Source organism: Setaria viridis, chromosome 7, assembly GCF_005286985.2.
Source record: "Setaria viridis chromosome 7, Setaria_viridis_v4.0, whole genome shotgun sequence".
In the NCBI taxonomy this organism is placed as follows: domain Eukaryota; kingdom Viridiplantae; phylum Streptophyta; class Magnoliopsida; order Poales; family Poaceae; genus Setaria; species Setaria viridis.
The window spans coordinates 31724203-31785462 of NC_048269.2; the positions used below are offsets into that span (position 1 = coordinate 31724203).

A 61260-nucleotide genomic window follows, 5' to 3' on the forward strand; every position below is an offset into this window, starting at 1 on the left:
CATGAATTAGCCTCCATCTGTGTAATTAGTTTTTATAATTAGCTCATATTTAGTCCTCCTAATTAGCCTCCGAATATTCGATGTGATATGAACTTTAGTCTGGATTAAAGATCCAACACCCCCTTAAGTCTTTTAGGTGCTCTAGTAATCATCTGTATGATGTGATCCGTGGTCTGGATGATAGGAAGAAGGAACTAGTTAAGTCAATTGGGTTTTCTGGGGTTCTGCAATTCCCTGCACTGAGGCAAATTAACAGGAGATTCGTGCTAAGTAGGGTTGATGCGCTTAGACACTAGTCATCGACAATTCACGGAAGTTGAAGTTTGACGAGGCTGATGTTGTTAAGGTTTTTGGTATCCCCTGTACTGGATAGAGTGTTGCAGAAAATGGCAAACCGAGGAATGATGTTGTTGCACTTATAAAAAAACAAGTAACCTGGTATTGATTCGAAAGACAATCGAAGCATAAAGGCTGCTCAGGAAGTTATTGAGCATGAGTATGGATCCAGAATGTCAGAAGATGAAGATAATGCTTTCAAAGCTGCATTTGTAATTTATGTCATGGCTACACTGCTATCTCCAGAGCCAAGTTTGATTATGCGTGTGTTGATTATCGGAATGCTATAATTGATACGGCTAGTATTAAATCATATGATTGGTCAGAATATGTTATTCAGAAGCTGTTAGATGCAGTTGTTAAAGTGAAGTCTGATCTAGAGCACAGCTCTAAGGTGCCTAACATTACTGGTTGCACCCTGTTTTTGCAGGTATGGGTTATGTATTACCTTTTATTTTCAATAGAATTGTTTGTAGTATGGACCAACATAATTTTATGGCTTTTTTCACTGCTTGACTCATCAGGCTTTTATTCTTATGTTATATAGGTATTCTATACTGATAGTATTGACGTTGGTATATGGAACCTTGACCATAGTACTTTTCCACATATCCGTCCTTTCAATTCTGAGAGAATGAAATCTATGATTCTTGCTGACACTCTACCAGGAACTGATGAGAGCGGTAATGCAATGTTTGGCAAAAGCAAGGTTAGTTTTTTTATTCGATATGGAATACTTTATATGACTAGATTCTTTGTTTTTAAGTTAGTTACTTATGAATTTTCTAGCCGCGTGAACCACGTGGTCTATGCTATTAATGGGCTTTGGTTCATGATGGGGGTGGCCGTAGTTATTCAAGGCCTTGTGTTCTTGCTGGGTGGGAGGCGACTAAATTATTGGCCCGTGTCCTGAGGGTTCCACTGGAGGTTTTTGCTCTATCTAGATAGCATTGTAATTCAGTTATACTGTGACTTCACTAATCTGGGATTGTTGGAACTCATGCCACAATAAACATGTTTGTGTAGGCTGCCGGTCCGCTGTATCTTGCTTTTGCAGAGTACGATATGGAGAATAGGGTGCCACGCCCTCCCGCTATTATGGTTATATCTTCACCGCTATCGATGATTCAACCATATCTTAGAGGTTTTAGGTACAACTTTGGTGCAGACATTAACTCAATTGAGATTGGTAATGTTCTATCTTTGTAGCTTGAGTGGAATGTTAGTTTGTCATATCTCTAATAATATGAATCTTAATGCATTTGAATTTTTTGTAAATGGCAGGTAATGAGGAAGCTTGTGTTGGGAGCTCTTCTTCACCAAGGATGTCTCATGGTGGAGTGTTGGACATTGACCTATTATTTTCATCAAATCGGAAGAGGATGCAAGGTAATGTTAGTGAGAGCGTTGTCTCGGGGTGTGGGCATTGTGGAAGACTTGGGAAGGCACCTGATTTAAGTGGTCTAGGTATCCCTATATGCACGTCTTTGAATGGTAATTGCAAAGGATATGTGAACTATGATCAAGCATCATCTTCGAATTCGGCTGGAAATAATGCTTGTGCTGAAGATGTATCAGATATAGTTGGCTGTCACCAGAGCCATGTCCAAGTATTTTCTTGGCGTATGCCGAGCGAAAAAGCATAGGGTTAGCGGTATAGGGATGACAAATACATGTGCATCCTGTGTTGAGGGGCAAGAAAACTATTTGAAAGTAAAGATGCGGTGAAGTTTTGTGATAATTTACCTCATGTTATCAATGAAGAAGCCAGTCTTTCTAGTCTGTTGTTGAAGCTTCGTATGCTTGAAGACTCTGGGTCGGAGAGGATGGAAGTACCTAATTGCTAAATATACAGAGGATTTTGTCCTTTTTTATGTTGATGATTGATACTTCTTGTATTTGTTCAGCAATTTCTGTATAGGACACGTTATTAAGATTTAAGTTGCAATTTATGCAGGCCTTGTTTTATTCACTATGTGCCAAAGTACATTGAGGTTTTACCTGGTGCTTTGAAGTCACAAATTACTGGATGCTCTAAGATTGAAATGGATTTATTTGATGCTATTCTGAGGCGGTTCAAACAGATTGAGGATAATATGTTTGGGTTATGTCCCGGCTATCGATTGAGGCATTTTGTGGAGTCTGATGTGCTGGTAATTTACATATATTTTTCCAGCGGAACATTTTTTGGTATTTGTTTGTCATTTTTTAGTTTTTTGGTCAGTTGCATCCTCAAATAGCCAGTGTGTTCTATCATATGTGCATGTTGTATTTGATGGTTTCTTGTTTCCTATTATTTGTGATGTGTAGGAATCTGTACTAGCTGGATCGTTTGATATAATGGATCCATCTGTCAGGGACCAATTTATTGGAAGACATATTGGTTCTAACTTTCGTTCTTGTAAGTGTGTATCGAACTAGCACATTTTACTACCTAATTTGTAGGTTTAATTTGTAACTGCCTTGAAGATATGCTGCTATGTTACATTTAATTTGGAGGTGTCCTGGCACGGCCCCTACGACCCAGCCCGCCACCATCTCGTAGAAACCGGGCGCCATATCCAGTGGCTGGAGGTCGGCACAAACTTTATGGCGGCGATGCTGATGCGGCGGTTTGATACCGTCCACGAGTTGCAACTGAGAGTCATACTATGGGAGGTACGCGTGGTGGCTGCGAGTGAGGAGGTGCGGGAAGGGACCGTGTCAGCGAGAAGGAGCGGAGGGCTCATACTCACTGGAAGATTTGGGTCCACATGTGTGGTGCAGCTGTGATCCCGGTGACGGTAAGGCAAAGGTGAAGTTTCTGAAGCGGCTCGGTGGTACCAAGTCACTCTTGATGGAGAAGCAAACCTGGATCCTCGGAGAGTCCAGCGGCGGGAGAGGCAAGGCCCCCGTGCGCTTTAAGGTGGTGTGTCCGAGGAGTGGTGTGTCCGAGGAGAGTCCAAGGAGTGGTGTGTAGCGGTGGATGTGGCAAGGCCCCCATGCTTCTATCGTTTTGACATTTAAGGTGCAACAGCGGTACTTCAGCGAGGGGTCCTGCATGGCGGTGGCCTCTTCGGTGAGGTGTGGTGGGCTCCTCTTCTGACTTTTTCCAACGCAAGACCGTGGGTGGGAGATCGACGATCGTATGTGTGGTCTGAAGATGACGGTGGCATGGTAGAACAGTCATGGTAGCTACATGGCTTGCAGCGGACTGCGACAGCCAGTTCTGCATGGCAGCGGCTGGTTGGCGTGGGACATTATCAGGAATGACGGCGCTTGCGATGAGTGTCACTTGTCGGCTTTTCTCCCAGGTTGTGGTGGTGCGGCGTGGTGAGTTGGGTGGAGTTGAGTTGAGTTGTGCAGCCGTGTTGATGTCTCAATCCAACCGGTTGTTGTTTTGAGTTGGTGTTTCGAGTGGAGTTGTGCGGCTGTGTTGATATCCCAATCTAACCGGTTGGTGTTGTTGTTCTGTTGTTTGTTGTTATGTCCAATCTAAGTGTATTTTTCTTTTTAATATAATCGGTAGCTCTCCTGCCTAGTTCGTTTCATTGTGTCACCACCACTTCCATCGATCCCTACCCAAGCAACTAGTGCGTTCTCTAGCAATCGGGACCTGCTGGAAGGCTTTGTTAATTGTGAGTAGACCTAATATAATTGACTAATATAATTGACTAGCCCAACAGCATGAATTGAAGGGCTTACCCATCATGGGATTATACAAAAGATATAATCATGCATGGAAAATTGGAAGTAATTATTTATTAGTGGGGCAGATTCAAACACATTGTAGCTCTTAACCAGAGGTCCGTTTTTCTCCTTGCGGTGATACCCATAGCTTCAGTTATGTCTACTTCGTTGGGACGAATGCCGTCTGGGAGGCTCCAATCAAAATAGAATAGAAGGTTTGCAAGAGCCAGCTCGACATTAGCGAGCCCAAATGACATCCCAGGGCAAATACGCCGTCCAGCTCCAAACGGTGTGAACTCAAAGTCATTCCCTTTGAGATCTCTCGTGTCACTCTCGAACCTCTCCGGCATGAACTTTTCAGGTTCCTCCCAGCATTGCGGGTCCCTTGAGATTGCCCATGCATTCACGAGCACCATAGCACCCTTGGGCACATCGTAGCCTAGGACCTTGCATGTTTCTTGACACTCTCTTGGAAGCAGCAGAGGACCAGGAGTATGCAACCGTAAGGTCTCTTTGATGACCCAGTGCAGGTAGGTTAATTGGCTTAATCCCTCCTCTATGACCTTCATGTGGGGCATGAAAGCTCCCCTCACCTCAGCTTGTGCCCTGGACATCACATCAGGGTTCCTCATCAACTCTGCCATGGCCCATTGCAGTGTTGTTGCAGCAGTTTCAGTCCCCGCTGAGAGAAGATCCTACATTCAATTTACAAGTCAAATCATCAAAACTCTCAACTTTGTGTGTGTGTGTGTGTGTATATATGCTGTTTTGTTTATCTTCAAATTAAAAGGTATGTGCAGCTGCAAGAACTTACAAAGATGACAGCTTTTATAGTGCCCATAGTGAGGAACTGCGATGAGCCTTGGCTTTGAATCCTCAGGAGGACATCTATCAAATCTTCCTGCCATTTGCCCTCATCATGTGACTTTTTCTCCGTATGCTCAGTTATGATAGCATCCAAAAACTCGAATAATCTCTGTTGGTACACCTCCGCCTTACGCGTCCTCCAGCTTAGAGCTCCGGCGATCCATGACGACGGGAACATATCAGCTAGACTGACGCCACTGGCCAATTGAATGGCTTCGTCGATGTAGCGCAAGAAGGCGTCACGGTCGTTGAGGCGCCTACCCATGATGGCATGCACCGCCGTGTCGGCGACGTACGCCGCCACCATCTCGCTGACGTTCACAAGCTTATTGTTACCTGAGGCCGACGAGACGGCGACGGCGACGACGAGCCGCGCCGCCTCCTCCTCGCGGACGGGCCGGAGCGAGCGGACGCGGGCGGCGCTGAGGAGCTCCAGGGCGCAGATCTTGCGGAGGCGGCGCCAGTGGTCGCCGTAGGGGGTGAGGGCGATGGCCTGGCCCTGCTTGGTGAGGGTCCTGATCGTCGCCGTCTGGGGCCTCGTGGCGAACGCCGCGTCGTGCGTCCTCATGACCTCCCTGGCCGCCTCGGCGGAGGAGACAACGACGACGGGGACCTCACCGAAGTTGAGGAGCATGAGGTGGCCGTAGCGGCGCGAGAGGCGGCGCAGCGAGCGGTGTGGGAGCGTGCCGAGGACGTGGTGGAGGCTGCCGATGACAGGGAGCTGCCAGGGGCTCGGAGGGAGACGTAGGCCACGGTCGCGGGAGCGTGAGGATGAAGTGTGGTGGTAGTAGCATTTTGTTAGGGAGTAGAGGAGAGCAAGGAGAAGGCAGCCGAAGTAGTACAGGGACGGGGTATCCATGCTCGATGTTGTGGCTTCCAAGACCCAAGTGCCTTGGTGTATCTATTTATACAGATCGATTTTAATTTGCTACAAAAATGTCATGACATTGTATTTTCCCTACAAAATAGTTTTTCTCACATTATCAACAAACGTAAGAGATTTGGACCATGTTTAGTTCACTTCAAAATCCTAACTTTGGCACTATGCAAAAAGAAGATTCCCCATCACATCAAACTTGCGATACATGCATGGAGTACTGAATGTAGACGAAATCAAAAACTAATTGCACAATTTTGTTGTACTTTGCGAGACGATTCTTTTGAGCCTAATTAGTCAATATTTGGACAATAATTCACAAATACAAACGAAACATATGGTAATTTTGTCACCCCAAAATTGGCAAGGCCTTGTACTACGCCATTCGATTCGTGAACAGTTTCCACAGCTCATGATTGCACCGCCGATTTTTGGAATGTAGCAGACTGAAACGCGTGCTTCTTTTTAAACACATTGCCGGCTCTCGGTTGGTGGATGGTCATATCACTAGCAGAGAGCATGCCTTTTTTTTCATATCAGTAGCAAATAGCATGCCTTCATTGCCGAGTCCAAGCTATATGTTCCAAAACTGACTGGGAAATCGATGGTAAAACAAGGTCATTTGCTTTTTCTATCTAAGCTATGAACGAAGTCCATCCCTGTCGGTTCTATAAAAAAAAAAAGGAGCATGCCTACAGCATCAACCAGCTCGTCATGTAAACCCTTGTTGCCTGGCCGAGGGGGAGCGACAAACCCGCCCAATCTAGGAGCCACCGGTGCCCTCGCATGAGCGCACTGCAGCAGAAAGGAAAGATCAGCAACACAGTAATAGCATACATTATGCACATATGGCCTAGAATATCCTCCACATCACCAAAACTTTGCAAATCAGTTGCTGTTTCTTCTAAGCACCCAGGCAACATGCTACTGTTTGTAAAGGTATTTTGGATCCAAATCCTAAGGATTCACTGGCATATACTTGAACCAAATCCTAAACATTCCAACAACAATCATTCTCTTCTAAGCAGCCCCTAAGATTGAGCACATTTGTATTGGAACCTCCTCCCCGCTCTTCATTTTGTTTCTTCACTCATCAGCTTCAGCAGCAGCTATCTGCGAGTCCACGAGAGCTATGAACTGCTGGCTCGCATGCCTGGCAACTGATATCATATCGAAGATGACGCTTGGGTCCAGCCCTGCACCGCCCCTCTTGGTTAGCCCGCATATTTGGCCATTCCTATTGACTGATACAGACACTGCAGAACTCATCTGGGATTCTTCCTCTGAGGTAGCGTCAACAATGTAGTGCCGACCCACCTGCAATAAGAAACAAAGGGCATTGATTCATATGTAAACAATAAGTACTGCAGGGTGGGGTGGGGTGGGGGGAGGGGGTGGGGGGGAGGGAAAGCAAAAGCCAATTGTTGCTACTGGTGCTGAAGTGCTTGCAGGGCAGTGATAATTGTTGGTGGGGCTCAATGTGCTGGATAGTGTCATATTTCTCTTGTGGCAATGCAGAGGCATTCAACTGGTACAGGAATTCGTATGACTATCCAAGTTCAAAATGAGAGCAGATCACTGAACTGAGCTACCCGATAGTTCAAATAACAGTCAACAGTTCAAAAGCTGAATGCACATGCAACTTTCAAAGCCATCTTTCCTAAGCAGAAACTTTAATGCAAAGTTAGACCATTTCCAAATAACTTAATACAATCATCTTGCAACAATCAATAAAACATGTCTACTCAACACCAAAGAATAAGAGTGACAGAAAAAACACATTACCTTGGTTAATGTAATGATAACAGGCACACTGGATGTGTCGAATTGAAGAAATTCCTCATCACTTACATCAACCTCTGGTTCCTCGTCCGATGCAGCACTAAGAGAAACATTAACTTTTGGTAAACCTGTATCACTCAAAGCAACCTGCAGGTACATAAAACGTTAGCACCCAAGAAATGTACAAATTGTACCTGTCTTTATTGGGTCAAACTGTCAGCTAATGCACTGGCTATCAGGCAGTATAACAAGGAAATATGACAGCAATGTAAGAATACCAGAAACTGATATGCACAGAAACAACTCAAATTTGGTCAAAAGGTGCCAGAATCAAGTTGATTCGTCCAAGCTTTGCAAATTAACTCAAATTTATGGTTTTTTTTGTTCGAATTGTGCTTCACGTTTTACATTCAGAAAAGCACTTTATTTCAAATAGTGTCATCTGGGAATATGCTAAAGAATTTCATGTCACTTGACTGGACTCCAAAACATAGAAGTGGCTTCATTCCATAACAATTCTATCCGTAATACTTTAGTGCTAATAATTTAAACATTCTACACAAACACAAAAGATCGGGTATCGTTAAGCTAGCATAGATTTACAAATAAGAAGAATCTTCCCACTAAAAAAAGTATAACGAAAAAAGATGGAGGAAAGGAAGTTGAATATAAGGTTTCATAATACACCCATCAGCTCTCCTGGAAAATCTAACTTTCACCCTTAACTAAAACCAGACATTTAGTTCCTAACTTTTAGAGCCAGAAGGATCACGCATTCGAGAAGAGCCAGAAGAGATCATGCGTTCAAGAAGAGCCAGAAGAGATCAGGGAACCTATGTAAGAATCAAGAGGTAACAAAAATGGGAACTAGTGAACTATGACATGTTTTATTACACAATTGCCTAAGCCTAGCCTTGTCAGCAACAAATCTAGTTGGGAGACCATTTGTCATGGTTGAGGCAGAAAGTTGTACTTTTGGACAGCTGAGGGCGTAAGACGGTGGTGCAGGCAGAAATACAAGAAAATGAGATGGTGCATGCAGGATACAGGTTGATTCCATGTGAAGGAAACTATCAGCTTAAGCAGCAGCATGACATTCAGTATGCTCTCTGACTAGCGGTTCAAAGTTTGTCCCTCATATCATGCACATTCCTTATTCGCTGGTCAATAAGCCTGTCAGTAATCTTATTTAACTATTGGGTGGTCATGTTTCCTACTCATATTCAAGAACTAAATCAACAGATGAGAATTTGCTATAGCTTGCTCCCCAACGGCAATTTAACATCGACTCATCTTGCCTTCATTTGCTATGACCTATGAGACACTCTGTTAAGTTTTCTCAGTTGTGGGGTGAAATTTTTCGAAGCTATGCATAAAATTTCTTATCATATTACAGTAACTGATGTGTAATATGGAAGGACCTTTATTTAATGGCACAAAGAGAATCTAAAGAAAATAATGTCATTAGTTCCGTTACTCCATGTCTGATGCAATGATAATTGCCTATGAGGAAACTGATAACACTTTTCCACCAGCACATTTTCTGGTCTCCGCTGAAACAATTGCGAAAAGATGACAATTAAAACTGCAAGCAATGAAGCAACAACCAAAACAAATCAGCATTCACCTTTATTGCAGTAGCTAGCGCATCCAGTAAATTACCATCAGAACTGACCACAAGTCCATCAATGTACAGATCCCAACAGACCTTTCCCTCCACAACAATTAGGGATGATAGATCAATTGCAGCACCTGAATTTGATGCATTGTTGTCAGTTTAATGGCAACAAAATATTGTTGTCATGAGTTTGAATTAAAAGAAAACTGTATATAACCAGGCAGATAACAAAATGAGAATCAACTTCTCATTAAAGGAAATTCAATAGCAGGTCAGCAATTACAGCGGATTTAAATCACCATTATATTATATGAGTTAGGATACCAGAAACAATAGCATGCTTTTATTTTTGTCTACATCCTCCATAACACTTATTACAACATGAAGCACAACACCTGTAATTAAATAGGCATGACAATGGCAATTGATGGTGATGATGTATAATTCTGTTCTAGCCCGTGTATCTAGGTAAACTTTCTTTAAACCAGTACTATACATCCAAATTACTAAGTACAATTCAGAATTCACTGGCTAGCAAAAGCTTAAGCCAATGAATGTAGATATAATTAACTGTAATTCCAATTGTAACGACAAGAATAATGATGTCATTCATGTTCAAATAGTAGTTATGACTGATGATATAGAGTAGAAACAATGATGATATTTGGAGCATCAAACTAAAAGAGATCAGCACAGTGAGACCATGTCAAAAGCTATGTCAAACACAGGGAGCGCAATAAAGTTATATATTACCTGCACCACTTTTACCACCTAGCAAGCATCTTTGCAGGGCAACAGAGAGCTCAGCAGACAATTCTTCGGAACCTCTACCCTAGAAAAATCCAAATATTGCAAATAAGATAAGCATACAAAAGTAAGGCTGTAGAGACTACAAACAGAATGAAGTCTGAAAAAGGAACAGAAGTTATATTGAGTGCAGGGTTTCGATAATGGAAATGGAATATGCATTCCTTTCTAGTAGTGTTTTTTTTTTACCAGGGAACTGCTAGACATGTACAATCAAATGACTGTTTTGTGTTTTGCAATTAATTGGTATCATCACATCCTGAAAAGGGACTTATCTACAAAAGCTTTATATATTATCATTGTCAGAAAGACAATTTGAGATATGCTACTTCAAACTAGTTCTAGTGGTTAATTTCCTAGTCAACAAGTTTGTAAGTTTCGTCGTATTCAAAGTCACAGCATCAGCATTCACTCATAAAACTTCAGCAGGAAAGCTATATGCATGTCTATTGAAAAAGGTCTAAAATTTCAAAATAGATTCCATAATCAAATTGCCATACATTAGACATCTGAAATTTCAAAAAATGTGTCAGACTAATGGTTATTTTCATTTTGATCCAATGACAACAAAACACCAACCTCAAATGTAGGCTCAGCAGTAGGACTACAGTCAACAAAAATGGAAACCTTTCCTTTGTCAGGGTGAAGAATGCTTGGTTTCCCCAATTCAGCCTGCAGATTCCAATTCATCAAATAAGCAGACATTGCTGAAGCGGTTTAACACGCTACGGCTAACAAGTTTGTTTTCTTATTTCGGGGCAAGTTTACTGATTATACCAACAGATAGACACCAACATCACGTACTCAAGCTTAACATTTATCATCATTTGCAGCGGCTCAATAAAACTAGCAATGTGATATCAGGGTTCAAACTTCACACTGCAACAGCATAGGTATTTGATGTCAAATTAATCGATGATTGATAACCTCAATGCCTTGGGAAAATAAGAGTTGAGTGGTAGGAATTTTAAAGCAAAGAACAGCATAAGGTTCCTTACAGAGGATTGAACTTATCATGCAAAAACATTTGCCTAGCCTCTCTTTTTTTTGGCAGGAAAGTGTGAGAACTCGTACCTTGACACTAGCGATGATTTCAGTGGCACCCAATCTAACACGCGCTGAACCATTCGCCTATAACAACCACCAATCCAAAGTAACATGAATCCACATAGCATTCCAAAAGAAAGAAAAACGAAGGGCATGTGAACACGGCTAAACAAGCAGAAGCCCCGAAACGTACCTGTGGGATGACTCCGGTCTCGACGGAGAGGGCCCGGAACTGCAGCCGCCTACGGCCGTCGGTGCGAATGTCCTGCGCGATGCCGCCGCGGATGAAGTGCTTCTCCCCTTCCGAGAGCCCAACCATCGTCCTGGACACTGCGGGACATAAACCAACACAGCCGGTCTCAGAGGCACTTCGTCGAACACCCTAACCGCTACTACCAAAACAAAACAAAATGTAGCAGAGAAGGAAGAGCTAATATGCTGCGAGTGAGTAGGCGAGCTGACCGCAGCGTAGATGATACCTCGCTAGACGAGCTGTTAGGCTTCTGGCCGACGAGCTGTTCGGCTTCTGGGCTACCGAAATCGACCGACCGTGGGGACTGTTGGAGGCGGTGGCCTAATAGGCGAGCGGCGAGCACGGCGGAGGCAGAAAGCCGAGGAGACGCGGGCAGTGAGGATGGCGCGGAATGTGTGGGCGGACGGAGGCGGAGTCGAAGGGGGCGAAGAGAGGAGCGGCGCGGCCGGCGGGACTGGGAGGCGGCGGGGCAGTCAGGAACCTGGAAGAGGGGCCAAGGGAGTTGTTTGTTCAGTCAGGTTGGAGGCTTGGGCCGATACGACATCAGGCTTGGCGGGCCGTAGTGCCATGCCTGACGGAGCAATTTGGCCCATGAAGTAGCTACTCATCTTCGATTTTGTAGTAGGCTTGTTTTTGCTGTAACCTTCTTTTCACTGACCAAAGTTGTACATTCGAGACTGCAGAAAGTTAACAACCTCAAAGTATTTTTATCCAAAGGTTGTATCTCGTGTTAAGTAAGGTACTCCAGTGTAGCCCGGTATCTGATGCCCCTAGCTAGGTACCCCGGCCCTTTTTAGGCAAATGCTACTGCCTACTCCAGGTCTCCAGCACTTACGTTGCAAAGCTTTGCATTCCTCAGGCTTGGTGCTGCACAACCTATGACAAGATAAAAAGAGCAGAAGAGGATATGCCACCCTCACCCGGGGGATCTGTGATGATTAGATTACACAGGCAACCCAAACCTGTGCCATGTTAGTTGCTTCACAGAAGGAATATGATACGATATGATCAGCATCGCTGTCATGCATGGTCATGCTGCGCCACACGGAGGGGTACTTGGGAGCGCGCCGCACGCGGCCGTGCTGCGAGCCTGCGATGCATAATCCACTGTCCATCTGGGCCTGTCAGGCAATTATTGCCCAATCAGGGCTCAGCCAGAGAGAGAGGATAAAAAAAAGAGAGAGAGAGGGAGAGAGAGAATCTTCTTCTGCCGGTACTTGGAATGTCTCCTGCCTCCGTGCCACATCCATTGTTCCCTAGCGCGTCGACGTCCCCGGCCTTTTGAATTTTGATTAGCCGGCCACACCATCAGCTTATCAGAATTACTCTCATTTTTTAATTAAAAAAGGAGTAGTTTAGTGCTGATGGATGTCGTTCATGGACGATGTTTTTATTTGATGTGGCTCTCTTTCTAACTAAACAAGTTTAGACGTCCTTGTCCCAAATGTTCCAACTTGCAAATGGATAGGTTCCATCCTACCTTGCATTCCTTTTCTTTTCTTGAACTGTACCCATCCTTATGCATCAGCATCACATAGGCATGCCTCTGGCCCACTCAAACCTTCATCGATGACATAAAAAAAAAGAACTGTAACAAACTTGCATACTACTATTGTAAGTTTGGCAAGAACAATCCATGCTCGTCCATGTGCTTTGCCATTAAACGCACGCACAAGTGCATCGTAAACAAATACATCGTGCTAATTGCGTTGACATTGATGTTAGAAAAAACAACCGTCACTGGCGGTGCTCGATGGATTTTAATATAGCGCGCACTCTATTCATTTCATAAAAATGAGCCACACGATACCACTGTTCATGCATGCCGCCCATCGCCCGCCATTGCCTATTAGCATAGTCCAATCGGAGAAAACAAGTAAGGGGGCCTGTTCGTTTCAGCTTATAAGCCGGCTGAAAAGCTGAAACGGCTGATTTGTTGTGAGAGAAAAATACTGTTTGGTCGCTGATAAGCCGACTGCTGAAGCGAACAGGCCGAGATTAATTTTCAAAAAAATAAAACAAATAAGATGGCGTGCATTAACTTGTAAACCCAAAAAAAGGAGATAGAGACTCGCAGTCCCCAATTGCTAACATAGACACAGCCTCTCCGTGACAAGTACAGCCAGCCTCTTCAATGAAGGATTGGTCAATTCTATCAACCTCACCAAATTTACTAAGCATTCTTGAGCAGAAGAAGCATTTCTATGCTTAGTCAAATGTTGCCCAGCTTAAACACCAATTCATCACGACCCAAACCAACAAGTTGAGATCACAAGAATATGCAGACCGATCCATCCAATAGGAAGCTACAAAGCCACAGGCCTTGCCCAAGGACAAGTACGCAGAGCCGCCAGCTAGGAATTCATAAAGGAGGAGCCGTTCAACCCAACAGCCTCCTCCTCCATGGCCGCCACCACCTACCCCCTCCTCCTCCTGCTGCTCCTCGCGGCCACGGCCAAGGCGGCGGCGGCCGCCGCTGCCGGCACCGGCGGCAACGGGACGACGCCGACGGCGTACGAGATGCTGGAGCGGTACAACTTCCCGCGGGGCATCCTGCCGGCGGGCGTGCAGGGGTACGCGCTCCACCCGGACGGCACCTTCGAGGTGTACTTCCCGCGGCCGTGCGAGTTCCTGCTGGCGAGGCGGTGGCTGGTCCGCTACGAGGCGCGTGTCTCCGGCTCGGTGGCCGCCGGCTCGCTGACGGCGCTGCAGGGGATCAGCGTCAAGGTGGTGTTCCTCTGGCTCGGCGTCGGCGAGGTCGACCGCGCCGGCGATAACCTCAGCTTCTACATCGGACCCGTCGCCACCTCGTTCCCGCTCCGCGACTTCGCCGAGAGCCCGCGCTGCCGCGGCTACGACGTCGCCGGCGCGGCATCCTCGTGATGCGTGACGCGCCGGCGATTATTCTTAGCGATTGGTATTTGTATCTGCCTTGATGATTCAGCTGGCTATATAGCTCTCGATTGAGTACGAGCCCGGCTATTAGCTCTTCCTCCCTCTCTGTTTTTTTTCTTCTGGTTATTATTGTATACGGGGAACTGGAGTAAGTTATTTGGTAATCTCCTTGTTCTTGATGCAGCTTCACCATGCGTCTTCTGATCAATTCTCTGTGCGCGTCTTCATTCTCTTGTGAACTTGTGATCTGAGTAAGGGGGTGTTTGATACCTCGTGCTAAAGTTTAGCACCTGTCACATCGGATGTTTGGATGCTAATTAAGAGTATTAAATATAGGTTAATTACAAAAACTAATTTCACAGATGGAGTCTAATTCGCGAGACGAATCTATTAAACCTAATTAGTTCATGATTTGATAATGTGGTGCTACAGTAACCATTTGCTAATGATGAATTAATTAGGCTTAATAGATTCGTCTCGTGAATTAGCATAGGGTTCTGCAATTAGTTTTATAATTAGCTCACGTTTAGTCCTCCTAATTAGCATCCAAACATCTGATGTGACACTACTAATTTGGACTCTGGGGAGCTGCGTGCCTGTGTTTAGCATTATATTGCTGTGTGCCAGTTTCTGGATCCCGACTGTTACCACACCAGAAGACGTCGTCCCCACCTATCTACTGCAGCTGCCATGCAGCGACCCATCACCCACGCCGGAGCATGGCCGCAGCCTATAGGCTGCATCAAAGCACAAAGATGGAGCACAATGGCGACGGTCAAGCGGGAGGTCGCCTACGTACGTCAACCGGCGGCGGCCTCTCACCGGAGCCACTCTTAGCTGAACAGTCTCCTAAACACAGCCGGACAAAACCACGGTCAACGCTCAATAACGGCCATGAAATCGAGAGGCTAAATGGTGAATTCGTCCTAACTGTTGTGAAAGTAGAATGCGTGCTGAACATATACTTTTCTGATATTGGTTTACTTGTCAAGTTGTCATGGATAAGCTCTGGTTAAACAAAAAGAACAAAGGTAATGGTCAGTCAGACTCATGGGTTCCTAGAGGACAGCAGTTTTTTTTTTGATATCATAGAGGACATCAGTTGATATCATATCATAGGCTCAAAGAGCATATATGGTCTGTTTAGAGAATACGTACATATGTAGTTTTGATACACCTCGTTTTAGCGATTAGATAGGATATAGGATCCAGCACCAATACACGCGTTAGTTAGCTTTCTCATCACATGATCACGTCCCTGCAGTAGTTGTGGCAACTACACCTGCTGCAAAGTATTGGATCTCCGTTCAGTTGAACTGCATGGGTCGGCATCTAAAATCAGATCATTTGTCATCTCACCAGTACTACCAAACGAACTTATCCAATATGGGACCAAATATGAATCCATCCACTTCTTATTTCACTGATATTGCAACTTCGAAAATAAGAGTGAAAGTACGACACCTAGTTCCATTTTTGAAACATAATGCATAGAATTTCTTGATACTGTCTATAGACCCGCCTGCCTTGTTGCTTTTCCAAAGCTGCTATTCCAGCTGCTTCTGGAGAAAATACTACAACCGTATGTAGCGTCCCAGTACACAGCTTCAAACTGATACAAGTTACACTTACCCAACAACACAACCAAGTTTGATGTGGAAGGCTGACATGCCTCATGTAATATACACAACGGAAAATCAATTCTGGGTAACGTATCCAACTATCTTGCACCAAGCAACTCATAGACTACAAGAGAACAGATTGCGACATTGTTTCAGTTACGATGCAAATACAGAAGATTTGAAGAAAGCATGCATGCATTATTCATCGCCGTACAAATGAGCCTACAAAGTACAAACTGATCTAAATTTGCACCAACAATTAATACCACATGTTATCTGACTAGCTGGCTGACTCTGCTCTTGGCATTCTCTTTCACCACTCTTTCAAGGGTATGCACGGTAATTAGTAAGGGTGCCACGGATTCCACGAGAAATGATGTGCATAGCGTAACAAGTGATCTTGAACACCCAGAGTGGCCATAGAACTATCCAGAACAAGAAAAGTACATTCGATGACGATACAACCGGTCTATCTGACAATTGGAATTTCAAACAATCAGCACAATTCTATCACATCATGCTATCACAGTCCATAAAGTTCCAAAAAGGTTTCATGGAAAATTTCAGTACAGAACATGATTGCATCCAACAACCTTGAGGCATTGAATGAACCATGGCAATGAAGATGTACAGAATTAGGAAAAAGGATGCAATATTGTACAGACTACAGAGGAGGTAAGTAATAACATACAATTCCTTTCACTCCAAAGATTTGAGTAGTCGGAATAAACCAGCTGCTTCCCTTATCCGTGAAAATTCAATACAGAACGCCTGTACCTCAATGAAAAGATCTTGAACTGCACTCAAAGAAACATGCACAAAATTATCTCTCACCCACTTGAAACAAGGGAAAAAACTAAGCTATTAACTTCGTGATAACTGATGAGGTACAAACTGCAGCAGACCAGCTATCAAAATACATATTGCATTCCAGTAACGGTAATTTTAGGATTATTGGACTAAATGGAACTATATTAGTACATTGATGGCTATCGTCAAACAGCACCTCCAGATCTATAAGACCCATATTGTTCAGAATTTTCAGACCATACAATATAAGCATGGCAGTACATCCACAAAAAAGGTAGAAACAAAAAACAAAACAAGCAATTCATTCAAGAGAAAGGCTTTAAAAAGTGCTGCAGTTGCATATGCATAGGTTTCCAAATCAAATTAGACAGCTTAGGATGTCCTAACCGTGTAGGCCAATGAGTGGTTTAAGAATATTTGCATTTTCAAAATGCTGAGGTGAATGAAAGGCAAGATAATCAACAAGAAAAGTGCGCAAACAAAGAATAGCATACCAGTGGTATAGCGCGAAAAGTAAAGGTGTACAGTGAAATATTGCACTCGAGATACAAAGCAGGGAACAAAAATCGTAAGCTTCAGGTAGCTAACATTTTGGATCAAGAGTGCAGAAATCGCAGTATTTCAGCCACAGTGCACAGATCAAAAAATGATTTTGTCAAGCATACAAGTGAATAATATATACTCACCATTTATAATCTTGTTTCGGATGAGACTCTGCAGGAAAACACATACTAGTCTCACCAGTCTGTTTTGCATGTACTTATCCTGCTCATAAAAAGAATCATTATGATAAAACATTTCTCAAGCATTACCATGAAAAGTCCCAGATTAACCAATACGCAAAACACAGTTTAAATAAGTGAAGCAAAACATTTTAATCAACCACCAGGAATTTGTTTTGCAATAATGTAAAACATGTAACAGAACTGTAAATCTCTCACACTCTTACATATAGTGATTAGATAACTAATCATAAAAGCACTGATATTTGTTCACAGAATAGTAGCAGTAAATCACTTATTTCTACAAACATTGTAATCAACAGGCACATAGTAGAGGTCTCACATTCCCATGGGAATACAGTCAAGGTTAAGTTCCCCCACTGGAATGTATAACTATTCACAAAGTATTAAAATTCAATTTCTTTAACCATCAACTTCAATTAGGGTGTGATGTTAGACAAATTGTGGGTCAATGTCTTTTGTCATCAACTTCAATTAAATGAATCAAAAGAAGAACAAACCTTAATGCTTTGACATGATTGGATACAATTTGTGATGTACTCGTGGACAAACTCTGTTGGAAGTTCAACAGCAGTGGTAAGCCTGTTCACAACTTCCATAGAATGCAGGCTCATGTCCATATGCACAAGACCTTCAAAGTAACTACAAGAAAACAGAGATTATTAATCAAATAAAGGACAAGAAGAAGGCGATCATGATAATTAAACATATGATAAAGAAAAGATAAATACCCTGCAATGTCAGGAGAGTTAATTAGCTTCGAAAGGACCTCAACAGCAATGAGCGGATTATGTTCCACAAGATCCTGAAACCATACATAAATTTTGACTTCTAAGACCAAATGACAAGAAGCATAGAGAACTCCATTTTTAAAGAGCATTCATACTGGAAGCTTCTGTGGAGTCATCCCGCAGTAATAAACCAGTTTAGGATCCTTTGCCAGTTCTACTATGACTTGCTGCAATAAGCTGCGAACAAATTAGGCATGTACCATTGGAAATATATTATGCACCACTGAATGCGTATGAGAAAAAAAGGGTGATGAAGTCTAGGTGCAATAAATCTATCCATCACTGAGGCTAATGAAATTACAGATTTTATAAGGAACAAAGAGAAGAGAAACCCTCATCATAGGAACTAGATATAGTGCTTATCAATTTACTAGAACACCCATTGTTATCTAAAAGAAATATTAGAATGTAGCAGTGAACCTCCTGTTGGGCAGGTGCAAGTGGACCTTTTAAGGCTCTTGCAATCAAGTCTCGGATAGCAGCCCCTCGACTCGTATCAGCACACATGCTATAATCCCATAATAGCTCGTGGTTATTGTCAGGGTTCAGCCATTGTAGCTGCATGTTCAGCACAACTAGGTTATATTTAGAAACAAAACTGATATGACAATGCAACTTTTGACTCAAGTATTTTACCTCCCCGTCTAGTACAGGAAGTCTTGGGGGTGTCGGCCGAATCCACTGAGGACCCAATCTTCCCCCCGATTTTTCATGGAGTAAACCAGCAAGAGCAGAATCTCTATCATCAGAAGCAGATTTCTGTTTGCTTCCAGGTAATGATATCGCAGACCTTGTAAGATTACAAATCAATAGAGAATGTAGAAGAGTAGGCAAATCAACTCCAAGCACCACAAGATAAATCTAGGTAAGGAGGGTGTAGATAAGCGTACATACTCTGATGAATTTGCACAACTTTGAGGCACATCTGGATCTGGTATAGCACTTCTAACAGCAGCAGCCCTGAAACTACTAATCTGATGTTGAGACTGTACACCGTTACTGCAATATTGCTTCTCAAGTTGTTCCCGTGGCAACAAGGCCTATACAAACAGATGAGTATGTGAACACTTGTATGAATGTTACATTCGATCAGTTCCTTAATCAAAACTTAAAAACCTTCTACCAAAGTAAGAGCCCACCTGAGATGCTGAAACAGACCCATTTATGTAATCTACAGCTGACTGATTCAGGACCTGAGAAACAAAGACCACTGCCGAAATTAGCTACAACTATGCAGTTACCTTTCTCAAAATTGATAAATGAAAATAAAATGACCAAGCTGTTGATTGCATCTCAGACAATTTAACAGTAGGGGTGCCTAATTCTTGAGCTTTATGTACGAGCCAGTTGCACCCAAAAGCCTAAGTTGATGGGAAAGGCGCACTTATACTTTAACACTAATGACCCTTAATCGGTAGATGTATGTCAGCAAAGGAAAGGAGAAATACAATGCCTATGGTATTGTCATCTTACGTCCTACCAAATTTTGCACTACTCGTGTTTATAAAGAAGTCAAAGAAAGAGAACAGACCTCATTATTATTGTTTCCACTGGATGAAGTCAATAATAGTTGAACAAATGCCCGTTCTGATTTCTCTGATGTTTCATCGCAGGCTGCCTGTGGATAATCAACACAAGAAACTAAGGCTTCAAGCATGAAAAATATTTAATCCATTGTCCAAACGACGCTGGAATCATGTTGTACAATTCAAGGACAATAGAATCATGTTATAGTATAAGTGAATATTCCCACCGAACATTTCCCAATCTAATGATGCACAACAACAGATTCCAGTGATAGAATCTGGGGGCTTAATATAAAATAATACACCTTTATGTGGACCCTAGCTTGTCAAGTATGCAGCAAAAATTGCAAGGATCCAGCTTATATGTGGCAAGCTTTGGCCAAATGGGAGCTGAAGGTTTCGTAGAAGAAAGGAGTTCTTCTGTCAGAATAATGTAAATGGCTAAACCTTTGATCCACGTAACCATCTCCTGAAGGAGAATGGCATCACATGCGAACTTCATTACTGGATCAGAACTGTAGCAAATACTGGCAGTTCAGAGAAGTGTTTGGTTACTAGTGCCCAAGATGTGCAAATTGGGTATAAGTAAAATATCAATAGTCCATGTCCAGTCAATCATAAAATATATGAAGAATATTGCAATTGCACATATGTTTAAGTACTCTGAACAGAAGAAGAAGAAAAATGGAAATTCTTCCACCATAATCCAAATCACGAATAATTGAAAAGGTAAGGTTTACAGCTTACATTTAACAATATAGGAACATATGGATTTGCTGTCTGGGGGGAATAGCTCTGATGAAGAATTGCAAATGCAATTAAACGGCCAGTAGGATGGAGCATCTTCTTGTCCTAGTCAAAGGGCAACACATACATATCAGGTTTGCACCACTGTTCCTGTGAAAGCACTTATATATCTAGAACCTCAAAGTCAACAGACCCCCCCCCCCCCCCCCACACACACACACACACAAAAAAAAAAAAATGAGACAACTCCTTAAACAAGAAATTTGGCATGTTCTGTGAATAAAAAAATGGTTGCTCTCAAAAATATTGAGCCTTGAAAGATGAGAATGATCAAATAATAAGCCTGAAGTTTTGCAAAAGGGCCTAAAAGAACTGAACATGACCCATGATCCACCTTCATAGGAGATGAAGATGATTAATTTTAATGTTCCTTCAAGGGTGAAGGGTCTTTTCACATCGTGAAATTGAAGAAAAAAGGAAGCCAAAGCTTGAATTTCATCTAGCTCCTGGTTTCTTGGAAATAAAGATTAGAGTTCCTGCCAGACAGTGGTAGAACAAACTAAAATATTAGCCATACTTGCACCACCGATTTGGTAGCATTTACTCCTCACAAGCTATGAACACTTACACAGACTCTAGTTTCAGGTCACATGAACCATTAGCATCATGTTCAATAGGGTGGCCCATTTTATCAATAAGAAAACTAGAGTGGACCTATGAAGCAAGCACTGTTGATCTTCCTCTCGCTCACGCAATGGATCTAACTAAAAGCTAGTGATCCTCATCGCCAACACGGAACTATGGAAAAAAAGAGAGCTTATACCAAGTTATGAAAGATTTTTTGATCTGATGGCATCCTACAAGTGAAAGATTGTGCAAACAGAAGAGATGGAGAGAAAAAAACATTACTGGTGTTTGTTTGAGTTCACCATGAACCACAACACTAAACCTCAATGACTCAAGATCATCAACGAGACTAAAGCAGCTACAGCAATGAATTCAAATTGAGCATCCAGTCAGTATGAAAGCCTGACCAAGTACAAATGCAAAAAAACCTAATCGAGCTAACAACATGAAGCCACACAGAAACTCGAAGGCTCTAACTAGCAGAGCCACACAGAGAAATAGCCCTAAATCTACAAGTCCAGCGATCCATTCCAGGTCAAACTCAAATAATTCAAAATTCAGTAGGCATCCCGACGAAAACCAAAGATGGCGAGCCAGTGGCCTTGAAAACGGACAAATGTCAAGCTCGATCAAACAACCAGCCAGTCCATTCGAAGCCTGAACCCCATTCAGCACGCGCAATCGCAAGAATGCAGCAGCATAACTAATCTCGATTCGCGCCTGAACGCCCGAACTAAAATAGCCTCACGGCGAGCGCAAAACCCACCGAATCTGACTACCCAACGCAAACCCTAACCCAGCCAACTCAAGCTGGTCCCCGATCCGTTTCCCGCCGCTAAAGCCCCCCGCCCAATCTGACGAAACGAAGCAAGCGAGCGAGCTAGGGGAGGGGCGAAGGAGAGGGGTTGAGGGGCAGGGGGGCGGGGCAGTGGCTTGCCTCGAGGAGGAAGCAGAGCGCGCCGCCGACGCGGAGGCGGCGCTCGCGGGGGAACCGCGTGAGGAAGTCGGCGACGACGTCGGCGAGCGGGCGGGCCGCGGCGGCGAGGAGGGAGAGGAGGTCGGCCCGCTCGTCGGGCCGCAGCGAGGGGACGGGGGCGCACGCCGGCATGGTGGGCGCCGACATGGTGGTCGTCGTCGGGGTCGCGGTGGCCGTCGCCGTGAGGGACGGCGGCGAGGAATTTTCTTTTTCGGCTTCGGTTTTTTTTTTCGGCCCTTCGGGACAGATTCGAGGGGTCAGTGGGAGGAGTAGGCGCGGCTCGGGATGTGGATCGGACGGGTGCGGCTGTGGGTTAGCTTTTTCTTTTCTTTTCGCCCAGATGGTTCTGGACCGGCCCGGTTAGGAGGCTCGACCGCACCAGGGCCGGGCCTGGGCTGCGGCCCGACGACCTCGCGAGGTTTTCAGCTGTTTGTGTAAAGGCAACATGTCCTTTGCAATCAGTTATCGGCCTGTTCAGCTATGCAATCAAATGTCTAGCAATTAATATCCAGGTCCCTCTACCGGATTGTCACCATCTTCTACCCCGTAAGAGGCGTTCCATTTATAATACGATGCTACCTGTAAGACATATCAATTATGGCTTCCGTTCCTATGTATTTGTCATATCTTTAATGTGTACGAATATATAACTTCGAAAGTTCGGATAAGCTATTGTTTCTTTCATTTTTTCTTAAAAAACATATAACTGTGAATTTATAGTATGCTATGAAAAATACCTTTCTACGAATTGTCCTTTGCTATATGGCTCTGGAAACGGTACAAATGCCTCGTCGAGCTCTTCAGCACGGAAGCAAAAAACTTTAGTGTCGCTTGTATCTTGGCTTGATTTCATCATCACACTATTTATAGGCCCCGTTTGGTAGAGCTTCTTAAAGTGCATCTCCACCGACTTTTGGTGAAGCCCTACCAAAGGGTCAATTTTAAAACGGCTTCACCACCAAAATCGGGAAGAAGCCGCAAAACGGCTTACACTAGAGAGGAGAAGCTTCGCTCTCTCCAAGCATTAAGTGATCATAAAATTACATATATTGCCGTTGAGAAGCCGTTTTACCAAACGTTTTGCAAAACGGCTTCAGCTTCACTAAAAAAGCCACTCCACCGAAGAAGCCGAAGCCGTTTTATGAAAAGCCGAAGCTCTACCAAACTGGACCATGATAATTACCATGACCCCAAATTCATCGACATACATATTGATATATGTAAGGTTATCAAAATGATAAGTATGTAGGTATTGGTGGTTTATATTTCATTCGGCTGTGAGAAGTAGGGGCGTAGGCTCAATCAATATCACGAGGGATCTTACAAATAAGCTGCCATAAGAACATCTCCAAGAGTGCCTAATATTTTTAGTTCCAATAATCTAGAATTGGACCTGTCCAAAAAAAATTTGGGCACAGAAAACAGTCATTGCTCCAACGGTGGTCCTCTTTTCAGTTCCTAAAAATTTTGAATTATGCCACATCATCATCCCAAGCAGGATCTCCTTCCTCTGTATCCGATCAAAGCCTCGCCGGTACGGCATGGAGGGCGCCACCAGGCCAGCCATTGCCGTCGTCCCTGCTTGCGTTCGCAGATAGGTTGCTTGCTGCGCCTTGCAGCCAAGCTGCCATGCCTGTACGATCCTGTTGTTCTCGATCTCAAGTATCTTGAGCAACTCAAAAACTTACAGTCGCATACTCGCATTATAAACCACACAGAAAGTAGCTTGCTTGAACAGAGTGTTTTATCGTACGAGCAACAGGTAGCACTTGAAGGTTAAAGGCCAGAGCATACCATACCTGTCACCTGCACAAACGGCAGGCGGCAAGCAGAGAGACGGAGGCAGCACACTGGGGCAGTTGACCCGCGGCGGCGCCACGGAGCAGTGAGACGGAGGCGGTACCCTGTGGTAGATTATCGGCGGCGGCGGCCTGGATCAGAGAGACGGAGGTGGTGCCCTGTACCCGATGACTGGCGGCGGCGGTCTGTACCAGATGACTGGCGGCAGTGCCTTGGAGCAGAGAGACGGAAGCAGCGCCTGGAGCAGATAATCGGCGGCGGCGCCGTGGAGCACGGCACGGCGTGCATGGGGAAATGTGGCGCGCAAGCGGGACGATTTCAGCACCACATGCGCTCGATTGGGAGTGCCTGCTGCCGGCGGAAAAATACGCCCAGAAGCCGCTCGGATTGGGCAGTGCGGAAAAATTGGCCACTGGGCCACAGTTGGAGCAGAGTTTTTATGTTGGTTTTCAAAAAAATAGTTTTAGCAACTTATATTGGGCACTCTTGGAGATGCTCTAAGCATGCACGTCTAAATAAGCGAGCTGATCATGCCACAAGTTATCTAAATGGTTGGTTTGCAATTTGAGTAGCCGAAAGCTGGATTGCACGTTTGCAACTGAAAAGGTGGCAGGATGTCATGGCTAACTGGTTGTTCAATTCTTCGTATAAGGTTTACAACTTAATGGAATTAAGAAGCTTGTTTAATTTTTCATTGCATAAAGGAACCCACGGCATATAGGTGGTTGCAAGTTGCATTAAGGGGAGGTGGTACTATGAAATATATTTTCTTTCTTTCTTCTCCTTTCTCTCTAGGTAATGTTTGCATGGCCAATGCAAAATACAAGCATATAAAAATTTGGAAAAGTAAAATGCCATAAGATATTGATCTAGGATCAGTTGAAGTGCCCAACCTTGGCATAGCTTAGGCTCTTTTTTTTTTTTTGCTGTAAGTTAATTGTTTGTTCCAACCTATACACTCCTCGCCAAAGAAAGAAAGAAATAAAATGATCAACTCAAGATGCTCTCAAGGCCTATGCTGGATTTGGATTGAAATAAAAATCTCTCCCTCTCTTATTATATTGTTCGTCCTGTGATGATATCTAGCTATAGTAAGTAAAGAATTGGGAGAAGTGCCATTAAAGGGAATGCATACTTGATACCAGCAAGTCCCTAGGGCTTCCTGGATGCCGATGAGCTGACTGTGATTTTCATGTCCTGCCCCAGCTATTTCTGCTTCTTGCAGAGATGAACAATGGCAGCTCGAAAGCAAAATTTCGACACCAAAACACATCAAATTCTTAGTGTCTTCAGCCGGCAGTGCATAGAAACAAACTAGAAGGATCAAGCTTCAGCAGCATATCTATTCTGCAGAATTACCCCATCGAGCTTCTCTTGACAAGATCTCAGTTTGCAGCTCCTCTCGTAGGTGTTTGACCATTACCTCGAGAATCTTTAGAGTAAAAAATTTCCAAACTCCGTCCGACAATTCGAAGCTTCAGTGCAGGTATGGTGACTCCATGACGCCAAACGCTGTAGCTGCTTTGCAGTTACTGAGCTCAGAGAAAATACTCTCAGTTTGTAGTCACCTACTTCTACTCCACAAGACCATATGACGCCAAGGAGTCGATCTGAGGCAGGAACAACCGTGACGTGCGGCGAAGCCAGGACCCCAAGCTTCCGAATGACGCATTCTTCGGTCGCCGACGCTCGTCTCCGGCGCGACGCGGCGGCGGCCTCTGCAGCGTCCGTCTAGCCGTTCCAGCGTAGCCTCCCCGTCGCTGGTGCCCTCCACCGAAGCCGGGTAAGCCGTGAACCATACGGAGCAAGGGGAAGCAGGAGGCCCTGCTGGTTCGCCATCAACGCCGCCCGGCGGGCGGCGGCGGCTTCTCGTTCTCCTCCGCGAGATTCTCTATGATCCGCGCCGTCCTCCACTTCTCCGCCCCCTGGATGGCTGGATGTTGCGCTTCCCTCCGAGCCCGCCGTCGTTTGTGTGTGTGTGAGTGTGACCGGAACATGGCAGCTAAATCGCGTTGGCGAGCTGTTGCTGTCCCCATTGAGGGCAGGAGCACCTCGCGCGTCATCAGACGGCTTCCCCAGCACGATCGATTCTGGCTGCCACGGCGGGCATCAGCCCTGGCGCGCCCCATTGACGCCTGGTACTCGCAAGTTGCAGCATGGCATGAGGTTCACCTGAACTGCACGGCACATGGACAGCGCCTGCTGATTAGTTCAGTCGTCAGTAACCTACTCGTGTCGTGCATCATCATTTCCAAACCGATTTTCTCTCCGTTTTTGTTGTAAAGAACGGATAATCCTTAGCAATGCATGGTATGATCAGAATCTGAAGATAATCTTGGAGGTGGGAGCTGCAACTCTGAAGGAGGCGACGCTACATTACCACCATTCTGAAGCTACTCAAGAAAACACTGGGATGGTGCTGCTCCAGTAATTGAAGTTCAAAGGTGGAGATGTTCACAGATCGAAGAAAGCATCTGAAGACTCCGATGTCGCTTTTGTGTTTCTTTGGGTCTACTAATTCCTCTTGGATATTAGTACTTGGTTTAGCTACCCTTCTTCTGTAGGACGTCGAAGTTTCAGTACCTCTGTTAAATACTCGTTGGTGACGATTCAGACTTTGTAATTTCGTTACTTCACATGGTAATGAATTCGGGCGTGGCCCTGAGTGGAAAAAATCATCAGAATCTGAACTCTGAATATTGTCGATGCAAGGGCAAATTACTGAAACGAAACAATATAACATGAAAAGCGTGATACGGTGGGCCCGCTCCGCAGCCCGGGAGCGGGGAGCCCCGTGCAACTGAACACTGGGACCCACTTTTACACTGCGTGGGCAAAGTGGGAGGTGGAGCGGGCGGCGGGCGAAACGAGCAGTCGCGGCGCATCTTCCCACTCACCGTCACGCTCCCCATCTAAAACCCCACTGCGCTGGGCGAAGAGGGGGCGCGTGATCGATGTCTGGCTCCGGCGATCACCGCGGCCGCGGGCCTCTCGGCTCCGGTGAGCGCCTCCCGCCTCTCCTCCCGTCCCTTCCCTCCCCGTGGTCTGTGGGTGGACGAATCGTGCAATGCCGGATCGTTTAGGCCCTGCTCTGCTAATCCAAGGGGATTAACCAAACAAGGGGGTGGGTAGGGTTCAGAGCGGCCGTTCGGGGATTTTGGTTTCGAGAAACGATTTGTCTCGCGCATGCGTGCTCGCGATGAGGGAGGTTTTGCCTGCTCGGGTGGGTTGCTCGATTCCGGGTCCTTTGTTCTGATCTTCTGGAGCGATTGACGTTTTTGGACGAGGGGGGAATGCTGCTGCTTTGAATCGGTTGGTTCGTTTGGGCGTCCGATTTGGTTCATCTGCTGGGCACATCGATCATTTTGGGTTGCTCTCGCTTTCTCTTTTGTCGTTGGTTTTAGTGGGGATTTTGGTGTCTCTTGATTACTCCCTGCGAGGCTGCGAAGCAGAATTCGTTAGGCGTCTTCCTTTCGCATTGTTAGCGACCTTTTTAATAGCATAAAATGGACCCGCATTCCTGGGATTTCCTATTATCCTAAAAAAAACTGAGGGATTAAAATAGTTCTTGTTGATATGTGGGTTTTTATTGGAAGGAACGTCTGGTGATTTTTACTGTCTTAGTTCTATGATATTTGGAGGGCCTTGCTGGCCTTTTGTGATCGACACGTACTCTCTTAGGTCTTGGCTTCTATTTTCTACAGTTGGTCTTGTGACATTTTACGATTTGTATCATTCTGCTTCTGTTCACCTGCTCATGAGTTTGGATTACGCCTTGCATAGGGATCCGAGTTGTGTTTTGAATTTGGTAGAGTTTTTCATGGTTATTAGTCAAGCCTGATATTCATTCATCCATCTACTCTTAAGGTCAGTTGCATAGTTGATGCTAGCTACTTGTTTGTTACTCTGTTCATTTTAACAAATCTGGAGCAAAAGACATGATGAAAATGATACAGTTGTGTGATGACAGCATCTTAGAGCAACTCCAACCCAACTCCTACTTTAGATCTTAATCCTACTGTAGCATTGTTTGTATGCATCTTGCGACTTTTTTATCCATATTTTTATCCATAGTCCAATACTCAAGTGCCATAATTTGTTACACTATACAAGCTGTAAACATGTCATGTTAAATGCTCATGCACCACCACTTGGCACCAATTGCTGTCTTAATATCTTAATGTGTATTGGCCCTTTAATGAAATACATGTATCTCTTGACAATTAGATCTGCGTGCTACCTTTTGGTCAATGTACTAGCTACTGATAAAACTCTTGACAGTTGTGAAATCACTATTCAGTATGTTGAATGGCTAAAAATATTTTTTTCTCCAAGTACTTCACAACCTAATTCCGGCAGCTCTCCTACATCATTTCAGACTATGATTAATTAATTGGCATCATTCAATTCCATAAGTGGAATGTGCAGTTCTTACCATTATTCATAGATGATTGTTAAGATTGTTGTATTGTATCTGTCACTGCATAATCCTATTCTGTATACAGATGGTAGCTGGGAAACCATTGGGAAGAAGTCAATGAAACCAGGGCGAGCAGCTAGAAGACAATGGGCACCATCAAGTTCCACAAATGCTGCACCTAACACAGCAAGGTCAGCATGGGGTGGCAATGGTTCCTCACACCCTTCTGGAACCAGCTGGCCTCAATCTTCAGACTGTGGTGCTGCTAACAGAGGCAATCCTAGGCCGCCGCCACAAATAAGGGTAATGGAAAGAGAACTGCAAGCACCGTGCCCTGTCGTGACTCCACCTCTGGCAAATGGTTGGCAGTGGCAATCCAGGTCTCGCCCATCTGCTTCTGAAGGTCAGCAGGATGATGCTCCTCCACCTGGTGGTGACCCTGACCCTGAGGAGGAGAACGTTGATGGTAATGATACATCAGATGATGATGATGATTTGAGTGATGATATCAGTGATGAGTATGATTCTGATGCAAGTGAGAAAAGTTTTGAGACTCGAAAAATGAACAAGTGGTTCAAAAGTTTCTTTGAAGTCTTGGACACATTAAGTGTGGAACAGATAAATGAACAGACTAGGCAATGGCATTGTCCAGCATGCAAAAATGGACCTGGGGCAATTGACTGGTACAAAGGGCTGCAACCTTTGATGACTCATGCTAGAACAAAGGGTTCTACAAGGGTTAAGCTTCACAGAGAATTGGCTGCATTGCTGGAAGAGGAGCTATCTCGCAGGGGTACTTCGGTGGTACCAGCTGGTGAACAGTTCGGGAAATGGAAAGGACTGCGAGAAAGCACTGATCGTGAGATTGTGTGGCCACCAATGGTTATTGTTATGAACACCTTATTGGAACAAGAGGAAGATGATAACGTGACTGATTTTTTGTCTTTCGCTATGTCAATACATTGTTTTCTTTCTGTGGATTGCTATTAATTTTAAATACAGATTTTACAGTTGGGCTCCCTCTACCCCTCATAAGCATATCTTTATACTTATGCATCTTATTAGACATTTTTTTTACTGTATAGAGTTGCGATATGCTTCCTACATGGATCAGTTACTATGAAGTAGGAACAATGTGCTATCTTTCTACACCTAGATGTTAATTGTTGTATTGTGCACTGACAATTGACCACATTGATCCTCTTTATTATCTTATACTCCCTTCGTCCTAAAACGAATGTCATTCTAGTTTTGTCTAAAGCCAAACTATCTCAAGTGTAACCAAGTTTGTAGAGATGAGTATCAACATTTATGACACCAAACATATTTTGAGCTTAGTGTTTTAAAATATTTACAGTTATTAAATTAGGCTGGAGGCTAAACTGCAATATTTATTCACTTTTATGACTGTTTTTCCACTTTTTTTTTGCACTCGATGCTTGTTTCTGCTACTTTGAATTTACTAGATATAGTTGGAGTTGTGGATCATAAATGCGCATTTCTTAGCTTTTATATGAAAAGACCTTTGATATAGCTCTTCAAGGGCTGTACGGTTGATTGTATTGTATTCTGATTCTGTTTATTTTTTTGATCTGCTGTAGTGGAAGGGCATGGGAAACCAAGAGCTCCTCGATTATTTTGGTGAATATGCAGCAACCAAAGCACGCCATGCCTATGGTCCAGGTGGGCACCGTGGGATGAGTGTGTTAATATTTGAAAGCTCGGCTGTGGGCTGTATGGAGGCGGAACGGCTGCATAGGCACTTTGTTACTCAAGGTACAGGGAGGGAGGGATGGCAATTCCGCAAGGTTCGGTTCTTACCTGGTGGGAAGAGACAACTTTATGGTTTCTTAGCAAACAAAGAGGATATGGAGACATTTAACAAGAATTCCCAAGGTACTGTTTCTTATAGATGTAGTGCTTTTTGGTTCTTTTTATATTCTTAGTTTTTTTTCGGTAAAACAACTAAACTTCGTGAACTTTTCCCTGAATTCTTCATGTCTTGAATAATGACCGGCAGTGGTTGGCATCTGGTAATCATTTTTTTCACCCACTGGTGGACAGCAATAGCAGCAAAATATTGCTAAACTTTGTAACAATCCAACCAATTAACTGATTCCACAGTGCAGCACAACAACTGAAAAACAGCGCTTAGTTTGAGGAAGACAGATACTCGCCCGCAGTTTCTTTTCCTTTATATAGGCCAATAAATATTGAGCATTCATTTTGGTTTCGTGCAGCTGTCTTTTTTGAGGGCTTGCTTAGAATGGGAGGATTGCGCTATGTAGTTTAGTTTTTTTCTTCTTCTTTTGTGCTAGTAAATCATAAGGATGCCCAGTTCCTTGTATCCAAGCAGGCCATTAGAGTGCTTCCTTATGTGGTGATAACTTACGATTCGTCAAAGCAGTTCTTCTTTGTGTGCCACTATTGTCTAGCTTCAGTGCAATTGGATCACCTACGCTTATGACTGAACTATTATCTATTATGAATAACAAAGTATTCTTTTGTATGTCTTATAGTAGAACAGTACAATATTGCCCTTTTGGAAATTTCTCCAAGTTCTGTTTGTAGTGTGGTTATTTTAAAATGCATACTTGAAGCCATGCCCATTGTGTTGTATCTGTTCAACAATTACTTTCAGCATTTTACTAACTTAACAGAATCATGGCTAACCATATTTCATCTTCACTATAATTTAAGGAAAAGGCCGTTTGAAGTACGAGATGAGGTCTTACAATGAGATGGTGGTGATACCAATGAAACAGATGAGCGAAGACAACCAACAACTGAATTATCTGAAGAACAAGATGGTTAAGACAGAGCATCGCTCTAAAGCAGTTGAAGAAACCTTGGGTGTTGTTACCCAGAGGCTTCGTGAGACTATGGAAGAGATGATATTTGTCAGGGATAAAGCCAAAGAGAAGCACTCGGAGTATAAGCAAGAGGTAATAATAAGGTTACCCAAGGGATATAGTATTTTCTACCAAAGCATATCTGCGCATCAAACATTTTTTTTTCACATATGTCTTTGCCAATAATTCGAGTAAAACATGATTAGGAATTTGCTGGGGAGAGTCACTCTCTTTTGCACTCCAAAACTTTTGCCATAAGATTCATGCTACCATCTATCCCATGTTACCCCTTGTTTTGACCTTGTTTCCGTGCTTTGCAGATGAAGTACCAGGAGGAATTTTTCCATAATCAAATTGAGATTATCTACAAGGCCAGAGAAGATGAAGAAAAGGAGTTTGAGAAGTTGCTGCAGGAGGAGCGCTCAAAGGCTAGACGGTTTGATGTTGACTCTGGAACTACCGAAGTTCGCAAACTTAGGTGCGTGATTAATTCATGGTCCGATGTTGTCAACTTGTCATGCCATATACCCGCAATTGGAGTTATGAATAAAAGAAACGGCGATACATTTTTTTGGGTCTTGGGGGCATGGGAATGCTTCATCTCAATTCATCACTTGTCAATCTTCTGTTTCCTCCTGTCATCTCATCTTAATTTGTGAGCGTATGTCAATTGCCGATTTCCATTCTCAATAATCCACGCTGTCTTGTGCAGGAAGGAACATGTGCAAAAGTTCATCGATGGCCAGGTGAAGGGCGTGGCGGAGTTTGAGGCCGAGCGGGACGAGCTGATCAAAACCCACGAGGAGAAGAAGATGAAGCTCAAGAAAGAGTACATGGAGAAGGAGGTGGAGCTAGAGAAGGAGCTGGACGCCGCCCTGACGGGCCTGATCGACAAGCACAAGCCGGACACCTTCCAGGCCTCAAACGCGTGAAGGGCTTCAGGCTTTACCTTAGGTCCCCAGCTCGGAACAACCTTGTAGATGCTCCTCCTGTTGTCCTCCTTATGCCTAAAAGAATGCCTAGACATTCTGTAGACTGTAGATGATGCTAAAAAGCATGGCCCGGGTGGCGGTCGCGTGCGTGATCCGGAGGCCTGAACTTGCACCGTGCTTCATGGTCGCCGTATACTGTAGTATCTCTATCGGAGCGAGTACCGGGCTTTGCTTGTGATGGTAATTAACCAAAAGGCTTCATGGTAGCCGTATACTGTAGTATCTCTATCGGAGCGAGTACTGGGCTTTGCTTGTGATGGTAATTAACCAAAAGTTTAGTCTCAGTAATGCCCAGCTGAAATAGTGCCAAACTGTTTTTTTTCTAGAAAGAAAATTAAAGATCGCCATATTCCTGGGCATCCATCCTGTCGGTGGCAAAATGGTTCACAAAATTCTGCTGTCATGAAGTTTGAGTTGAGCCAAATTCCAGACACTGCGAGCATTATATTAGTGTTACTAGTTTACAAGGAAGCGATGGAACAAGTATTTTTTTCCAATTTGATATAACAATATACAGGAGTACCTAGCCTTTGGTGTTACTAGCTTTCTTCTACTTTCTAGTGCGTAATCCTTCTCTTGAGTTATTTTTCCATGTTGATGCATTAATTTTAGTTACTTTTCTTTAGTCAACAAACTGTCACAATAGTTCATAGGAGCAACCGGGAAACGACGTTTTCTTTTCAGATATCCATGATTTCATTTGGACTCCTTATGCATAATAATGTTGCAGTTTATTATGTAATTTTTAGCTTCATCGCTGATGCAAATACTACGTTATTATTTATCATTTCATAGTCTTTTTAAGCAGATCATCATTTCTCTAAATTCCAATAGCAGTCTTGAAATTGGGATCCATCAAGCATTCAAAACAGAGTGTAGATGAAAGACCAAACTAAGGAAAAAGATAAGACCCAGATGCTCACTCTTCACCGATCATTGGTGAACACTCGTTGTATAATCCCCTCAAAACACTAGGTGGAAATGTAAAGGCGAAAGAGAGGGGACCAAAACATGGCAAGCACCCATGAAAGAGAGGACTCATGAATCCACTGTTCTTGACACACACAAAGGAACGACCAAGCAGACCTTCCCTCAACACCGTCGACATGTTCCTCTAAAACAAACACCATCTGCATGAGAAGTGATAGAGAGCAGAGACCATTGAAGAAACTAGAACAAGCACCAAGCAGCCAGTAGTAATTGCGGGCTCATCAAACGCTTCATTCAAATCTTCACCAAACCGAATCAGATCAAGCCAATCCGAGCCATTAATGATCAAAATCCACTCAATAAAAACCCGAGCGCACATTACTGACGCTGACGTGCGGGCCCGTCCTCCGTCCGCGCGATTCTTTGCCGGGGTTGACTGGTTGACCCCCACGTTACGAGGAACCGGCAGGGCGGGCCGCGGTCCCCACCTGGCAGCGCCACTCATTGATCGCGCATGATATGGTGGGCCCGCCACGCAGGCCCGGTGCGCCCCCTCCCCTCCTTGGGACAGGGGCCAAGGGGGAGTTCGTCACGCTACAGATGGAGTCTACCCCTGCAACTGCAATGCAGGCCCATCTTCAAGTGGTCCCACAATGTCAGTGATCGCGTCGTCGACGGAGAGGTGTGCACCGGGTGGCGAGAGAAACGAGCACGCACCGTGCGGCCGCGGTGCGCGCACCTCGAGGGGGTGCCGTTACCGGGCGCATTCACCGTCAGGTGGCCTCCGTCCCCATGTATAGCACGGCCCCGACCCCGTTCCGCTCACCGTCACGGTGTCTCGCCTCACTCCCCATCTCCAAAACCCCACTACGCCAAAGAGGGGAGAGGGGAGGGGCGCGCCAGCGCCATCGATCGATGTCTGGCTCCGGCGATCGCCGCGGCGGCGGGCCTCCCGGCTCCGGTGAGCACCCCCGCCTCTCCTCCTCCCCCTCCCCGTGCTCTCTGGGTGGACGGATCCTGCAATGCCGGATCGTTTAGGGGGTGGGGTAGGGTTTATGGGGGAGGTGCGGGGAATTTTTGTGCCTTCCCAGAATCTCATTCGCCTCTTGCTTGCGTGCGGGTTCGTCTAGGTGATTGATTTGGTGATCGTGCGGTGCGGGCGATTTGATGTCTTTGGGGGGGGGGGGGGGGGGTTGTTCGATTTTGGGCCCGTTGTTTTGGAGCGATTGGTGTTTGGGGACGATGGGCGAATGCTGATTCGCGTGGGGGCGGAATCAGTGGGTTTGTTCGGGCGTTCGATTTGTTCATCTGCTCTGCGCGGATCCATGGTGTTACTTGTGTTTCGTTTCTGTCGTTTGGGGTTTCACCTGTTTGAACTTGGGGATCGCTCTCGATTTTTTTCCCGTTTGCTTTTGGTGGGATCTAGCCATTTAGGTGCGGTTCGTGTGCTCCGTACGAAGCAGATTTTGTTAGGCATATGCCTTTCGTTTTCCATTTTTTTTCTTTTTAAGAAGTTGTAAATACATTCCACTGAGTAATTTGTGGTGTATATGCTAGTGGCTTTTGTATAATAGTATAAATAGACCATTGCATTTCTGGGATGTCCTGTTATCCTAGCAAAACGAGGGGCTCTAAACTTCCCTTCCCGTGGTGTGGATTTTTATTGAAAGTTTAGGTGATTTTTACTGTCTTAGTTGCATGATGTTTCGAGGGCCCTTTCAGTGCATCGGCTATTTCTGATTGCCTGATTGGCATGTTCTCTCCTAGTCTTGATTTGCTGCGGTTGGTCTGTTTAGTTTTAACATCATGTATCGTTCTGATTCGATTCACCTGCTCGTGAGGTGGGATTATGTCTTGCATAGAGATTCGAGTTGTGTTGTGAATTTGATAAAGGTTATTTCACAGTTCTTAGTCAATTCTGGCACTCATTCAGTTGTCTCCTCATAAGTTTAATTGCATGGTTGTTGTTGGCAATTTGTTGTTCCTACCGTGGTATTGTTTGTATGCAGTTTTTGACTGTTATATGCATATTTTTCTCCACAGTCTAATACTCAGGGCTATAGTTTATTGTGCAAGATGTAGACACTTTACCCATTAGTTTCATGTCATGTTAAATGCACCGTCAGTTAACAAGTGATATCTTGATGTGTATTGAGTCTGTACTGAAATAGATGTTTCTCTTGACAGTTAGATCTGTGTGCTAGCTTTTGGCTAATTGTTTCAGCTACTGATAGTTGCGAACTTACCAGAACCTAGTTTCTGCAGCTCACCTCACATCATTTAAGTTTGTGTATCGTTCTATTCCAAAGTCGAATGTGCAGTTCTTGACATTATTCATAAATAATTGTCGAGATTAATTTATCTAACACCGCATGATCCTACCCTGCATACAGACGCTGGCTGGGAAACGATAGGGAAGAAGTCGAAGAAACCAGGGCAAGCAGCTGGGAAACAGTGGGCACCGTGGGGTTCCACAAATGCTGCACCTAACACAACAAGGCCAGCATGGGGTGGCAATGGTTCCTCACAACCTTCTGGAACCAGCTGGGCTCAATCTTCAGACCGCAGTGCTGCTAACAGAGGCAATCCTAGGCTGCCACCACAAACAAGGGCAATGGAAAGAGAACTGCAAGCACCGCGCCCTATTGTGACTCCACCTCTGGCAAATGGTTGGCAGTGGCAATCCAGGTCTCGCCCATCTGCTTCTGAAGGTCAGCAGGATGATGCTCCTCCACCTGGTGGTGACCCTGAGGAGGAGAATGTCGATGGTAATGATACATCAGATGATGATGATGATTTGAGTGATGATATCAGTGATGAGTATGATTCTGATGCAAGTGAGAAAAGTTTTGAGACTCGAAAAATGAACAAGTGGTTCAAAAGTTTCTTTGAAGTCTTGGACACATTAAGTGTGGAACAGATAAATGAACAGACTAGGCAATGGCATTGTCCAGCATGCAAAAATGGACCTGGGGCAATTGACTGGTACAAAGGGCTGCAACCTTTGATGACTCATGCTAGAACAAAGGGTTCTACAAGGGTTAAGCTTCACAGAGAATTGGCTGCATTGCTGGAAGAGGAGCTATCTCGCAGGGGTACTTCGGTGGTACCAGCTGGCGAACAGTTCGGGAAATGGAAAGGACTGCGAGAAAGCACTGATCGTGAGATTGTATGGCCACCAATGGTTATTGTTATGAACACCTTATTGGAAAAGGACGACGATGATAAGGTGACATTTTTTGCCTTCAACTATGACAATACATTGTTTGCTTTATGTATCATTTCATATTATGTTAAGGTTCCTTGTCTACTGGAGGTTATGATGTTTTATTTTGACTAGATATCTTGGTTGTAATATTCTTCTCTTTTGAATGCTATTGAATTTTAAATACAGATTTTGCAGTTGGGTTCCCTCTATCCCTTGTAAGCATAACATTATACTTGTGCATCATGTTAGAGCATTTGATCTGACTGTGTAAAGGTGCAATATGCTTCCTAACTGGATCAGTTACTATGAATAATGCGTTATCTTTCTTTGCCAAGATGTTATATTGTTGTCTTGTGCACTCTCAGTTGACCCCATTGATCCTTTTTACTATCTTAGAGTTAATTTGTATTCTTAAAATTCAGTTCAATGCAAATTGTGTCTCTACAAATTTTTTGAGCTGGGTGTTTTAAAATGTTTACAACTATCAAATAACATTTGGCCGGAGGCTATCAGGCTAACCTGCAATAGTTATACTCTTTGTAATTGTTTTTCCACTCTTCTTTTTGCACTCAATGTGTGTTTCCTGGGGTATACTAGATATAGTTGGAGCAACCAGCTATGGGACTGTTAATGTGACTTTCTTGGCTTTAATATAAAGTGACCTTTGATATAGCTCTTCAAGGGCTATAGAGTTAAGATGTATTCTGATTTCTGTTTATTGTTTGACCTGCTCTAGTGGAAGGGCATGGGGAACCAAGAGCTCCTTGATTATTTTGGTGAATATGCAGCGACTAAAGCACGCCATGCCTATGGTCCAGCTGGGCACCGTGGGATGAGTGTGTTAATATTTGAAAGCTCAGCTGTTGGCTATATGGAGGCGGAACGTCTGCATAGGCATTTTATTACTCAAGGTACAGACAGAAATACATGGCAGCTCCGCAGAGTTCCGTTCTTACCTGGTGGTAAAAGGCAGCTATATGGTTTCTTGGCAAACAAAGAGGATATGGAGACGTTCAACAAACATTGCCAAGGTACGGTTTCTTATAAAATTAATCCTTTCAATTCTGTATATGCTTATACATCTGTTAAACAACTTTCCCCGAATTTTTTATGCCTTGATAATTCTTGCTGTCAACTGTGAATAGAACCTGTACACACATGTGAAATGTATTTTTGTTACAGTAATAATAAGGACATGTGAAGTTGGATATTTCTATTGTTCCATTTCATTGACATATTGTTAATGCTTATTAGTTCTGGCAATCTTTTTGTTCGCCCACTGATAATGCGTGTTTGAGCAGTATGCTGGTACTATTATTTCTCTTTGTGCTTGGTCTTTAGTTCTTTCCTTTTCCATCCTGCTTAATTTATGAAGGCTAAGCGGGGTTCTTATGGCATCTGTACAGGACCTAGTTTATCTAAGTTAACTTGATATATTTCATCATCACTATAATTTCAGGGAAAAGCCGTCTGAAGTATGAGATGAGATCTCACAATGAGATGGTGGTAATCCCAATGAAACAGATGAGTGAAGACAACCAACAGCTGAACTATCTGAAGAACAAGGTGGTTAAGACTGAGCAACGCTCTAAAGCAGTGGAAGAAACCTTGGGTGTTGTTACCGAGAGGCTTCGTGAGACTATGAAAGATATGAAAATTGTCAAGGATAAAGTCCAACAGAAGCACTTGGAGCATGAGCAAGAGGTAATAAGGTTACCCAAGTGGATATAATATTTGTGCATCAAACAATTTTCTCACCTACATCCGTGTCAATGATTCGAGTAGCAAATGATTAGGAATTTGCTGGGAGAGTCACTTTCTCTTTTGCAATCCGAAGCTTTTGCCATAAGATTGATACTGCCATCTCTCTCATGTTACCCCTTGTTTTGACGTTGTTTCCATGCTTTGCAGATGAAGTACCAGGAGGATTTTTTCCATAGTCAAATTGAGAGTATTCACAAGATCACAGAGGCTAAAGAAAAGGAGTTTGAGAAGTTGCTGCAGGAGGAGCGCTCGAAGGCTAGGCGCTTTGATGTGGATTCTGGAACTACCGAAGATCGCAGGCTAAGGTGCGTGACTGATGTGCAGTTGGATGGTATTGCGCCATACCTGCTATTGGAAATATGAATATAGTGAAACATTTGTTTGGGGATGGAAAGGCGCCGTCTCGAAGCATCACTTGCCAGGATTGCTTCTGTTTTCTCCTTCAATCATCTCATGTAGACATCTTTCAATGCATCACTTGTCAAGATTCCTTCTGTTTTCTCCTCCAATCATCTCATCTAGACATGTTAATTTCCAAGCACATATCAATTTCTGTTTCCCATTCTCAATCTGCTGTCCTGTGCAGGAAGGAACATGTGCAGAAGTTCATCGACGGCCAGGTGAAGGATGTGGCGGAGTTTGAGGCCGAGCGGGACGAGCTGATCAAAGCCCACGAGGAGACGAAGATGAAGCTCAAGAAAGAGTACATGGAGAAGGAGGTTGAGCTGGAGAAGGAGCTGGACGCTGCCCTGACAAGCCTGATGGAGAAGCACAAGCCGGACACCTTCCAGGCCTCCAGCTCGTGAAGAGCAAGCTCCCTCAGCTTACCTTTGGGTTCCCCGCTCAGAACCAATCTCGTAGATGTTGATGCTCGGTATGCATAAACGAATGCGTAGACATTCCCTAGACGTTCGGTAGATGATGCTAAAACATGGTCCATGTGGTGGCCGCGTACGTGATCTGGAGACTTGAACCTGTGAACGCGTGATATGGTCGCCGTAGAATCTCTATCGTAGTGAGCGCCTCCAGCATAAAGACTCTGGGCTTCGCTGGGATGGCAAGCGTGGAACGCCTGAAATATGATATCTAGTTCATGCTCTATGATCCTGCGCTTTGCTTTTAATGTGGTCTGTTGCGATGGTTATGTGTCTGGTGTAATTTTTTCGCAAGGAACTTGAAAAGTTCTGTGTGCTTTGCAACACTGGCCCTGCGCTGGCTTCTTAAGATGGTTAACTTTTTTGTTGGGTGCATCAAACGGTCCTTCAGTTACTTGTACTATTACAAAGTGTTCAGGAAAAAAAAAACAACATAACCTGGGCCGGCACAATCCGACAAGCTCCGTATTCCTGACCACCGTGATGCAAGGCAACATTCAAGCACTAAATTTTGCCATTTCGCCTTTATTTTTTTTATCCACATGTGTATTCGCTAAACCAAAAGTGCTATCCATCTTCGTGCACTGCAGAAATAAAGCCTTCTCTTGGACGTCTTGTATGCCATCCAGCTTTAACACGAGAAAGGAAAAATAGTAATGTCTACTTTCGAAACAAAAAGAAAAGATGTTGAAAAGATGATTTTCCTCAATGTATATCGATATGGCTCAAGGTTTGTATCTGTCTCTTATTAATAGAATCTCTCTTTTACTTGCAAGGCAGAAAAAAAATTGAGTTGGTGATAGACACACAAAACGGGATGTCAAAACATTGTGTGATGTCTAAATTCAAAACTGGGCCTGATTACATTATTAAAACCTCTAGCAGAACAACTCTTCTCATGGAAAATGCCTCCTTAACTATACTCAAAACTCATATACAAGAATTCTGTACAAGTTGGAACCCTAGATGAAGATACGCCATAGCTTCAGAGTAGCAGTGAATCTTGATGCTGCTGAACATCTAAAACCACAGTACGGCTTTCTCCTTGTATCTGTTATTTAGTCATCCAGGTAGGTGTCAAACTGTTGCTCGCCTTTATCAGCTGCTCCTGATCTTCTCCTAAAGAACTGGATCAATGAGACAACTGCTATCAGAGCTATCTCAGCATGGTCTGATGTGCTAGTCCTGATGCTGAGCTTGCCTAGATTACTACTGTTTAGTTTAGCACCGACTGACATTTTCGATCCGCGACCCAGTCGAAAGTCTGAATGAAGGTTGGCCCCAATCACAGTTTCTTTATCGAAGGACAATGCAGTGACCGAGACAGTGATGCTCTCTTCCCTCACAGGGTAATCTTTTCCCCGTGCTGTTATCTCCACTCCACCTCCATGTGCCACTTGTCCACAGCCAGCCATTCTACCAGCATTGGCTATCAGCTGAACTCGTTTCCCAATGGTAACAGAGTCTTCTAACTTGGCCCCAGCAAAGTACTTGTTGCCAAACTTTGTTACAGAAATGCCACCTCCAGTAGTGTTCCAACGCAGATTGCGGAATTTGGCATCCCCATGAACAGTACAAACCAAATCTCTGCTTGCCGTTTGCATATCCATACCCCCCATCAAGGAGCAGCCTTTCTGATCAGAATAACTTACTGAACATTCTGAATGGATATACATGTCCTCTTTGTCCTTTCTCATCTGACCTGCAATTGCCGCAGAGACATTCTTTTTCAACTCTTGAGATGCTTCAAAATTGATTGCATCAAACCCGATATCATGGTCCCATCCTTGGGGGTCTAAAACTGGTCTAAACAACTGATCATCTGTTATGATGTGGCGGTAGCGATGCACAGGATAATCAGAGTCAAAAGTTAGTGGAATTTCCATATCTGACATGTGCACAACCTCTGGGGACGCACTCTCTTCATAATCATCTGCAACTTCATCGTTCTGAGCTTCAGTAAGCCTTTGCCTTCTGATTCCCTCTTTCCACTGTTTCTTTAGGTACAAAGTCTCGCGGTAGTCCAGTTCATCAAGATATGCAGACTTTTGTTCATTTGTCAATTTTTCATATTCAGATTTCTTTAGTATGCGGAAGGGTGGTAGTTGATCATATTCATCCTCCTCGTCTGACGTTTCTGTCAGTTCACCATCAATACGATCTGAACTTGATGAAAAATTAGGCTTAAGGAGTGTAGAAAGAAGATGAGGCAGTGAAGGTAGCCTGTTATTTGCCGGTGACAGTAGGAAGCTATCTTGAAACTTAAGCAAGGAATTTGCTTCTGCCAGTAACTTAGTTGCCCCACACAGCAGCAGCAGTTCTGATACCCATACCTGCCCATTTGGTAAGACTCTTTCACCTTTGGTGTTTCGTCTGCACATAGGATGATTGTCTACCAGAACAACAGGATTATCTAGCTGCGTGTTGGAAACTGCTGCCTGGATATGCCGCTGCACCACATTCTTGCAGTAACGAGTATAGGCATCATATTCCAAAGGATAACCATCTGGCCCTTCAGGAGGAGATGAGGAACAGTGAGTCATAACAAGGACAGTATTGAACCACATTGAAGAACCCAAGATGTCAGTCATAAGCTTCAGCAGTGGGTAATCACTGTATCTGCTGTTAATGTGGTCCAGTCGCTCAAAATATAAGACGATATCAGGTGGGGATCGCTTAATGAAGCGCTTGACAGAATTCAGAATCTTCCTGTTCCTCCTTTGGCCATGGTAATGGGGTATCAGGCCAGGTGTGTCGATAACCGTGACTCTTATTCCTTTGATTGTTCCTTCAATCTTCTTTATCCTATGAGTAGCAGGAACTAGAGCATCAGTGGCAACCTTTCTCTCATCGAAAATCGAATTGATTGTGGCACTCTTTCCCACACCAGTCTTTCCCAGAAGAAGAATTCGCAAGGAGAGGTCCAGATCAGGCCCACCAGGTGCTTCTTGCTGTGCTGCTATAACCCTGGCTTTGTTGATAGCGAGGTTGGTTCTCCTGGCATCTGATTCACCAGCTTTAATCAAGTTTGCAAGCTGCAATCTGTAAAGCACCTGAGCAACTACATCAGTAGTGGGAGGTACTCCAGTCCTGTATACTAGCCGCAGAAACTTGATTTGAAGCGCCTCAACTTTCATCAGTGGATCTGATTTTTTGTTATCCTCATCTTGTTGAACAAGACCAGGATAAGTAGCACCAGAACCAGTTGTGACCTCCGATGCACGGCTGTCATTGGAAGGAAATCTATTGGCAGAAACAGTCTCCACAACCTCATTATGTGCACCTGAACCACAAATTTCAACAAGTGAGCTGCATTTAGATTAATATGAGAACAAGGGTAAATTTTTAACACAAATGATTTCAAGTAATGTTTGTGTTTGATGAAACTGAAAACCATAAGTAGAAAGAGGGGGTTTCAGGAAAGTAAATGACATCAGGATATAGTAGACAGAAAATAAGAAGAGATGATAACAGTGTAACATGGCAGCCCCCATGCTTCTAATTTTCCATCAAGACCATATAGTGGAACAGCAGAAACACATATAACTAAAATGCCTTGTTCAGAAAGCCCCTCCCGCAGCACCATCTACAATGAATCCGAAAACATTTCTAAAAGCCAAACACAACCATCCACAATGCCGAACCAGGAATACAAATTGGCCAACCCAGCAGCCCTCACTGCAAGCACATTAAAATCACAACCACACATCAGAGAGCCCCTTTCTCACTCGTAACTATACCCCTTATGATGGCAAATGGCATGAAATGCACCATCAGGCCGTCAGTTTATCCAATTACATATCCAAAGGCAGGTTTCAAGTAATCAAGAAACACACAACTAGAACTTAACCCTTCCTTGTTCATGCTAACAAATCATCATCAGGTAAACAGGGTCAGGAAAAAGTACCATCCGCATCGCCCTCGGAGGCGGCGGCGTCGGCCCCGGAGGAGAGGGCGAAGGGCCTCGCGGACAGCAGCGACGACCCGAGCCGGTACGAGATCCAGTCCCTGAAGTTCATCATCACCCCTCTTCACCTGCAAATCACGGATAAACAGAAACCAAATCAGACAGCAATCTGTACCCGGGTCGGGGGCCAAGAAAATCCCAATCTTCCGCCCTCTCCCCTCCCTGTTCCCCTGGGCCCAGCAAATCGGTCGTCGCACATAGCCAAGAAACTCTGAACAACGGAAACATAGCTTGATAGGGTTTCGGAATTTGGTGCTACCTTGTCGGAGCCCGCGGGGGAGGCGGCGTTCTTGGGAGAAGGGGATGAAGCGATAGATGCCGGGAGATGAGGTGGGGTTTCTTGGATTTCCTTGTTGTGTGGCTCGTGGGTGGGGGCTTTCGAGAGTCCGACCGGGGCAGAGTCCTCGGCGGCGAGCGTCGGATTTTGTCACATTTGGTAGGAGGCGAGACCGACCGGCGCACGAGTCCATGGCGGGTGGGCCCAGATCGCAGGAACTGTATTTTTTGCCAAGGAATTTAATTGTACTATTTATATTACTCTGATCTGATGAACAGTGTGCAAGTTACGGCAGGATTTTCAAGAGGAAAAGGAAACAGAATCTCCGGGGGGAAAGACTGGAGTAGGCAGAACTACTGTTATCTAATCAACGCTTTTCATTTCTTTTTACATCGCCGAATTCGACCTCGAATCAACCTTCTCAGCCTCGTGATTCCTTGAGTGTCCAAGAAGCATAAGAACTAACTCGGTAGAAAATGCACTAGCAAGGCCAAGGGAGGGACTGAAAGTTAGTTGGTGAAGACGGACTGGTATTACATACATCAAGTGATGGCTATGGTAATAACATCATGAAAGAACGAGACATATGATCCAATTTCACTTTTATTAAGGACTTCTTTCATTTTTTTTAGATAAGGATAAACATCCGGCCTCCACCTCTTTTTATTATGGTTGACGACCATGCTACCACATAAGTTGGCAATAATGATTGCTTCGTGTGATGACTTTTAATTGTATGACAAGCGCTACTATTGTCTTCATTCGTAAGGAGGTAACATACTGCATACAATACTATGACATGCTTAAGGTTTTTTTTAATGAAACGATGTTGTTTCTTAGAAGAAAGGATATGGATCTAATTCATTAGTTTTTGAATAATGATCCAGTTCAACGAATGTAAAGTCCTTCTCCAAGTTTGTACTCAATTTTGTGAGAAGCAGCATGTTGTGTGCCATATTTGTTTTGAGCTAGTGCAGATAGAAAAAGTATTTCTTTCTTTTAAAAAATAAAGCGGTTTGACTCGTGTGATCTTATTAAAGATAGCCCCGAGGCTTTGGCAACGACATCACCCTAGCTCATGACTAAACAAGTCACGTACACTGTCTTGTTCGAGGCTCAAAGCACGTAACCATGATCGGCAACCTCAAGTGGGAAGGAAATCAAAACCGAGAGCACGGCCTCGGTAAATACGAAGGGAGCAGGAGTTGGAGGGGTGGACGGCGGCGGCGGTGAGAATCAGCGGAGCGCCGCCGGTGTCGGCCTGTCTCTCTCCCGGGGACGCTCCACGTTTTCCTCAACCGGCGGCACGACCCACAAGATCCCGGCGGCCGGCACCGCCCCCGGTTCACCAAGCTGTCATATTTCCAAACTCGTCATCAGCTTTCTTTATAATCGTGTTGGATTGCGTTTGTTTTGCTTGAAAAGGGTGGTGGGCTGGTGGCATATGCTTTGTACTTTTTGGTTCACCGTAGAGTTCAGAAAATAGAAAAAAAAAATTGCGTGCCGTCCACTTTCAGCTGGCTTCGAGGCACAAAGAACCGGTAATGAATTAGCCAAGGAACTTTTGTCACTAAGTTAAGCTTGTCTTCTGTTATCTATTGGTGTTACTATTTCTATACAGTTATCTCTACCTTTAAATACAGAAGACATATTATGCTTTGAAGTCAATTTGAAGCTAAATAAAGCGTGGAAACAACTTAAAATAGGAATAATTATACAGTTTTTTTTTTTGCTAAACATACTAATAGATTGACCATTGTTTATATGAATTTTAGCTTTTCCAAAATAAATGTATCCTGTATTTTTATCACAGAGAGAGAGAGTACACGCACGAATTTTTCATGTCTCTACATCCTGCGATCTCTCTCTTTTAGACTACAGTCGCCAGACCTTTTCTTCTTTTTTTTGGTAACAATTACTTAAACTTGTATTAGTAGGCATACCAGGGACTAGAATGCAAAATCCAACACGCGATTGGCGCCTCGGCTCTAGTTAAAAGCGGCGCGCCACCGCGGCGAACACACGGAACACAGACGCCAAGAAATTCGCTCGTCCTCTCCTCTGATCTCCTCCCGATTCGGCTCACGGTGAGCTCTACGCTCACGACGAGTGCGGCACCTAGCCCTCGATTGCTTCTCCATCTCTCGTGTGAAAGCCGCGCGCGAAGCCGTTCCTTTTAATTGGGGGGATTTCCTTGGGTTTCTTCTGTCTTGTCCTTGCTTCAATTCTTGTCCGTCGTTGAATAGCGTATGGATGTATGGTAGTCGCGCTAGTGTGGTGTTGCCGGATAGGGGAGGGTGCAGGGCCGAGTAGGTGTTTCGCCCAACACTTGGTGGGCGCGTAGGGATTGTTTCGGAGGGGGTGCTTCCGTGCGAATGCAAGCTCCTGCTGGTTCCTCACGCAGGAATCTGTTGCGCGCATAGGCGTCTGCCTGCCTGGCACACTACGCGGGCGATTGAGAGGAGCCTAGATAGATTTCCGTTAGGGCCCGTTTGTTTGCTAGGAATCGAATCTCATTCTAGGAATGAAATTTTAGATTCAATAGGAATCGAATTACTGAGAATCTGATTCATTTCAATTATCTTGTTTGGATGCATGTGGAAATTCATTCTTAAAATTAGATTCCAAATATTGTTTGGTTGATTAGAAAATCAAATGGAACTCCACAGTCCACAGCAATGAACCGAGAGAGACCTGGACCTGGCACCATTTAAAATCCTTTCTGCAAACAAATGCTAAATTAACAGGGAGCATTGCACTGGTAATGTTCGCCAACAGTTCGCCCTAAATCAAGTACTGCGTACTGTTTTGTGGAACTGCACGCACGCATTTGAATACAAACTTACAATGCTCGTGCTATTTTAGGGGTTTTCATGGGGATCATGGTCTGATCCCGCGTGGGCATAATTTGGGTGGCCGCAACGTACTCCGAAGCAGCAAGAGCAGCCAGAGCTATTGTGAGGTCAGGAGCTGGGCGGTCGGCCGGATGCCCGGATGCAACCCAATGGGTCGACCCGGCCCATTCCCATCCCTAGTCTGCGGCCCATCTGCTTCGCCTTAGTTTATATCCAGCAGTGTAGCCAGCACCTGTAGCTCCTTGTAGTTCAGGCGTTCAGCTACACAGCCAGGTCCTTTGAAATGTTGGGATGCAATAAATATTTGCTTCAGAAGAAATGGATGGATATTAATTGTCTGTACTATATAGTATAATTATATATGTAATGAGAAATAAAGTCGTGATCGATAGGTAATAAAATAATAATCTTTAGCACATATCAAATGCCATTAATTGCATTACTTCAATTTATACAAAAGAATCCCTGGCATTCACGCAAGATATGTACCGTGATACGCGGTATCTCCAAGTATAAATTGCATTCACCTCGTCCATTTTTCTAACTTGTACAATACAAAGCATACCAACTCAAAAGGTACGTGCCCCGGCCAGAGCTCTCCTCTCCCTCCATGGTGGCGATGCAGCAGTAGACATGCATGTGCTCTTCACAGCACTGTCCTTGATGCCCCTGATCACGGGGGTGACAAGGCAGGTGGGCGGCCCCCGACATGCATGTGTTCCGCAAGCACTCTTTAATTTGTTGGTGCACACTCTCCTGCTTCTGAATGTGGAGGATGGTATCTACTTCATGTTCTGACTATTGATTCGGGATATTATGATCAAGATCCATTCACGATTTGTGGTTTGTTCCGATTACGCCTATGCTATGATTTGTGGTTTGTTCTGATCACGCCCATGCTATGATTTGTGGTTTGTTCCGATCACGCCTATGTTGCCAAAGATTGTGGTCATGCAGAGTACACGAGGTAAAACGGTCTGCAAGGGGCGTCCAGCTTGGTTTTTCCCTACTCAACCTATCCAATCTGCATTCCAGCGTGCGGCACTTTGACCATTAATATCTCATATGATGATGTTCACATCAGATATATCAAAATGTTTTTTAAAAAATATGAATCTAATTAATGATACCAAAAACTTGTATAGTATAAACTGCATTTTTTTTATTACTGTTACTCAAAGATCAACAAGTTTGAATCTTCAATTTCGTGCGCACCTCACAAATAAAAAAAGGAGGATGCACCTAGCGGGTAGTGCTAAGCAACATGTAACATGTTGATGGGGAAAGAGAGAGGGTCAGAGGGAGGGGCTTTCTGGAGTCTGGACGTACGGTAACACGCACGGTAGCCTGAACTGACGGGGTCGTCAAAATAAACTAAAAAATTGTCATTAGAATCTAGTGTTGATATACAGATAGAATGGTCACAGGAAATGAGGTCGGTGGCTGTTCCACGACCCCCGGGAACATCGTCCCAATTCGAGGGTCGGGATCGAACTGGGTCACTATCCCAATTTATACTGGATCGCCGTCCCATCCGTCCCATCCCAATGGGTCATGAGGTCTGAATCAAGCTCGAGATCACCAGGAAAAAGGGGAAAACAGCCAAACAGGAGTGGGGAGGATGCTGCAGTAGAGATTGAGCAAGGACTATCTGTGAGGGCTTAGGGGGCAACGGAGGAGGTGCTGTAGCAGAGGATTGGTGTGGACATCTAAGGACGGCGGCGACTTCAGGAGAGACAACGAGAGGGAGGAAGAAGATAACTGCTGGCGGCGGGCGTGCTGCAACAAATGAGGCAAAGTAAGGTTGAGGTGGGCTGTACAGCCCAGTAAACTGCAGCCCATCCAACTCTTTTCTTTTCTCCTTTCCTTTTTTTCTTTTTTTTCCCTTGGTTTCTATAGCTTTGACTGTGCAATCCTGTACCTCCTAGGCTCATCGACCCGGCACTCCTTGGTTCACGTGCCATTTTGCGAATATTCATCCCGAAAGGGTATACCTCCTTCGTACCACAATTTTTATAAAGTGTCGACTCTCGATCTCGTCCCTCGACCTGGGAACTTTGTGACTATGAGACAGATAGCATATAGGTAGATACATAAAGGTAGATTTTAAATTAAATAAATTTTACGAGTAAATAAAATTTTTATTGTAGAATAAAAAGAATAAAAGATGAGACAAATTGCTCGCAAACCCGCTGACGTTCCTACTTGATGCTGCATGACAAGCGAGGTCACGTGATTGAGTAACTGCGATTGGCAAAAGGAAACAAGGGAGAGCACAGAGCAGCGAGGATGAGGAGTTACTCATGATTCCACCGGAGATGAACAATATCCCACCCCACACCCGCTCTCTCAGACTACTCTCGTCAAAATAAAATAAGAAATGGCCATTAAAACTAGTGCAGAATATTTTTTCCTCATCTTGACGTGCAAATTTCTCAAAATTCCATGACCAGTACATAGCTATAGATAGACATACGGCCTTATAGATAGATTATATGCAAGATATATATTTTGCATTAATTAATTTTGTGAATAAAATTCGGCACAGCTTATTGTTTAGAATAGTGAAAAAGAATAGTAAAAAAGAAAAAGAAATTGAGACCACCGGCCGGCAACCCCGCTGTGACGTTTCTACTCGGCGCTGCGTGAGAAGCGAGGGCCCATGCTGGGCCCGCGCGTCAGCCTCTCTCCCTCTGTTCCACTCGCTTTCAAAAGGAAAAAAACGAGAAACGAGACCCGACGAGAGAGAGCACAGTGCACAGAGCAGCCGGCGAGGAGCCCTCAGCCTTTTTCCGTTTCCTGAATCCTGACCCCCGCTCGCCGCCGTCTGCAAAACTCGTCCCTGTCCCTCACCCTCGCGCTCAGATCCACCAAACCCCGTCCAGACTCTCCCGCCGCCGCCCGTATTTCCGTCGTCGTTCTCCGCGGCGCGCGTTGTGGGGGTGCTCTCCGAGGTTGTTTGGCGGAGGCCGGAGGGTTTTAGACAGCGAACCGGAGGGGATGAGCAGCTGGAAGATGCTCGGCGGCGACTCGGGGGACCTCGCCGACGAGTGCTGCTTCATGTGCAAGGACGGCGGCGACCACCTCCGCGCCTGCGAGTTCAAGTAAGCTGATGATGGTCTTGTCTTTTGCGTTGTGCTAGACTGCTAGCTGCTGGCTTGTTCCGGCGATCCGGCGTGTTCTCGTGCTCTTCCGCGCTGCGTGCACCTCTTCCGATCCGTGTTTGTGTTTTACGTGCTCTAGCTGCTGGCATGTTCCGGCGCCGGCAATCCGGTGTGTTTTCGTGCTCGTCCGCGCTGCATGAAGCTATGAGGACATGGCTGTAGGCTGTAGTGTAGCATCCGAGTTCCGATCTGAGCGTATAGGTGGCCAAACGGGCGTCACGGCCCGGCACGGTCCCGACTAGCCCGCGGGCTTGGGCGTGGTACGGGAAGGAATCCGTGCCGTGCCGAGCCAGCCTACGGGCTCGGTTGATGGCTCAGGCACGGCACGATGGAGGTTTGATGGTACGGTGTCGGTCCGAGCAGCCCGTAGATCTCGAAGGTAGACGACGACGAGTCGGCTATGGTACCAACACGACACGGTGGGGATGATGTCGATATGGGCCTCATGGTTTGCCCTCGCCGTGATGTGTGTGCCAGCACGACGAGGGAGGTGGTGGGGATTGTGGCCACCGGTAGGAGTGACAAAGGGAGGCGGAGGGGAGAAGGGTGTGATGGCACCCGTTCTGGTGGGCGGCGGTTGCGACTTGCGATCCAAAGAGGCGGCGGGAGCAGGAGACCGAGAGGACGGCAGGGATTATATACGGAGGGTTTCCTTAGATGTTTGGTGGCGGACCATGGCCCTATTGTAATTTGATTACACGGGCTTGGGCTGGGCCAAGCTGAGCTGGGCTGGGGCGTCCGCTGGCCCAAGCAGGCGGGGGGGGGGGGTGCGGGGCGGGGCTTGCTGGCCTAAAGTGCTGGGCCTTCGCGAACTGTTATGGCCTTATGGGCCTGTCTCAGTCATTCTGGGTCGAGCTTTTGGGTCACTTAATGGGCCCAGCGTCCAGTCACCATTTGGTGGGTTCGCTAGGCTGCCCGGCCCGTCGGGGGGAGAGGCGGAGAACAAGGAGGCGCGCGGGCACATCGCAGCCGTGCGAGGAGTTCCTGCGGGTGCCGGCGCCGGCGCTGCAGGGCGACGCCCGCCGGGATGGGAGAGGAACCCACCTTGCCGTCAGATCTGGGGCCACGCCACCGGCGGCGGCTGTGGCGGCGCTCGATGCCGAAACCCTACGAGACGAGAGGGAGGAGCTCGGGTGGAAAACGTAGCGAGGGCCGAGCCGCGTCCGCGCTGCGCTCCATTTTCCGCGGTTGAGACCGACGCGGGGCTGACTGGCGTGACGCGCGCGAGACGCACCGCCGCAGCCGTCCCTGAGGACGACTCACGTCTCTTCGAGTTCGACCGACGGGCCGGCGGACGAGCGGAGGGGCGAAGCAAGACCGGGAGAAGGACGAGCCGCCGTCCGTGGACGCCTGGACGGAGGAGGCAGTGGGCGGCGCGGAGGCGGCCGTACGTTGGTACGTCCACGCCAAAGTGTGCAAGGCAAGGCCAATGCCAAAAATGAGACGTGCCGAATGCAATTTGCATTTTTTTAACATGGCAAATTTGATATGAAATTATCTGCTGTTTGTTTTCTTATATGCCTTGGTGAATCGCATGTGTATTAGCTACTTCAATCTTGGATCTCAATTTGTACATCTTTGCTGGCTGGCTGGGGAACGAATGAATGACATGTCGTCAATTTGGTTCATCATTTTCGATCCAATCGTCGCCAACAGATATCTGCCACCTCACTTCAATATTTGCCTCGTGATGCTTTCCAGGAACTGCCCCAAGGCGTACCACCTGCGCTGTTTGGACAAAAAGCATGGCTTTCTTACTACTCCCGACGATCAGTTTGTATGTGGTGAGCACAGTGCCCTCGTTAGTTTTCCTGTCATGCATGGGTTGTCAGGGTTTCCTTATTTATTAGGGGGTGGTTGTTCCACCTTGCTAAACTTTAGCAACTAAAGTTTAGTCCCATTTAATCTCAAATTTGCCAAACATCCTTGCTAAACTTTGGATGCCTTCTCTCTCTCATTAAGGGCAAATAGGTCATTGTCCACCTCATTAAATGTTGTTTAGCTCATGGAACCAAACAGTCATGACTAAAGTTTAGCAACTTTTAGCCCCTAAAATTTAGCAAAGTATCCAAACATACCCTTATTCAAACAATGAGATGTTGCTTGGACCGTGAAGTTTAATTTGTCTCAGATTTTACCTAGCTAGCTGTTCCAGCATCATGCAACATGGCAAATAGTACGAGTACTTCAATGTCTGAGAAAACCATTGATTATCCAACAACTTTTGTCCCACGACCACATAAGCTAGACGGTAATTAAATGGCCGCAAATAATCAGCAGCTCTGCACTTGACTTGCATGATCTTTTGCTCTGCAATTATCCAAACTATTATGTACAGACTACAAATTATCAGCTTATATACTGTGCTACCCCTAATGGTATTAATACTTAGGCCTAATTTTGGATATGTACAGATTGGCACATATGTTTCAACTGCAGACAGAGTTCACGTATTCGGTGTCTGTGCTGTCCTATATCGGTTTGCCATGACTGCCTTGGCAAAGTTGGATTTCTCGACTTGAGAATGCAGCAAAAAGGATTTTGTACCAGCTGCTTGAACAAGGCTATCTTCATTGAGAAGAATGCTGATCCTGATTCTCGTTGGGTAAGTGTATGCATGTACCTGACTTTTTTTTTGCATTACTGTATTGAGTTTCCATTAGTCAGTTCTGCAAAGAATTTCACTGTATGCCTATTTGTTAGTTATTCTCCCATGTAATCTGTGTTTCCTTTTCAGGAAGGATGCCAAGGTAGTTTGTAATTCATAGCAAAATTCACCTATCCAATATATTGTTGTTTGTGCTCCCTGACAAATTTCATGTTCATCTCCAGGTACAGAGAGATTTCAGCAATGCAGAGATCTACGATATTTTGTTTAAAGACTACTGGGAAGATGTTAAAGACAGAGAACATTTGAAATTGGTTTACCTAGAAGAAGCTCATGTTATTCTTATTAGAAAGCTTGACTGTAATAGAGCAAATTCGGAGAAATTTCCAGATGAAGGTCACAAGTCAGATGCAAATATTTTTGCTGAAAATGCTCCCATTGAGAAAACAATACCTTTTGACTCTAACAGAAAACAGAATAAAGTGAACAGATCACTGAAGAAAAAGAACAAGTCAAATAAGAAAACATATATTGGTTGGGGTTCCGAAGAGCTAATCGATTTCTTGTCAGGTTTTGGAAAGGACACGTCAAAATCTCTTTATGAAGCTGAAATTGTTAGAATAATAATGGGGCACGTCAAAAAGGAAAAATTGTTCAACGATAATAAGAAAAATTCTTTCTCGTGTGATGGTAAGTTGTACCCTTTGTTTCGGAGAAAAAAAGTGAGGTGCAAACGTATCCGTAGGTTTCTAGCAAACCATCTGGCTGCAAATGTTATTTCAGAAGATGAAAATTCTGATGGTTCTGAAGACGATGATGTTCCAATTACGAAAAAGAAACCTCGCTTTGATGGTTCTGAAGATGATGATTTTCCAATTATGAAAAAGAAACCTCGGAATGCTGTGGAGTTGAAGATTTCTAAGAGGGTTTCAGAAAAAAACAAGAGATGTTTTGCCTCTCTTAACGAGAATAACATAAAGCTTATTTATCTGAGAAGATCTTTAGTTATTAATCTTTTGAATCATCTAGACACATTTGATCAGAAAGTTGTTGGCTGTTTCGTTAGAGTCAAGAATGCCCCCAGGGTTCACATGTACGAAAAGCCTAAAATGCCATACCAACTTGGGTTAGTGACAGGTAAAAAAATGTCAATTTCAAGATTTCTTTCTTATCCCTGATGGTTTAGCTTTTTTTGAATTTGTTGAGCATGCACAGAATGTTTATACTAGTAATAGCACGATTCATGTTTTGCAAACATCTTTGTTAACTTGCTCTTGGAATATGTCATTACAGGCATTAAGAAATCTTCAGAAGAATACAGGATAAATGACACATGTACCAATATTCTCTTATGTGTTACTGGTTTGTGGGATGATGTCAGGATCTCAATGCTCTCAGATGAGGACTTTCTGGAGGTATGATTTTCATAATCGAGCAGCATTGCTGCCAGTGTGTTAATTGTTACTGACGGAAACAAATTAGTGCTACCCTGTTTTAGATTAGGTCATCATTACTAAATAGAGTAGCCTGTACAGCATTGGTTCATCAATTCACCATATTGCTTCGCTTTTAAAGATGTGGTGAAATAAATATACCTTTTCCCTTTTTAACAGGAGGAATGCAATGATCTTGTTTCTTTGGTTAAGAAAGGACTTCTGGAAAGGCATACAATTGTAAGATCATATTCTGAAACCTCTGTTCTCCTTAATGTAGTGCCTTGCCATGTGATTTACTGGATGGCAAAGTTACCATGCTGTTGAAAAAACGATATTTTTTTAACTATCATATTCATTGTTCTAGTGATGGAGATATTTTCTTTATCTGCATGTGTTGCATTTATGTATCCATTTATCGTGCCCATGCCATCATATTCACTTGTCCAATTACTAGCGCAATTCTGTGATTGTCAAACAGTTCCTCTAGCATATTCCAATTCCAATGTAAAATGGTATCTGCATTGGATATTTATGTTCCTTGTACTCTATCTGTGTAGTTAGATTGCCCTGTTCCATTACTTTTGTTGCTCTTCTCATTGGATATTTAGAACAATGCAAATACTGAGGCGTCAGGAGGAAGACAAACCAGAATATTGTTTAGTTAAGGGAAGGGAAATTTAATAGTCCATATGCTGGCTAGAATGTCCATACATCTTTTCGATAGAAGGGTAGAAAATGTTGAATTTGGCATGAATGTTACTTTGTTTATTTTTCTAGGGATTGTCTGCTAAGTTGTCTCAAGATTGCTTGTGCACGAGATCACCTATAAGATTACACCAATGTACTTGTCCTAGTGTGCATATGCTAAGTTCCTCTTTTTTGATAGGCCGCATTGGAGGAGAAGGTGGCAACTGTACATAAAGACATAGTAAATCATGTAAGTGCACTCAGAAATCAATAGATGGCACTGGTTTAATACATGCATATAGATAAATGAGAAAAACTTTAATTAGTAATTGGTTATCCAAATCAATTAAAAGAAGTGAATTTGTAACTCTTGATGGAGAACATAGCGCACCATATATCAAAAGATTCTGAGCTTCTTTAAGAGTGTTGATATCAACCTTAGTTTGCTCTGAAACTTGTACATCAATTTGTTAGTGCCCTCTTTTTTAAAAAAAAACTTCAATGTATTTAAACTTTAATTTACTAATCTTATACTGTAGCAAGCAAACATAATTCTAGAATTTCTGTAGGTCATGGTGGGCATGGTACTTGCAAAATATATTAAAAATTTTGCACTATTAAATAGCATTTGAAGTCTGAAAGGAAAATTGTGGGTTTGCCAAATTCAGAACTTCTTTAGTCTTAGCATTTTAGTAATCTATCCTTGCTTTCCATATGTTTGTGTTGCATGTATCCACTCCTATTGGCCAAATTTCAATTTTTCAGTGGATCGACAGAGAACTTGTGAGACTGGAAAGAGCAATTGACAGAGCACATATAAAAGGATGGAGACAAGAATATCCTTTTCTGATTGACTGTAGTTGTCATATGTTAAAATACTGATAATGTTTTAGTTTTAAGATGTTATCTTGCTTTCCTGTATTACTAATTACTATTAGTAGTACATTTTCTTGGATTACTTAATAAACTTCCACAAGGTTTCTTCCTTGACTAATTCTTCTGTTACATTCGAGGACCTAATGCAACAACAAAAGCTGCTAAGCACAGAAGCTGAAAGGACGCGCCGCCTTGAAGAGGTTCCAGAAATTATTGCAGATACAGAACAAGAAGGAAATGAAACTGAACCGGAAGTTGCAGCAAGCAACTCGTCTCAAGAGAATAGAGGTGCAAATTAAATACTTTAAATGCTTGTTCTTAAAAAACTATTTCTGTTCATTGTATGTTTTACATTTTTAATACCTAAGTTGTTACTACTTGATCCAACATCTCACAAAGGAAAGTTAAACACAGTTAGTTTAGATGAAATGGAGCTATTTTACTTTGACAATGCATCATTTTGTAGTGAAGTGGCACTGGGAATCCTTCGTTACAGTTTCTTTAGCTTTGTAACAATATGAAAAATCTGGATACATATTAAATTGAATCCCATTCTTTGAAAGATTTAGTTTTCCATTTAACAGTACATGGAACGTGCTGTTCAGATGAGCTTATTTGGCAAGGTTATGTCTCTAATCCACATAAACCTTTTTCTCTTATCAGAAAGTTAGTAAAAATACAATATTTTATAGTATTATCATTACACTGTTAGAAAATAAAAATAAAAATAACCCATAATAAAAAGTTACATCAACCCGATGATTGTATCCAGGTTCATGTCAAACAGGTCCTTCTGAGAACATAATGCAATATTTTAGTATTTATGTAGTAAAGTAAATGGTTTACAGATTCTGTGCACATCAAGATCATCAGAACATCGGATATACATCAACACCACTGTCCACATTTTATCCTATTATTACATGTCTGCATCAACCTACACCCATGTAGCTGGCAACATTTAATTATCAGCTGAAATGCAGGAATTAGTTCAACAACCTCTTTCCTGAATCTTTTGCTGATCAGTAATTTCCTTACCATTAAGTCTTCTTCCTTTGATCCAAACCTGATCCCAGTACCACAGTTACACGTTTGATCTTTTCTACATTAATTGGCATAGTCATTGTGTTGTTACTTAGTTAAATTCAGAACTTAGAACATATGAAAGAACCAATCTAAATCAAAATGTATGAACGATCCTTGTAGACATCTTTCCATTACATACTAATCTTCTTTTTTGCACTTTCGCTCTGTATAGTTCCATAGAGATATATACTATGTTCCAGAAGATATATGTGTTTTAATTTTGTTTTGGAATTCCATTGTCTTTATTATATATTTTCTTGTGCTGAATCATTGCGACATGGTAGTTGTTTGATTGCACTGCTTGACTGCATGCTAGATGCTCTTTTTATTAAAAAATTAACTATATTCTTGATACAGAATTGCATCATCTTTATAGTAATTAATGAGAGGAAAACCTTGGATCATTGTGCAGGGAAAAAAAGTGAGGGAGCTTGTTTTGTGGATGTAGACAAAAATTCTAAATGTTTGCTTGTATTATGTACACCAAATATTTTCCTTAGTGTTAACTATTATGGTTGCTTTTCACTAATTCGTGTGTGCGTGTGTGGTTGTATGGTACACTTCCAAAGATAGGTGATATCTGAGATGTTCCCACTAAAAGTATCCATGTCTTTAGATATCAATAGAATGCATATTAGATCAATTTAAGTACTACGATTTATCAGACATTTTCTAATCCTCCACTTTTCATCTTATGTATTATTATTGTACTGATGTAGGGTTAAAACTTTTTCTTTGGCCTTTTGCCATGGTTTGCCCTCTTAAAAATTAACTAGCATCATGCTTTCATGTAGATGGTTATGACTATTCTTAGGTTTATTGTCAACTGATGGCAAGTTCGTCTGATCTCTAGGTAATACAAGTACCTCCTTACCTCCCTTGCCTCTAGGAGCGAAACAGCAAGTAGCTAATGCTTTAAGTGATATTCAAGGGGAGCCACCAAAAGGTGAGTTCAAGCTACCACATGAATTATATACTCTGTTATCCCCCCAAGGTGTTTTATTCATTTGATGTTCTTATCCTACCCCACTATGTTTTCATCTTGCATATAGTTCCTTTTCTAGATCTTAATTTTGTATTACATCTAACTAATAGTGAGTTTGCATCTCTAGGTGCTGCAGAAGATGTAATTGAAACTTTAAGAGCTCATGAGGAGAAACTAACAGAAGTTTTGTATTTAAATATAACAGAAAGGAAGTTTTTACCTAAGTAGCAGTGGTACAAATATAAAAAATCAAATCTGCTTTAGCTGGGCACACGGTTGGCTGAGATATGCATCTTCATATTCGAAATATAGTTCAATCATTATATTTTATTCCTAGTCTATGACAAAGTCATGTTTCCCAATTTATCTAGTATGGAACTTCTTATATAAATTTGGCCAGAGCAAGGAAGCAAGAATATATATATATATATATATATATATATATATATATATATATATATATATATATAAGGCTTGCCTAAGTAAATTAGTTTGACCTCGCATGGGAGAACCTTGGTAATTAGAGTGCGATTTGACCTTATCTCACTAGTTTTCTAACACAATAATGCAGTTTCGTAGTTGTTTGTTGTATAATTTCTTGTGCTGGATTTGCGCAACATGGTGGGTCATTTGATTTCAATGCTTGTTTGTACACTAGATATTCGTTCTTTTTATTAAAAATAAATTAAGTTCTTGAAACAGGAATCGCATGTCTTCTGTGGTAATGATAAGCAAATTTTGGATTGTTATTGTGCAGGTAAAGAAAGTGACAGTGCTTCTTGTTTCATGGATGCGACTGAAAATTCTAAAGGTTTGCTCATATTATGCAAATCAAAGCTCTATCATTGATATTGTTGCTGCTTTTAATAATATCTTTCATATGTAACAATGTTTTGAACTTTTCATAATGATTATGTCAACTTTTATATTATCTACTTTCATATATTAAAAGTGACATATCTATATGAAGCACTTTTGAATGGTCATTGAAGAGCTATTTTAAGAAATATTACGGGTACTAGTTTGTTGTAACTTAGTTGATTATCACCTGTGTACTGAGTTGGTTAATTTGAATTTCATATCTATTTCATTTACTTGACAATTATGTTATTATTTATTGCCGAGCTTCATTACAATGGTAGTTTTGGACATTTCTAATGTTTCTTGGATCTGCTCCCTATAGAAATTAGTGCATATTAAAACCTTTGCTTTGGCCATGATTAGACCCTTAAAGTTCCACTAGCTTTTAAGGACTCACCGTTCAGGCCTATAATTGTTTTTCTAAATAGTTATAAAGTATACAAATGACAAGTTTTCCTGATCTAGGTAATACAGCCTTCTTACCATCCTTGTCTCCTGGAGCAAAACAGCAAGTAGAATATTCTTTAAACGGTCATCAAGAGGAGCCACCTAAAGGTGAATTGAAACTATCATACCATTTTTACTATTTTATTCTCCTTGTAGTTTAATTGCTATTCGAGACCTTAATTTTGTATTAGATCTAATCAATGGTGTGTTTGTGTCTCCCGGTGCAGCAGAGAATGTACTCAAATGTTTAAGAGAGGAGAAACCAACCAAAGGTTTGTATTTAGTTTTTACTAAATACTTTTCAGATATGTTCATACTATCTATCTGTTAATATGTTTTCTTTAAAAGCATCTATGTCTTTACATATTAACAGAATACAAATTAGATCAAATTATGCGTTATAATTTTTAAGACATTTCTAATGTGTCATCATGGATTGCACTCTCCATGCTCAACTTTTCCTTGTAGTTGCCAAGTATGGTTTTATATGTGAAGTCAATGCAGATGGAAGCTCAACTGAAGCCATGGGCATTGCCAAAGATGAAAGCGAGTACACCAGGTGCAAGAATAGCGGGGCAAATATTGAAGAAGCTATCAACCTGGATAGTGACGAAGATGAGGATCTTCACATTGTTGAACATAGGACAGAAGGCAACAAGTCACATGCTCTGAGGGCTATGAATGGTGGGCATCTTTATATGCAGCAACCCAAGTCAGGTTCGCTTATAGCCTTACATGCCCAGGGAGCCATGAATGGGGATCTTCACCTGGAGCAGCACGGGGCGGCAGTGCATGCAGCCATGAATGCGGTGTCACCCCTCACACCACTGTGGAATTATGTAGATCCTCAAGGACACACCCGAGGGCCATTTCCACTGTCTTGCCTGTTTCGTTGGAGCGGCTTCTTCGCGAAGGACTTCAAAGTGTGGAGGACAGGAGAGACCGCGGAGCAGGCTATTTTGCTTACAGATGCCTTTCTCATGTATCTGTAGCGTGCTCTCTCAGTTGAGCCTTCCGTCTTAACTTTTGATCTCTCAGTTGACCTGGAAACACCTTATTAGGTCGTCATCTTCCTGAGAATATATACTTAGGTATTTGTTGACATGCCGTGTTTAGTTCAGGCAGGCATTTGTTGCTCGCTGATCGATCAGGTGTTGGTGAGGATCCTTCTTGGGTTGGATTTCTCCTATTCTTTTCCACTTCAGTTTGTAGAACACTGCTCTGCATCTCGCTAATGTTTAAGAACAAGTTGCCATGGTTCATGTTCTTAAATGCATCTTTAGACCTCACAATGGATCAACCAAGGCTTCCATGAGAACCTCACGTCTGAGAATAAGACCTCATGTGCACAAAATTCTTCAATATAATCAAGGACACTATGAAGAGGAGATGACAATATAGTCGGTGAATGCCTGGTCTCAAATGACATGTACTGTACATAACGTAAGCAAAAATTAACATGTTCGTTTGACCCTGGATCAAACTCTTTCAGCTGCCCTACTACTAGACTGGACTACCTGAACCGCCAGGTTTCATCAGCCTGGTGCCTGTCATCGCGATTGCAAGTTCGCTGCTTCCTTCCAGGAATGGATGCTGCCTTTCACCATCCAAGCATACTAAATCTGCCATCACACCCAATCACGAAGAAAAAACAGAGGAAGTATGCATGCACTACGGTTTCTCTTGTTGCTGTGCCTTGGAGAAGCACACAAAATAGCAGGTTCTGACTTATATATCATTCAGAAAAATACGGGCTGCTGTAGTGTCATATCCCCAATAACAAGGGATGGCCCAGGCACTAGCTAGATGCCACTCTCCTGGCCTGTCTGCCCTTTAGGGTGGGTTTGGATGGAGGGACGGAGGTGACAGGATAATGTCATCCCTCTTTTTTGGGATGGGATGATCCCACCTGATATTTGGTTGGAGGGACGGGGATGTCCCTGGTTTCATGTTTGGTTGGAGGGACAGCCGAGGGACGAGATGGATGACGTTTTCATGCCGTTAACTATAGTCCCAATTGTCATTCACCCAAAAGAGGATGGGCCCACTGTCAGCTGCCCAAAACTCCGGCGTGCTCCGCCCCTCCCGCCACGACCTGCACTGGCCCCGGCAGCTTCGGCCCCCGCTGCTACGGCCTGCACGGCCCTCGGCAGCTCCGCCCCCCGCCGCCTCGGCATGCTCCGCCGCCCAGCTTCACGCGCGCCCGCCTCCCCGAGCCTCGTCGCTGCTGGCCGCCTCCCCGAGCCACGGCGCCACCTGCCTCCCCAGGCCCCGCTGCCACCGCCCGCCTCCCTAAGCTGCGGCGTCGCCCGCCTCCCCAAGCCCCGCCACCTCCAACCTTGTGCGCGCCCACCTCCCCAAGCCCCGCCGCCAGGGCTTGCGCCGCTGCGCTCCCCTGCGCCTCCGCCGCCAGGGCTTGCCGCCGCCGGCCTTGCCTATCCGCCGCCCCATCCCCACGCACGGCCGCCCCTTCCCCGCGCTAGTGCGCGAGACGGCGTTAGCGCCGTTCGCGTGGGACGGATCAGTCCGACCATTTTCTAGGGACGCATCCATCCCACTTTTTCGAGGAATATTCTACTTTGATGCCGTCATCGTCCCACTATCTCTCCAACCAAACACATGCAAAACTGGGACCGTCCCATCCCGTCCCTCCATCCAAACACACCCTTAGTGACGATTAAGCATTAGTAGGCGCCTAGACCCAGCCGACTGCCTAGAGATTTTTGGAACACTGATTGCAACATAATGCGTATGTTTCCTAGAATATAAATTGAAAAATACAGAACTGAAACAAACAGCTACTACAGATTTTCTAGGATAAAACCGTTGAATTCAACAACCTCCCCGTATATCCGAACGCGCCGCCACGAGCTGCAGCTCTTCGCTGATGCCGATTGCGACCACGAGCGCCAAGAGCTAGCTTCCTCCCTTCCTTGTCATTTAGGAACAGGAGCGAGTCGAAGCAGCACAGCAGGAGCGATCTCCGCCAGCGTGTTGCAGAGCGCGAGCAGGCCATGGGAGATGAGATAGGGCAGCGTCTGGACTCTGGACAACGAGCTCGCGCCGGCCGGTCGCCCCGGCGTGCCACGCGAGCTCGAAGCAGGAGGCAGCGAGCTCGGCGAGCGGCGGGTCCCCGCTGGTGCCGAGGAGGTTTGCAGAGGCGGTTGAAGGGACCGA

General features: G+C 44.1%; 8 protein-coding genes across 11 annotated transcripts; 4 read left to right on the top strand and 4 right to left on the bottom strand.

The window, feature by feature from the left end:
- Positions 1-4051: 4051 nt before the first annotated feature.
- Positions 4052-5764, bottom strand: LOC117865015 (desmethyl-deoxy-podophyllotoxin synthase). Its single transcript, XM_034749091.2, has 2 exons — positions 4820-5764; positions 4052-4700 (listed from the first exon to the last, which is right to left on the bottom strand). The coding sequence occupies exons 1-2, from the start codon at positions 5729-5731 to the stop codon at positions 4080-4082; spliced, it is 1533 nt and encodes a 510-aa protein (XP_034604982.1). The 5' UTR covers positions 5732-5764; the 3' UTR covers positions 4052-4079.
- Positions 5765-6561: 797 nt separating this feature from the next.
- On the bottom strand, positions 6562-11753 carry LOC117865016 (uncharacterized). The gene is made up of 8 exons (XM_034749092.2): positions 11483-11753; positions 11197-11333; positions 11031-11087; positions 10536-10628; positions 9903-9981; positions 9159-9283; positions 7535-7678; positions 6562-7066 (listed from the first exon to the last, which is right to left on the bottom strand). Exons 2-8 carry the CDS (start codon positions 11320-11322, stop codon positions 6836-6838), a joined length of 855 nt encoding a protein of 284 aa, XP_034604983.1. The 5' UTR covers positions 11323-11333; positions 11483-11753; the 3' UTR covers positions 6562-6835.
- A 1615-nt stretch (positions 11754-13368) lies between these two features.
- Positions 13369-14340, top strand: LOC117863112 (uncharacterized). The gene has a single exon (XM_034746705.2). The coding sequence runs from the start codon at positions 13660-13662 to the stop codon at positions 14137-14139; it is 480 nt and encodes a 159-aa protein (XP_034602596.1). The 5' UTR covers positions 13369-13659; the 3' UTR covers positions 14140-14340.
- A 1512-nt stretch (positions 14341-15852) lies between these two features.
- On the bottom strand, positions 15853-22245 carry LOC117864102 (uncharacterized). 2 transcript variants are annotated; one of them, XM_034748113.2, is made up of 13 exons: positions 21955-22245; positions 20391-20495; positions 19649-19735; positions 19257-19310; positions 19012-19157; positions 18754-18907; positions 18538-18675; positions 18213-18284; positions 18058-18131; positions 17827-17968; positions 17270-17348; positions 16465-16570; positions 15853-16242 (listed from the first exon to the last, which is right to left on the bottom strand). In XM_034748113.2, exons 1-12 carry the CDS (start codon positions 22138-22140, stop codon positions 16473-16475), a joined length of 1335 nt encoding a protein of 444 aa, XP_034604004.1. In that variant the 5' UTR covers positions 22141-22245; the 3' UTR covers positions 15853-16242; positions 16465-16472. The 2 variants fall into 2 exon arrangements, with proteins under 2 accessions (XP_034604004.1, XP_034604003.1); XM_034748112.2 differs by having other exon boundaries at positions 15853-16246; positions 21955-22244.
- Positions 22246-26653: 4408 nt separating this feature from the next.
- LOC117862837 (protein SUPPRESSOR OF GENE SILENCING 3 homolog) lies at positions 26654-32359 on the top strand. The gene is made up of 6 exons (XM_034746362.2): positions 26654-26793; positions 28299-29140; positions 29815-30109; positions 30914-31158; positions 31386-31543; positions 31778-32359. Exons 1-6 carry the CDS (start codon positions 26748-26750, stop codon positions 31995-31997), a joined length of 1806 nt encoding a protein of 601 aa, XP_034602253.1. The 5' UTR covers positions 26654-26747; the 3' UTR covers positions 31998-32359.
- A 1428-nt stretch (positions 32360-33787) lies between these two features.
- Positions 33788-39082, top strand: LOC117863205 (protein SUPPRESSOR OF GENE SILENCING 3 homolog). The gene is made up of 6 exons (XM_034746822.2): positions 33788-33948; positions 35381-36216; positions 36932-37226; positions 37655-37899; positions 38107-38264; positions 38546-39082. The coding sequence occupies exons 1-6, from the start codon at positions 33903-33905 to the stop codon at positions 38763-38765; spliced, it is 1800 nt and encodes a 599-aa protein (XP_034602713.1). The 5' UTR covers positions 33788-33902; the 3' UTR covers positions 38766-39082.
- A 570-nt stretch (positions 39083-39652) lies between these two features.
- LOC117863204 (translocase of chloroplast 90, chloroplastic) lies at positions 39653-43218 on the bottom strand. Its single transcript, XM_034746821.2, has 3 exons — positions 43061-43218; positions 42742-42869; positions 39653-42117 (listed from the first exon to the last, which is right to left on the bottom strand). The coding sequence occupies exons 2-3, from the start codon at positions 42854-42856 to the stop codon at positions 39893-39895; spliced, it is 2340 nt and encodes a 779-aa protein (XP_034602712.1). The 5' UTR covers positions 42857-42869; positions 43061-43218; the 3' UTR covers positions 39653-39892.
- Positions 43219-48590: 5372 nt separating this feature from the next.
- On the top strand, positions 48591-59345 carry LOC117863303 (uncharacterized protein At5g08430). Of its 3 annotated transcripts, XM_072295421.1 has the most exons (13): positions 48591-49037; positions 50799-50881; positions 51512-51702; positions 51930-52842; positions 52999-53120; positions 53319-53378; positions 54028-54078; positions 54594-54992; positions 56644-56736; positions 57533-57586; positions 58102-58191; positions 58311-58355; positions 58588-59345. In XM_072295421.1, exons 1-8 carry the CDS (start codon positions 48934-48936, stop codon positions 54708-54710), a joined length of 1641 nt encoding a protein of 546 aa, XP_072151522.1. In that variant the 5' UTR covers positions 48591-48933; the 3' UTR covers positions 54711-54992; positions 56644-56736; positions 57533-57586; positions 58102-58191; positions 58311-58355; positions 58588-59345. The 3 variants fall into 3 exon arrangements, with proteins under 3 accessions (XP_072151522.1, XP_072151520.1, XP_072151521.1); XM_072295419.1 differs by lacking the exon at positions 48591-49037 and having other exon boundaries at positions 49969-50881; XM_072295420.1 differs by lacking the exon at positions 48591-49037 and having other exon boundaries at positions 49969-50881; positions 58314-58355.
- Positions 59346-61260: the final 1915 nt, after the last annotated feature.

Coding starts and splice junctions, on each gene's coding strand:
- LOC117863204 (XM_034746821.2), bottom strand. CDS start 42,856: ATGATGAACTTCAGGGACTGGATCTCGTACCGGCTCGGGTCGTCGCTG. Junction 42,118..42,741: donor CTCCGAGGGCGATGCGGATG/GTACTTTTTCCT, acceptor TTTGTGGTTCAG/GTGCACATAATGAGGTTGTG.
- LOC117862837 (XM_034746362.2), top strand. CDS start 26,748: ATGTCTGGCTCCGGCGATCACCGCGGCCGCGGGCCTCTCGGCTCCG. Junction 26,794..28,298: donor CCGCGGGCCTCTCGGCTCCG/GTGAGCGCCTCC, acceptor TTCTGTATACAG/ATGGTAGCTGGGAAACCATT. Junction 29,141..29,814: donor AACAAGAGGAAGATGATAAC/GTGACTGATTTT, acceptor GATCTGCTGTAG/TGGAAGGGCATGGGAAACCA.
- LOC117863205 (XM_034746822.2), top strand. CDS start 33,903: ATGTCTGGCTCCGGCGATCGCCGCGGCGGCGGGCCTCCCGGCTCCG. Junction 33,949..35,380: donor CGGCGGGCCTCCCGGCTCCG/GTGAGCACCCCC, acceptor CCCTGCATACAG/ACGCTGGCTGGGAAACGATA. Junction 37,900..38,106: donor ACTTGGAGCATGAGCAAGAG/GTAATAAGGTTA, acceptor CATGCTTTGCAG/ATGAAGTACCAGGAGGATTT.
- LOC117864102 (XM_034748113.2), bottom strand. CDS start 22,140: ATGTCGGCGCCCACCATGCCGGCGTGCGCCCCCGTCCCCTCGCTGCGG. Junction 18,676..18,753: donor TTCCTGTACTAGACGGGGAG/GTAAAATACTTG, acceptor CTGAACATGCAG/CTACAATGGCTGAACCCTGA. Junction 16,571..17,269: donor CCGAAACAAGATTATAAATG/GTGAGTATATAT, acceptor CTTTGAGTGCAG/TTCAAGATCTTTTCATTGAG.
- LOC117863303 (XM_072295419.1), top strand. CDS start 50,632: ATGTGTATTAGCTACTTCAATCTTGGATCTCAATTTGTACATCTTTGC. Junction 51,703..51,929: donor CTGATCCTGATTCTCGTTGG/GTAAGTGTATGC, acceptor GTTCATCTCCAG/GTACAGAGAGATTTCAGCAA. Junction 53,121..53,318: donor CAGATGAGGACTTTCTGGAG/GTATGATTTTCA, acceptor CCTTTTTAACAG/GAGGAATGCAATGATCTTGT.
- LOC117865016 (XM_034749092.2), bottom strand. CDS start 11,322: ATGGTTGGGCTCTCGGAAGGGGAGAAGCACTTCATCCGCGGCGGCATC. Junction 11,088..11,196: donor AGACCGGAGTCATCCCACAG/GTACGTTTCGGG, acceptor TGGTTGTTATAG/GCGAATGGTTCAGCGCGTGT. Junction 7,067..7,534: donor TTATCATTACATTAACCAAG/GTAATGTGTTTT, acceptor TTCTTATTGCAG/GTGGGTCGGCACTACATTGT.
- LOC117863112 (XM_034746705.2), top strand. CDS start 13,660: ATGGCCGCCACCACCTACCCCCTCCTCCTCCTGCTGCTCCTCGCGGCC.
- LOC117865015 (XM_034749091.2), bottom strand. CDS start 5,731: ATGGATACCCCGTCCCTGTACTACTTCGGCTGCCTTCTCCTTGCTCTC. Junction 4,701..4,819: donor CTATAAAAGCTGTCATCTTT/GTAAGTTCTTGC, acceptor AATTGAATGTAG/GATCTTCTCTCAGCGGGGAC.